Below are 72,089 nucleotides of genomic sequence, written 5' to 3' on the forward strand. Positions count from 1 at the left end.
CAGTTGCAGGCAAATCTACGTCACTTGTGTCCCTCAAAAAACCAGAACCCGGCCTTGCCACGCCACCAATTTCCCGTGCCCCCGGGAAAGCTTCCTCATTAAAAATATACTCATCCCCATCATCCTCCTCATCCTCCACCTCCTCTTCGCCCGGTACCTCGTCATGTACACTGCCCTGACCAGACAATCGCTGACTGTCATCAAGGCTTTCCTCTTCCTCTGGTGCAGACGCCTGATCCTTTATGTGCGTCAAACTTTGCATCAGCAGACGCATTAGGGGGATGCTCATGCTTATTATGGCGTTGTCTGCACTAACCAGCCGTGTGCATTCCTCAAAACACTGAAGGACTTGACACATGTCTTGAATCTTCGACCACTGCACACCTGACAACTCCATGTCTGCCATCCTACTGCCTGCCCGTGTATGTGTATCCTCCCACAAAAACATAACAGCCCGCCTCTGTTCGCACAGTCTCTGAAGCATGTGCAGTGTTGAGTTCCACCTTGTTGCAACGTCTATGATTAGGCGATGCTGGGGAAGGTTCAAAGAACGCTGATAGGTCTGCATACGGCTGGAGTGTACAGGCGAACGGCGGATATGTGCGCAAAGTCCACGCACTTTGAGGAGCAGGTCGGATAACCCCGGATAACTTTTCAGGAAGCACTGCACCACCAGGTTTAAGGTGTGAGCCAGGCAAGGAATGTGTTTCAGTTGGGAAAGGGAGATGGCAGCCATGAAATTCCTTCCGTTATCACTCACTACCTTGCCTGCCTCAAGATCTACAGTGCCCAGCCACGACTGCGTTTCTTGCTGCAAGAACTCGGACAGAACTTCCGCGGTGTGTCTATTGTCGCCCAAACACTTCATAGCCAATACAGCCTGCTGACGTATGCCAGTAGCTGCCCCATAATGGGAGACCTGGTGTGCAACTGTGGCAGGTGCGGATGGAGTGTTTGTGCGACTGCGGTCTGTGGACGAGCTCTTGCTTCTGCAGGAGGACGAGGAGGAGGAGGAGGAGGAGGGGGTGCGAACGGCTACAGACAACTGTTTACTAGACCGTGGGCTAGGCAGAACTGTCCCAAACTTGCTGTCCCCTGTGGACCCTGAATCCACCACATTTACCCAGTGTGCCGTGATGGACACGTAACGTCCCTGGCCATGCCTACTGGTCCATGCATCTGTTGTCAGGTGCACCTTTGTGCTCACAGATTGCCTGAGTGCATGGACGATGCGCTCTTTAACATGCTGGTGGAGGGCTGGGATGGCTTTTCTGGAAAAAAAGTGTCGACTGGGTAGCTCGTAGCGTGGTACAGCGTAGTCCATCAGGTCTTTGAAAGCTTCGCTTTCAACTAACCGGTAGGGCATCATCTCTAACGAGATTAGTCTAGCTATGTGGGCGTTCAAACCCTGTGTACGCGGATGCGAGGCTAAGTACTTCCTTTTTCTAACCATAGTCTCATGTAGGGTGAGCTGGACTGGAGAGATGGAGATCGTGGAACTAGCGGGGGTGCCGGTGGACATGGCAGACTGAGAGACGGTGGGAGATGGTATTGTTGCCGCCGGTGCCCTAGATGCAGTGTTTCCTACTACGAAACTGGTGATTCCCTGACCCTGACTGCTTTGGCCTGGCAAAGATACCTGCACAGATACAGCAGGTGGTGCGCTAAATGGTGGTCCTACACTGCCGGAAGGGATGTTGCGTTGATGACTAGCTTCATTGGCCGAGGGTGCAACAACCTTAAGGGACGTTTGGTAGTTAGTCCAAGCTTTCAAATGCATGGTGGTTAAATGTCTATGCATGCAACTAGTATTGAGACTTTTCAGATTCTGACCTCTGCTTAAGGAAGTAGAACATTTTTGACAGATGACTTTGCGCTGATCAATTGGATGTTGTTTAAAAAAATGCCAGACTGCACTCTTTCTAGCATCGGATACCTTTTCAGGCATTGCAGACTGAGCTTTAACCGGATGGCCACGCTGTCCTCCACCAGGTTTTGGCTTTGCCACGCGTTTTGGGCAAGATACGGGCCCGGCAGATGGAACCTGTGGCGATGTTGATGCCTGCTGCGGCCCCTCCTCCTCCTCTGCTTCAGAACTGCTGCCGCCTGCACCCTGTTCCCCCAATGGCTGCCAATCGGGGTCAAGAACTGGGTCATCTAATAACTCTTCTTGTACCTCCTGCGCAACTTCGTCTGTGTCACCGTGTCGTTCGGTGGTATAGCGTTCGTGATGGGGCAACATAGTCTCATCAGGGTCTGATTCTTGATCAGCACCCTGCGAGGGCAATGTTGTGGTCTGAGTCAAAGGACCAGCATAGTAGTCTGGCTGTGGCTGTGCGTCAGTGCACTCCATGTCAGATTCAATTTGTAATGGGCATGGACTGTTAACTGCTTCACTTTCTAAGCCAGGGACGGTATGTGTAAAGAGCTCCATGGAGTAACCCGTTGTGTCGCCTGCTGCATTCTTCTCTGTTGTTGTTTTTGCTGAAGAGGACAAGGAAGTGACTTGTCCCTGACCGTGAACATCCACTAACGACGCGCTGCTTTTACTTTTACCAGTTTCACGAGAGGAGGCAAAAGAGCTAGAGGCTGAGTCAGCAAGATAAGCCAAAACTTGCTCTTGCTGCTCCGGCTTTAAAAGCGGTTTTCCTAATCCCAGAAAAGGGAGCGTTCGAGGCCTTGTGTAGCCGGACGACGAACCTGGCTCCACAGCTCCAGACTTAGGTGCAATATTTTTTTCCCCACGACCACCTGATGCTCCACCACTACCACTACCCTCATTACCAGCTGACAATGAACGCCCCCGGCCACGACCTCTTCCACTAGACTTCCTCATTGTTTTAAAAACGTAACCAAACTAACGTTATTTGTTGCAGTCACACAACTTACACGGTGAGCTATAACTTCAGTATGATTTAGCTACCCCTTTACAGGTTGGTGAGACCACAGCGAAAATCAGGCCCAATGTTACACACTCTTTTTTTGGTGGCTGCAAATTAGAGAGATGCCCCACACGCAGGACTGTCACTGAAGCACAAATGTTAATATTAATGTCACACTATTATTTTTTTTTTATTTTTTTTTTTTTCAGGAACACTTTAGAAACCCCCCCAAAAAAAAAACATTGATTTTTGCAGGGAGAATTTAGAAAACAAATGTAACAAACTATATGCTTTCTATGGGCCACTGAGTGAGAGATGACGCACACAGGAATCAGGAGTGGCACACAAGCCCAGAGGCCAATATTTTTCTACCAATGATTGATGGAGTTATTTTCTCTGGTAGATTTTGGAACCCAAATCAAGGAAAAAAAATATAGGCTTTCTATGGACCACAATTGGAGAGAGAGAGAGAGAGAGAGATGGCACACCCAGGAGTCAAGACTGGCACACAAGCAGAAAGGCCAATATTAATCTCCCACTGTTTTTTTTTTTTTTTTTTTTTTTTTTCAGGGAGACTTTAGAAAAAAAAATAATAAAAAAAATATGATTTTATCAGGAAGAATTTAGAAACCAAATAAAATAAAATGATTTTTTCAGGGAGAATTTATAAAACAAATAAAACCAAAAATAGGCGTTCTATGGCCCACTGACTGAGAGATGACGCACCCAGGAGTCAAGACTGGCACACAAGCAGAAAGGCCAATATTAATCTCCCACTGTTTTTTTTTTTTTTTTTTTTTTTTCAGGGAGACTTTAGAAAAAAAAATAATAAAAAAAATATGATTTTATCAGGAAGAATTTAGAAACCAAATAAAATAAAATGATTTTTTCAGGGAGAATTTATAAAACAAATAAAACCAAAAATAGGCGTTCTATGGCCCACTGACTGAGAGATGACGCACACAGGAATCAGGAGTGGCACACAAGCCCAGAGGCCAATATTTTTCTACCAATGATTGATGGAGTTATTTTCTCTGGTAGATTTTGGAACCCAAATCAAGGAAAAAAAATATAGGCTTTCTATGGACCACAATTGGAGAGAGAGAGAGAGAGAGAGAGAGAGAGAGAGAGAGAGATGGCACACCCAGGAGTCAAGACTGGCACACAAGCAGAAAGGCCAATATTAATCTCCCACTGTTTTTTTTGGTTGATTTTTTTTTTTTTTTTTCAGGGAGACTTTAGAAAAAAAAATAATAAAAAAAATATGATTTTATCAGGAAGAATTTAGAAACCAAATAAAATAAAATGATTTTTTCAGGGAGAATTTATAAAACAAATAAAACCAAAAATAGGCGTTCTATGGCCCACTGACTGAGAGATGACGCACACAGGAATCAGGAGTGGCACACAAGCCCAGAGGCCAATATTTTTCTACCAATGATTGATGGAGTTATTTTCTCTGGTAGATTTTGGAACCCAAATCAAGGAAAAAAAATATAGGCTTTCTATGGACCACAATTGGAGAGAGAGAGAGAGAGAGAGAGAGAGAGAGATGGCACACCCAGGAGTCAAGACTGGCACACAAGCAGAAAGGCCAATATTAATCTCCCACTGTTTTTTTTGGTTGTTTTTTTTTTTTTTTTTTCAGGGAGACTTTAGAAAAAAAAATCATAAAAAAAATATGATTTTATCAGGAAGAATTTAGAAACCAAATAAAATAAAATGATTTTTTCAGGGAGAATTTATAAAACAAATAAAACCAAAAATAGGCGTTCTATGGCCCACTGACTGAGAGATGACGCACCCAGGAGTCAAGACTGGCACACAAGCAGAAAGGCCAATATTAATCTCCCACTGTTTTTTTTTTTTTTTTCAGGGAGACTTTAGAAAAAAAAATAATAAAAAAAATATGATTTTGTCAGGAAGAATTTAGAAACCAAATAAAATAAAATGATTTTTTCAGGGAGAATTTAGAAAACAAATAAAACCAAAAATAGGCGTTCTATGGCCCACTGACTAAGAGAGAGAGAGAGAGATGGAACGCTTAGTACTGGCACACAAGCCCAAAGGGCAATATTAATCTCCCTTTTTTTTTCCAGGGAGAATTTCTAAAACCCCCCAAAAAAAAAAAATAGGCTTTCTATGGCCCACTATTTGTGAGAGAGATGGGACGCTCAGGACTGGCACAGATGGCACGCTCAGGACTGGCACAGAAGCCCAGAGGCCAATATTAATCTCCCTTTTTTTCTGGGAGAATTTATAAAACCAAAAAAATATTTAAATAGGCTTTCTATGGCCCACTATTTGTGAGAGAGATGGCACGCTCAGGACTGGCACAGATGGCACGCTCACAACTGGCACACAAGCCCAGAGGCCAATATTAATCTCCCTTTTTTCAGGGAAAATTTATAAAACCAAAAAAAAAATTAAATAGGCTTTCTATGGCCCACTATTTGTGAGAGAGATGGCACGCTCAGGACTGGCACAGATGGCACGCTCACAACTGGCACACAAGCCCAGAGGCCAATATTAATCTCCCTTTTTTCAGGGAAAATTTATAAAACAAAAAAAAAAAATTAAATAGGCTTTCTATGGCCCACTATTTGTGAGAGAGATGGCACGCTCAGGACTGGCACAGATGGCACGCTCACAACTGGCACACAAGCCCAGAGGCCAATATTAATCTCCCTTTTTTTCAGGGAGAATTTATAAAACCCAAAAAAAAATTAAATAGGCTTTCTATGGCCCACTATTTGTGAGAGAGATGGCACGCTCAGGGCTGGCACAGATGGCACGCTCAGGACTGGCACACAAGCCCAGAGGCCAATATTAATCTCCCTTTTTTTCAGGGAGAATTTATAAAACCCCAAAAAAAATAAAATAGGCTTTCTATGGCCCACTATTTGTGAGAGAGATGGCACACTCAGGACTGGCACACAAGCCCAAAGGCCAATATTAATCTCCCACTGTATTTTTATCAGGGAGAATTTATACACCCCACAAAAAAAAATACAGAAAAATGAAAAGGCTTTCTATGGCCCACTATGTGAGAGAGATGGCACACACAGGGATGGCACTCTAGCAGAAATGCCAAATTGCCAATCTTAATCTCCCACCAAAAAAAAAAAAAAAAAAAACACAGGGAATGTCCTACAATTACTATCTCCCTGCCTGCAGTAATCTCAGCCAGGTATGGCAGGCAGCTACTATCTCCCTGCCTGCAGTAATCTCAGCCAGGTATGGCAGGCAGCAATAAGGAGTGGACTGATGCACAAATGAAATAAAAAGTGTGGACAAACAAAAAAGATAGCTGTGCAGAAAGGAAGGAACAAGAGGATTTGTGCTTTGAAAAAAGCAGTTGGTTTGCACAGCGGCGTACACACAGCAATGCAGCTATCAGGGAGCCTTCTAGGGCAGCCCAATGAGCTACAGCGCTGAGGGGAAAAAAAAAAAAAAAAAACTTCCACTGTCCCTGCACACCGAGGGTGGTGTTGGACAGTGCAAATCGCTGCAGCACAAGAGGTTTTGTGGTTAATGGACCCTGCCTAACGCTATCCCTGCTTCTGACAAAGCGGCAGCAACCTCTCCCTAAGCTCAGATCAGCAGCAGTAAGATGGCGGTCGGCGGGAACGCCCCTTTATAGCCCCTGTGACGTCGCAGACAGCAAGCCAATCACTGCAATGCCCTTCTCTAAGATGGTGGGGACCAGGACCTATGTCATCACGCTGCCCACACTCTGCGTTTACCTTCATTGGCTGAGAAATGGCGCTTTTCGCGTCATTGAAACGCGACTTTGGCGCGAAAGTCGCGTACCGCATGGCCGACCCCGCACAGGGGTCGGATCGGGTTTCATGAAACCCCGACTTAGCCAAAAGTCGGCGACTTTTGAAAATGTTCGACCCGTTTCGCTCAACCCTAGTTCTGACACAATCAGAGCTTTTAGATTTTGCAATGCAGCAGAGCCAAGAAAGTTAGCCTCATCCCCGCCAGGCTATCCATGTGCAAAGTCCATAGAGAGTGAGGTGCTTAGTTGCCGGACTAGTTCTGTAATTTCAATATCTTAGTGATAAATCCTTCACAGTTGGCAAACAAGTGACACATTCCTGAAATCTGTGTCTTAGCCACTGTCTCCTGCTATATTTTGATTACATAGCGAAAACGTGCTGACAGAATCCCTTTAAGGTCAGGATTAGGAGTAAAGTTAGGGCTAGGGCTCAGTTTAGGGTTAAGACTAGGGTTGGGGCTATGGTTAGGGTTAAGGTTAAATGAGGGTTAGGCCTAGATTTAAGGTTAGGGTTAAGACTAGTGTTAGGGCTATGGTTAAGATTAGGGTTTCTTCCAGGGTTATGGTTTGGACTAGGGTTAGAGCTAAGACTAAGATTAGAGATAGTTCTTGAGTCAGGATCAGGTGTAGAGATGAGCGAATTTGATCAAGTCAGGGCTTATTCGGCTAGCTACAGCGCTAACTGAATAAGCTGCAAAGGGAACCCGGCTTACTGGATTGCTCCGGCTGATCAGCTGTTCGTGCCCGCAGCTGCATGTGTTTTCACATGACCGCTCAGCGACCAATCACAAGCCGCGACATCATCGAAGGTCCTTAACGCGCTCATTCTTAGAAAGGAAAGCATGGCGGTTGCAGCGGTGACAGCCAGGGCGCATCCGAGGGTAAGTATATCAATATTTTTTTTTGTATTCTTTATTTTACACATGCATATGGATCCCAGGGCCTGAAGGAGAGTTTCCTCTCCTTCAGACCCTGGGAACCATGAGAATACCTTCCGATATTTGTGTCCCATTGACTTGTATTGGTATCGGATATCGGTATCGGCGATATCCGATATTTTTCGGATATCGGCCGATACCATCCGATACCGATACTTTCAAATATCGGACGGTATCGCTCAACACTAATTTTAACCTGTCAGTCTGATTTTACTGTACACTGCACTGAATTGCTGGCTTTTCTATAGGACACCGGTGCGTATTTCTCACAAGTCACACTGATGGTCCATGTCATGTGCGAGTTTTTCTTGCACCCATAGACTTGCATTGGTGTATTTCGGGCGTAATACGATGACAATCGCAGCTTGCGGCGATTTCGTACGCAGGTGTAATACAGCAGAGAAAATTAAGCCTGATGCGAGCTGCCCCATAAGTTAACATTGGTCCGAGTACTATGCGATTAAAGGTACGTTTGCAGCTCGGGGTCCACGTGCAGGAGAGGAACCTACTTCTAGCAATTGGCGGCACTATATGGCGGTATAAGCGAACTCTGTTACTTCACAGAGTCACCTAGATAGGAAAACGCTGTGCCCTGATAACTTCACAGAGGATCACAGCTACCTAACAGAGCAGAAAGCAATTAGTGGTCATGCAGTCAGCTTCACACAAACACCTCCTCTCCAGTGGAGCCGGAATTCTAGTGGCTATACGCCTGCCCTGAATTCAAACACACAAAACTCCTCACCAGAGGTGCCGGTATTCTAGGGGCTTATTTCAGCTGAACCTGACCACAAGCAGACATGACCACCAAATAGCAAAGCTCATAACAGAAGCTGATACTAGCGCATGGCTGTGCAGCCATGCAAACCTTTTATAGCTGCAGCAGACAAGGACCTTCCTAGAGGTCCAATGGGAGTTGCTACAGGACCTGAGCGTGTGACCCCTGACCTCCAATGAGAAGTCTTCCTTTGGGCATGCTCAGAAGGGGAAAAGCAGGACTTAGTCCCAGAGACGTCTGCTCGCCGCTGACCAGTACTGGCTACAATAGCTGAGCCTGGAAGAGCAGCAGCAGCGAAGTGGAGAGTTTCTGCCTGAGCCAGATGCTGGGATCGACGTCTCCGCTGAGCAGACTCCACTGCGGCTGGAGAAGAATGGGAGACTGCAGCGGAGATGGCTTGAGATTTGATCTATACAGAAGCGGGAACTTGACACCTAACACATATATACAGTATAAAGCAGAATACAAGAGGATACAATTGTAATATGGAGACACATGAATTACGAGTCTGGTCGCTGCATTTTTAATGCACAAATGAGATTGCAAAGTGGCCATCTCTTTTCCAGTCTCACTCTTTGAATACTAAATAGTCGGATTTTCACCTTATTGAGGGAATAATACACCAAGGATTAATGTTCATCTTTTCTGTGCAATGCTACACGGACATAACACTGTAGTTTAAAAGGCATAATTGCCTGCTTCCCTCTAGTGGCCTTGTACAGTACTACAGACTACTGCGGATACTATTGTCTGTTAAACATGGTAAACTTGGATACTAAGATAGATGATAGATAGATAGATAGATAGATAGATAGATAGATAGATAGATAGATAGATAGATAGATAGATAGATAGATAGATAATATATAAATAGATAGATAATAGATAATACATAGATAGATAGATAGATAGATAGATAGATAGATAGATAGATAGATAGATAAATAGATAGATAATAGACAGATAATAGACACATAGGTGGATAGATAGATAGATAGATAGATAGATAGATAGATAGATAGATAGATAGATAGATAATAGACAGATAATAGATAGATAATAGATAAATAGTTAGATAATAGATAGATAATAGATAGATAGATAGATAGATAGATAGATAGATAGATAATAGATAGATGATATATAGATAAATAATAGATAGCTAATAGATAATAGATGGATAGATAGATAATAGATAGATGATAGATAGATAATAGATAAATAATAGATAATAGATATTAGATGGATAGATAGATAGATAGATAATAGATAGATAGATAGATAGATAGATAGATAGATAAATAGATAATAGATAGATAATAGATAAATAGATAGATAACAGATAATAGATAGATAATAGATAGATAGATAGATAATAGATAGATGATATATAGATAAATAATAGATAGATAATAGATAATAGATGGATAGACAGATAATAGATAGATAGATAGATAGATAATAGATAGATAATAGATAGATGATAGATAGATAGATAGATAGATAGATAGATAGATAGATAATAGATGGATATGGAGCACCCCCAGACACAGGGCCACAGGTTACTCAGTACCGGTCCTTTCTGTCTCAGTTCTGGGGTTGTCACGGTGGCTGGACCCGGTCCGTGACCCTGCTAAGGGGCACCCAATGAAAGGGTGGTGAAAGTTGTTAGGTGTTTGTGACGCCACCTGTGGTATTCGGTCAGGGTGACCGACGCTGCTTGGGGTGATGTGATAGCAGCTAGATGGTATACCTTCCCACAGGAGAAGTGTATCCCCAGGGCTTCCCAGTAGTGTAGGTGGCGACGGTGTGAGGAGCAGTTAATAACGAGGACACAGGGTTGCAGTCTCTTTACCTCTTTACTGGTGACTTCAGGATCCTCAATCCAGAGCACTGCTAACAAGGCTGTCTGAGACCGGCCGGTCCGAAGGCACATCCAGAGTTCCCTTTGCAGGTGGAAATCAGTGCCTACCAACTAGCACCTGTGTGTTGCAGTCCTTCCCTGCTGAGCATTCGGGATAGTCCTCACACCTGTTGTTTCTATTCTGATGTTCTGCTTCGTCCCCCTGTTTGTTATGGATAGGACGCACCAGTTTGACGGGAATGCTCGGAGCTATTCTGGGACCCTAGAAACGCCCCTCTCCACGCTTGCCTCTTATGTCTTCTTAGGTGATGTATGTTAGACAGCCAACCTGTAATCAACTGTCCTGCCTCTGTTTGAAGTAATGCTTGGAGTCAGTTACTTCCTCGGCGTTCTGGCCACCGGCTACGCGCCTCAGTAGGATGTTGCCGATCTCAGGGCACGACTTCTACTGGTTCTCCTTTGTGCTTTGATCTCGTTTCTCACTTCTCCACAATATACTTCGTTTCGTGTCCTTCCTTTAGATGCCGCCGCAAGGTAGTGTAGGTGCGGCTCTGTAACGATCTGTCCTTGTCGCTAAGTCACTGCCAGGTTCCCACGCCTGACAGGGACCCCCCTGAATCTTTCCCGCAACACCCCCTGCCACGGGATGTTGCCTGGACAAAACCTAGTCAGCTTCTCCCTAACTTCTTATCCAACCCCCAGTTTTACCAAAGTGTGAGGAGTGGCCAAATAAATAGAACCTTTTGCTCCCCCTAGTGACCGGAGTGTGAAGTGTAGTGTGTGACTGTGATACCTGGTCAGGTGAACTCCTTTAGTGCCATCAGACGTACCATCACTCCCCTTAGGCTATGTGCACACGTTCAGGAATTCATGCAGAAAATTCCTGTGAAAATCCGGACATTTCTGCCAGATTTCCGCATGAAATCCTCATGCGTTTTTTTGCTCGTTTTTTTGTGCGGTTTTGACGCGGTTTTGACGCGGTGTTTGCTGGTTTTTGCGCGGTTTTTTTCCGGACATTTCCCAATGCATTAGACAGTGGGAAAACCGCAAAAAAAAAAGCAAAATTAATGAGCAGGTTCATTATTTTTCCGCAATGCGTTTTTCATGCGGAAAAACGCACATCATGTGCACAGAAGTTGCGGATTTCATTAAAAATGATAGGATGCTTAATGTATGCAGATTATTTGCGGTTTTATAGCGTTTTTATAGCGCAAAAACGCTAAAAAACCGCAAATAATCTGCAACGTGTGCACATAGCCTTAGCGGCAGAGCGACATTACTGCAACGACCAGGTCTCTGGGGCGCTGCAGATATATAGATAGATAATATATGGATAGATAGATAATAGATAGATAGATAATAGATAGATAATAGATAATAGATGGATATATAGATAGATAATAGATACAGTAGATGATAGATAGATAGATAGATAATAGATAGATAATAGATAGATAGATAATAGATAATAGATGGATATATAGATAGATAATAGATAGATAGATAATAGATACAGTAGATGATAGATAGATAGATAGATAGATGATAAATAATAGATAGATAGATGATAGATAATAGATAGATAGATAGATAATAGATAGATGGATAGATAATAGATACAGTAGATGATAGATAGATAGATAGATAGATAGATAGATAGATAGATAGATAGATAGATAGATTATAGATACAGTAGATGATAGATAGATAGATAGATAATAGATATATAATAGATAGATAGATAATAGATAGATAGATAGATAGATAATAGATATATAATAGATAGATGATAGATAATAGATAGAGAGATAATAGATAGATAGATAATAGATACAGTAGATGATAGATAGATAGATGATAAATAATAGATAGATGATAGATAATAGATAGATAGATAGATAATAGATAGATGGATAGATAATAGATACAGTAGATGATAGATAGATAGATAGATAGATAGATAGATAGATAGATAGATAATAGATAGAGATAGATAGATACATAATAGATACAGTAGATGATAGATAGATAATAGATAGATAGATAATAGATAGATAATAGATAGATAATAGATAGATAGATAGATGATAGATAATAGATAGATAGATAGATAATAGATAGATAGATAATAGATAGATAGATAATAGATAGATAATAGATAGATAGATGATAGATAATAGATAGATAGATAATAGAGAGATAGATAGATAGATAATAGATATATAATAGATAGATAGATAATAGATAGATAATAGATAAATAGATAGATAATAGATAAATAGATAGATAATAGATAGATAGATAGATAATAGATATATAATAGATAGATGATAGATAATAGATAGAGAGATAATAGATAGTGTTAAGTCCTTCTCAGTCCCTGGCTTACTAGAGGTAGGGATCCTAAGTAAATGACACGCAAACAAGGTATTGTGTGATCATATACAGGGGAAGCCCAGGAGCACATCTCTCTCTCTGGGCTTTGCCCTCCCTTTATATAGAAAAGAATTATTCTTTTACAGACATGCGCACAAGCGCTCATATTTCACTATCTCTTACATAAACAATCTATACCAGTCTTTATCAGTAGAAAGTTACATCATCTGGAAGGTGAATGAAAGGCTGCTATTGAAAGAAGGAATGCACACATGATTACTTCCATAAAAGGAAATGTCAAGTCAGCAGAAATGTATCTTGTTGTAAGCGAGATTTCTCAGGAAGAAGACAAGATGGATTCCTTTAGTTCAGTCTGATCTCCACAATTCCCCCCTTTGACATTTTCTTTTATTTATTTTATTACCACAGGGCCAAAGACAAAGCCTTTATTTGGTATTACACATGTACATGCTTGTATTCGATAAGAGAATCAAATCTAGTATTAATTCTTCCGTTTAACTCTCGCAACCTTTTCTTTGTTTTGCAATAAGTACAGATATTACAAAGGGATAGCAAAATAAGCGCAATAATCAGTATTAGCAAAGGATAACATAAGAGAAGAAGGAAAAAAAAACTTTATACTCTTGCATCTATTACACAAAGTTTATCTGTGCATACTGAGATACTCTTGAGCACAATCTGGAATAGTACGTATATGACTACAATAATCATAACTATATGTATTATGCTCTGCATAATCCCAGCAACCCACCCACCGATTCCTCTGAACCAGTTGGCTGGGTTAAGAAAAGAAAAGGTATCTGACCACCAGCTATCCTTATTCTGGTCATTGTCTTTGTCATACTGATCTCTGAGTCGTTGTACGTCCTTTAATTTAAATGTCATACTCATAGTACTATTCGGGTCTATATAATGACAGCAGGTGGGTCCGATGATTTGACACATACCCCCTTGTGAGGCAGTTAGGTAATCCAATACCAGGGTATGTTGGTTAGTGACTATTATAAGCTGATTCTGTACAGCTATACTAGTGTTTAGTATATCCAATATATCTCAGATCTGATCATCTAGATAATCCGTGGCTCTAACTAATTTATCCCACATCTGTGTTAACATAGGATAAATAAAAATGGTACTAGCAATTTTGTTAGGAATTCCCATTTGTACTATATGTGGCCTCCCCGAGGGACGTGGTGAGTTATCTGCAGCTCTTTTATACAGTGTGTGCTTGGGCACGGCTTGCATATTCACTTGTTTATTTGAAATTATGAATGTAGCCGGGGTTAGGCGTCCTAATGTACAAGTACCCTTTATACCTACGGGAAGCCATTTATATGCTCCTTCTCCGCATATCCAAAATGTACCTTCAGGCAGATCCCATAGAGCTGAGTGCTGCAATACCAATCTGTGAGCCAAGTCCACAAATCTAGATACATTCTGAAGCATACACCAAGAGGGTTTTTGTCCCAAGGGGCTACAGTACCCGGCTGCGGGATTCCCACATACAGGCATTCCTTTAATATACTCATCGGATTTATTACAAACCAGGTTCCCCAGCTTACTTGTACAACTGTTTGCATCACCTTGGGGGAACAATTTAGAATGTTTCCATTTTCTATTATGTATGTATCTTTCCAATACTACAGGTTTGAAAGCATCAGAGGGGGGGACGGTTGTACTGAAACTAAGCTGTAGATTTTCTGTGGGGACCTGTCCTAAATTAGTTAATCCAGTCTTATTTCTAGGTACCCATTTTCCTCCCCTAAATGCTAAATATTGTAGATGTGTGTTACTCCCTGAGAGATTACCCTGCCACCAAGGAAATTCTACCCATCCCACAATTGGTATGGCGATTGTAGTATTCCACAGCCTAGCATTACCAATTTGGTTGTTGGCCAAGTTGTCTGAACAATTAGGCCAAGCGAATATTTCTTCTGCTAATACAGGAACTGCTAGAAAAGGTATACTTGTGGCTGATACCGGCGAATGGGTACAGATCCAACAATCTGTCAGGGTTTGTGTATTGTTTAACAAGTCATGCACTAATTTTCTATGATGTTGTACGAATCTATTGTTCAAAGGGGCTAGAGAATTCAGTCTATCCCACGCCTCCATTGAGGTTATCATTATTAACATCAATATCATGAGTTTATACTGCTTTTCTTGCAATGGCTTGCATGTATCCATGATGCCTTTCCTTCAAGCTTGACTGATGTAGGTGTTGTCAACAGGACTTGGAAGGGTCCGTCAAACCTTGGTTCTAGAGCCTTTCTGGTGTGTCTTTTTACATAGACTTGATCACCTGGTTCCAACTTGTGACTTCCTTCTGTGTTGTCAGGATCTGGAAGGGAAGCAAAAACTTGTGCATGCACCTTAGTTAATTGTTTCTGAAGATTTTGCACATAAGAAGTCAATGACTCAATATTTAACACAAGTTGCTGTGGAAAATAACATCCTAAATTGGCAGTCCTGCCAAACAAAATTTCATATGGAGACAGTTTAGTCTTACCCCTTGGGGTATTGCGTATTGAGTAAAGGGCCAGTGGAAGGCATTCTGTCCAAGGCTTTCCTGTTTCAGCCATGGCTTTCTGTATTTTTAATTTTAAAGTTCCATTCATGCGTTCTACCTTACCAGAACTTTGAGGATGGTACGGAGTGTGTAACTGACTTTCAACACCCAACATTTTCAGTACATTTTGAAATATTTCTCCAGTGAAATGAGTACCCCTATCTGACTCGATCACTTCAGGGAGACCGTAACGGGGTATCAGTTCGGCAACTAGCTTTACAGCAGTGTTTTTAGCTGAAGCCTTCCGAACTGGATAGGCCTCTGGCCACCCCGAGAACATGTCCACACATACCAACACATACTCATACCCATTACTTTTTGGCAGCTGGATAAAGTCTATTTGTAATCGCTGAAACGGGTAGAGAGGTCGGACGTGGTGCTTCATAGGGGTCTTTGTTGTCTGTCCGGGATTATGTGCCAGGCATATAGCGCATGCAGCACAATAGTCTCTTGCATAGTTGCCAAAACCTGGAGCCAACCAGACTTGCTTTGCCAGTAGTGTCATTGCATTTGCAGACACATGAGTAGGGTGGTGCAGTCCACCAACTACAATCGGATACCAGGCTCTAGGTAGACATATTAGTCCATCTTTCTTCCAAATTCCCGCTTGTTCTTCTGCCCCTTCCTTTTTCCACCTGTCCCTCTCCTCTTCTCCTGCATCTTCCTGTGCTTGTCTCAGTCTATCTTCAGTATTTTCTGTGGGGTTTACAGTATGAACCTGTTGTAAGGGTTTGACAGCTGCTGCTTTGGCTGCTTTATCAGCCCTATCATTTCCCCTAGATTCCCTAGTGTCGAGTCTCACATGTGCAGCTACCTTGATTACTGCTACTTCTTTTGTTTCTTGTGCAGCCTCTAAGATCTGTTTGATCAGAGAAGCATGTTTTACAGGTTGTCCTGACGCTGTCATGTAACCTCTAGCTCTCCAGATTACTCCAAAATCAAACACAATACCATGTGCATACCTAGAATCAGTGTATATATTAGCTGTCTGGTTCTCAGCTATTTTAAGAGCTTCAATCAATGCTGTTAGTTCTGCTTCTTGTGCAGACTGTTTCGGTGGAAGTGGTTCTGCTTTGAGAGTTTCAGATTCTGACACAACTGCATACCCTGTATGGAAGTTACCTGTGTCATCTGCAAACCTACTACCATCTATAAACAGCTCTAAATCTGGATTTTGAAGTGGTGTTTCGGATACATTGGGTAAGCCTACCGTTTCTTGTAAAATGAGCTCTGTACAATCATGTGTGTCTGTAGGGAAAAAATTTGCGTGTGGATCAGTGTCCTTATTCCCCCCTTCAGACTCGAGAGGTAGCAGTGTAGCTATATTGAGAGTCTGAAGCCTAGCAAATTTGATAGTAGAGGGGAGCAACAAAGAACACTGTAGCCGCAAATGTCTGGCCATGGAAATGTGTTTTGGTTGGACCTGGTTTAATATCCCATAAACATCATGTGTAGTTTGAACTGTGAGTGGATACTCTAGGACAATTTCTGATGCTTTGTCCAACAATAGTGAGACAGCAACAACTACACGTACACAGGTTGGCGCTGCTCTAGCTACGGGATCTAACCTTGCTGAAAGATATGCAATTGGTCTTTGTTTCCCTGCATGCTTCTGGGTAAGAACTCCTGTAGCATGGGAATCAACTTCTGCAGCCATAAGCTGAAACGGTTTGGTGTAGTCTGGTAGCCCTAACGCTGGAGCTGAAACAAGGGCATCTTTTAATTGTTGGAACGAAATCTGACCTTCTTTTGTCAACAAATAAGGTTCACTTTTTACACAGTCATACAGTGGTTGCATTAGTTGACTGGCATGTATAATCCATTGTCTACAATGAGACACTATTCCTAAAAATGCTCGTAGCTGTTTATGATTTCTAGGCTCATTCATCTGTCTTATTGCTTCAGTTCTTTGTGGTGTAAGATGCTTTTTACCTTGAGAAATGCAATGACCTAGAAAGACCACTTTGGTCTGACAAACTTGTAGCTTTTGTCTATTCACTTTACACCCTTCTTTTTCTAGGAAACATAGTAAACTCACAGTGGACCTTTCTGCAGTTTCTAGATCTGGGCAGCAAAGTAGTAGGTCATCCACATACTGCAAAATTACTACCTGTGGTTCGGGTTCAAACCTCTGAAGGACTGTTTGTAGGGCATTTGAATAAAGAGTAGGGGAGTGTATCATTCCCTGTGGAAGGCGTGTCCACGCCAACTGTTTGCCCTTAAATGTAAATGCAAACAAATGCCAACTATCTTGGTGTAAAGGAACCGAGAAAAATGCATTTGAAAGATCTATTACAGTAAATACTTGAGAACTGGCTGGTATCTGTGATAGTAACGTATGAGGATTGGGTACAACTGGGGTGATTGGATCTAGAACTTTGTTTATTTCTCTTAAATCATGTACCATACGATATTTGGGCATAGAACTCTTATCAAGAGTTCTCTTTTTGACTGGATACAGAGGAGTGTTAGCAGGTGATTGTATCTCTACCAAAACTCCTTTCTCTTTATATCCCTCTATCTGTTTTGTAATCGCTAGTTCCTGCTGGGCACTCACAGGGTATTGTCTGAGCTGTGGGAGAACAGTTCCTGGTTGCACAGATAGTTTTACAGGAGAGATATGCAATAGTCCCACATCGGTGTCACCCTGTGCCCACAGTGTTTCTGGGACCATTGAGAGGTCTAGATCTGTGGTGTACTCTTTTTCTTCAGCATAATCCTCAAAAGCCTGAATTCTAACATATTGTTCTAATGTTTCTGCATCATCAGGGATAGTCAGTATAACTGTGCCATCTTCCCTAAAATTGATGTTAGCTTCTAATTTCTTTAGGACATCAGTTCCTAACAAACATGTTGGGGCACCTCTGGCATACAAAAATCTGGATGCAAAACATTTAGGTCCTAATGAGACCTCTAGGGGCACAGTATATGGCAGTGTTCGAATTACCCCATCATAACCCTCAGCAAAAGTTGTTTGTTCTGAAATATCTTCCGGATTCGGAAGAAAATCTTGATTCAAAATTGAGGAAGTTGCACCTGTATCTATCAAAAATGGAATCTCTCTCCCCCCCACATTCACCTGTATCATAGGTCTTCTAGCTGGTAGGGAAGTTTGTAACACATCGAGTCAATCTGAATCTGGTATGGGACCATCTATGATGGTAGATTTCTGCTGGTTGTCCGTTTGGGGAGGGTTATTTCTGGGAACAAATTTGCCTGACTTTATATCTGCCAACTTCTTCCTGCACTCTCTTTGGAAATGACCTGGCTTTTTACAGTAGTGGCAAGGAAAGTTGTGTCTCACTCTTCCTCCTGTATTAGCTTGTGCTATTCTAACAGGCTTACGATTCTCTCTCATATCCATGACTATTCCTAAACATCGTTGTTTCACAATATTTGGTTGTTCAATTGTTCTCCAATCTGGAGTAGAGGATTTAAATTTTTCTCTGATTTTCGGATCTAGCCCCTCTATTAATTGTTTTGTAAAAAGTCTCCTTACTGAAGCATCAGTCAAATCCAATCCTTCATCCCTAAAGCTATTTTCTAATTCTTGACTATATTCTTCAATACTTTGCCCAAATTTCTGCATAATCACACCCGTAGATCCCCTTTCCCTCTGTTTTTCTCTCATGAAAATTATTAATGCCTCTGTGAACTGGGTACCTGATGCTTCTGTCTGTAAGGCACCCCCTTCTGCCACTGGTCTATTGGGCTGTAGGTGTGTCAATAATTCCTGAAAAAGTCCGGGGGACATTTTCATTCTACATAATTCTTCCCCGTCCGCCCAGACCCCAGCATGAGTCTGCATGATTTGTTGTATGTATTGTGCAAATCGGATGGGATATTGAGTGGGATCAGGCGCATTATGCAAGAGGGACATACCTTCAGCAGGGGACCAAGGAAAATACTGTCGGGTCTGGTGATATCTAGTTCCCATTACCCCGTCAGCACCAGGTTCCCTAAAGGGTCTTGGTACTACCCTAACAGGGGCAAGTACAGCGCCATGTCTAGGTGTACCACAGACTAGGCAATCATTTCTCCAATCTGGATTTTGTTGTCCACAGTGTGAACATACCCATCCTCCTACCCCACCAAGATTGGGATACAAGGCTGGAAATTGTTTTCCTCCTTCTGCTCCTCCAGATGGTACAAATGATTGGGCTTTTGGATCTAGGTAAGGTGGTGGGATTATGTCACAACTTTTTCCCTTCCCCATAATCCATTTGGAAGTGTCTGGATCATACTTCCAATTCTCCTCTTTTGCTGTTTTTGAGACCTCTATCATACAGTGTATGATTTCTTCCCACCCATTGTCTTTGATAATTCCACCTCGTTCTTTACTCAGTTTTTCCCATTCTGTACTGAACATAAGTGCTTCTGAAATTCCCAATTTTTCTCTTACCCTTCTAATCTGACTTCTGACTGTCTTCCCACATCTTTCCTGTATGATATCTGCTGCTTCCACTTGTCCTAAGACGGTTTTTGTCTGTTTATTTCCCATTTTTCTTTTTTATTTTTTTTCAATATTAGCTATTTCTACCCCAGGTGACGTTTGGACAATCACTTATCCTAGGTGATGTCTCGTTGCCTTCTCTCCTAGGGAGCTAAAATATTGAAGGGCTGATCTGCTCCATTCTTTCTAATGTGCAGAATGTACTTAAGTGCTATTATGCACGCAAACAGACCCAGCAACACCATACAGATCACAAAACTTTCTGTGTCAGTTAGCATACTTGTCCCAGGCTCATGGACCCGCGTCCTGGGCTCATTCTATCAAACCTTATCCAGAAATGAAGGAGGTTAAGCACTTAAATGAGAGTCAAGCATGGGCGGAGGTCTCCCCGAAAGGACGCAACCACATGACCCAGTTAGGCTGACTTCCGTGTATAAGGCTTATACCCCAACTATTTCGGCTTATTTTTCTACGCACTTTTGCTCTTCTTTCACAACATACCACAACCTTCACACTGTTCACACACTGCCAGGGACAGGACTCATAAATCTATACAATATAGTAACCCGAGTTTTATAGGTATCTACTCACTACTAGACTAACCCAGCGTGACACGGCTCATAGAGATCTTTCGGACAATACAAGGCAGATAAAAGAGAACTAATAATGTCTCTTACCTGGCCAGGTTTTTCAGTTCATTTGCCGTCCATTATCCCAGATCTCCATTGTCCGTATCTGCAGGTGAATCTCGAGCAAATACTCTCATCTCGGGTCCCTGTTCGGTGCGCCAAAGAAATGTTAAGTCCTTCTCAGTCCCTGGCTTACTAGAGGTAGGGATCCTGAGTAAATGACACGCAAACAAGGTATTGTGTGATCATATACAGGGGAAGCCCAGGAGCACATCTCTCTCTCTGGGCTTTGCCCTCCCTTTATATAGAAAAGAATTATTCTTTTACAGACATGCGCACAAGCGCTCATATTTCACTATCTCTTACATAAACAATCTATACCAGTCTTTATCAGTAGAAAGTTACATCATCTGGAAGGTGAATGAAAGGCTGCTATTGAAAGAAGGAATGCACACATGATTACTTCCATAAAAGGAAATGTCAAGTCAGCAGAAATGTATCTTGTTGTAAGCGAGATTTCTCAGGAAGAAGACAAGATGGATTCCTTTAGTTCAGTCTGATCTCCACAATAGATAATAGATAGATAGATAATAGATAGATGATAGATAATAGATACTAGATAGATGATAGATAATAAATAGATAGATAGATAATAGATAGATAGATAGATAATAGATGGATAGATAGATCCAGTCCGCTGTGACTTGCTGCAGTAATGTCATCTGTGTATATGACGCCGCGTACATGGAGATATAATCTCTAAGCTGGAGCAGGTTTCGGAGTCATATGCCGCCTTGCATTAAGCTTTATGTTTTACAGGATGGATTTTCAATTTCCCGACAATCAGGACTTATTCCAGCAGCAATCGTCAGATTATAGAGAAATATCGCCTGTAACATTTGCGGTGCGCCTCGTGTGATTCTGCAGCCGCGCTCCGCTCCACACTAACCAGTTGATGTATAAATAGTGCAGCTTATGTTTGCTGTAAAGTAAATATTTGCCTTTGACTTTTGAGGAAGTTCTGGTTGGAGATGCGCTGTTTGTAGAAGGGATTAAGCATCTGTTTCGGTCATGTTTGATATCATGAATAAACAGAGTGCTGTGACCTGAGATCCTGGTGTGAAAGTTGTTCATGTAGACAGGCAAGAGTGCAGGTTATGATCAGCCATATTGGACAATCCCTTTAATTCTCATGGCCATATGTGTATTTGTTATGGATTACTGCATTTTTTAAGATTCTGGAAATTATTGTCATAGTCATCAATATCATAGATAGTCATTATTTGCCCCAGACACAACTATTGACTAAGCCTGTGATTAAAGATCACCCTCTCTCTGTAATATAATAGCTGGTTCTAGAAAGAAAAACAACACCTCTATTAATCCCAGAAAAACAATAGGGGGCTTTCTTTGCCTTTTTGTATTCTGACTTACCTTACATAACTTTTTTTTTCATGTTTTTTGGGAGGTTGTGGTGGAATCAGGGGCTGATTTAGTATATAAAAATCTTTGCAAATTGTCTCTTGAGACAAAATAAGGACTTGAACTCTAGCGCCACCTACTGGAAAGAGCAATCATAAAAGTGTCGGGGTCGTCACGACAATACCCATTCACCAGTCATTCCAAATTAGACTATGAGCATTGGTACCGGGTAAGAATGAGTCAGACAAAGTGCTGGTTCAATCTCAGTGCATGCTCGTGCTTCTACAAGTATTAGCAACGATCACAGCAACTGAACTTTATTTCCTGATACACAGCATTATGTAGTGTATTAGGGGAAGGCGTGCAATAGGCGGGGTTAGGCGGGGTTTAAGCAATATATGTCTAGTATCCGGTCTTTCTGGTTAGTCCTGACGTCATCTGGTGGATCCTCCTCTCTCCACATATCTCAAGTTTCAACTTCAGCAGAAACAATACTTAGCTTCTCAGAAACTAGGGCATAGGTGAATACTGGCAGCCATTTTAAATACAGTTACATTTGCATCAGCAAGCAATGGGGAAAACTTATTGTTTCACAGCATAAGAATATAAAAGTACAAAAAGTGTATAAAGATATATCTTTTCACCCTGACAAAAGTAAATATTGACCTTTTCACAAGCCTTGCAACATGATGTTGGATAAAAGCCACACAAGAATCTCAATTTGTAGACACGTGTTTCGGGACTGGTTGCCCCTCCTCAGTGCAAAGCATGAGTTCTGATTTGTCCATATGAGAGGCTACTGACTATTGTCTAAGGGGTAACATCTATCCTTGGAAAGAATGAAATGTCCAGTGTTTACAGATAGATTATCTGATTTAATTTTGATCCTAAGTCATGTGGCAAAGGTTGTTTAAAGATCAACATAGACTTTTAGAACTGTTACTTCCAGCAGGTGGCAGTAGAGTTCTAGTCCTCTTCCTCTCTGAAGAGGCAATTTGCATATTTAATTTCCAAGAGGAGCATTGCATGGCCTATAAGTCTCCTTACGCCAGCATGTTAGACATGTCACTCTCCACATGCAAACATGTTGCCCCTTACAAAACAATATGCAAAAGTAATTCAGTCATTGCTTTTTGCGTTTCAGATGAGGACGTTCAGGACCCTGGTCCAGTTGTTGAGGAGCGCCAATATGGACACCAGCCCGGCTCTTGTAAATCTTTTAGCTCCTCTCTACTAATATATTAAGTTTCGTAAAAGTGAATTCCAGATATATGTTGGCTTTTGTATTTCAGCACTGGACAGCTCCTCAAGTACCAGCAAGAGTTTACGATATGCAGAACCAATATCCAATTAACATGGTATTAGTGAGAAGTGAGCGTGCTCGGTGATACTGGGATGTCACTCGAGAATCTGGCTGCTCGGATGTGCAGGTGACCAAATTTCTTTTTATTGAAAAGTTTAGTTTCAGTTATTTAAGGAAACTTGGTTTCCAGAGACCGAGCAGTTAGAAAATGCGTAAGGTGTCTGGGTAGGGACAGAGAGTTGGAAGTCATGATAATGGTGCATGCAGACGAGGACGTGGGGCAGGTGCAACAGCCCCTGTTGCTGGAGTAGAAGCAACACACCCATCCACGACACATTTCTTCCTGTCCTACTTTGCAGGGAGACATGGAATACCACTTCTGAAGCCAGAGCATTGTTGGATAGCAGATAATGATTTGAGCATGCCTGCAAGTACCACCCAGTCTTCCACACGGTCCAGTCTCACCAGCCAAGAGTCTGAATTACGTAATCCTCACCCCGATCCTCCTTCCTCCCACCATGTTGAGTCCCAGGAGACCAGTAATCCCACATTAGGACTCTCCGAGGAGCTATTTACATAATAATTTCTTGATTGTGGCCTCCCACCCTGCATGTTCCAAGAGGGACAGGAGGACATGCTGTTTAGTGATGCACAAAACTTAGAGAAGCCAAAGTGACAAGAAGATGAGGGTGCGGATAGGAAAATTAAGACTAAGGAGGTAAATGATAATGACACCCAGTTGCCGATAAGTCTTGCTGTTGTTAAGTCACCAAGTCAGGAGAACCAGGGTGTGGTGGTGGAAGACAAGGTGGTGCATGACAAATTCTCTGACCCAACCTAGCAAGCTGGCATGCAGAGCGAGGCCAGCAGCCCGAGGGGGAGGGAACAGCAACACTGCAGTAGGCAGGAAGAAGCAGTGGGGTGAGCAGAGGTAGAAGGCGATCAACTGTTTGTCAGAGCACCGACTCTCATGAATTTCTCCGTCAAAGAGTTAGGTGCTTTCCAGTCTGGCACTTTTTTTAAAGAGAGTTCTGAGACAATAAAATAGTCATTTGCATCCTGTGCCATACCAAGATCAGCAGGGGACTGAACTCTAAGAGCCTAACCACCACCAGTATGATCAGGCACATGTCATCTAAGCACCTGACTCAGTGGGCTGAACGCCTGGGTCCACAATTGGTGCCAGCAGGAGACACCACTGCCTCTTCCCCTCTGCTAGGTTCTTGCCAATCCCCTGTCCATGACACGGCACAGATGCCTCTCACTCTGCACCTGTCCTTACACATTCTGAGGCACCATCATCAGGCACTTCCAAATCCTTGTCCCAGCACAGCATTCAGCTGTCCCTACCCCAGGCCTTGAAATGAAAAACATAGTTCCCAGCTACCCACCTTCACAAATGCTAAATGGGCACATTTCCTGGCTGTTTGACATGGAAATGTTGCCGTTTAGGCTTGTCGGTAATCGATCTCCAGTTGGCACTATTTCTCCCAGTGTGGCGTCCTCGTCTTGTACGAGCATGTGTCCAGGAACATCTACCATGCCCTTACAAATGCACTTACTGGAATTGTCTACTTAATGGAAATGTGGAAAGAGCCACGGTTACCTAAATTGGCTTCTAATGATAGACGTGTATGTACTGTATTTTCCATTAACTCTAATAACATACGTAACATACATCTCCCAGGACACTTTGATCTGCTCCAGTTTCCCCTACTAATTTCCCGAATGACCTAACCTGGTCTGAAAAAAGTTACTGCTGTGAAAGTTTTTAACAATTTCATTAAATAGGCTAACAGGCCAATTCAATAAAAGATGAGAGCGTGGAATGGTTCGGCTGGGGTCAAATGGATAAAGATGTCATTAAATATTTAAATCTTTCTTCGTAGCTTTTTTATTCAATGAAATATATCTTTTTGGATATGGAATTATACCATTGTCAGTAATCATGCTGCCATTTGAAAGCAAACTTTAAACTTGAATGCATACATGAGCTATTCCATTTTATACTTCTATTGAGAGATGAGAAAATATTTTTAAAATATCTCTAAAAACTACTACTTAGTCTCCAATTGCCCTGAAAAGACATGTACCGTATGTCACTCTGATGTCTTATTGGGCTAATGTATCCTACACCTCTTAGGCTCTTCAATGCACATACAGACTTAGCCAAAGTGACCTTAACTTACATGATTATGGGTAAATGGATGGTAACCAGTAAGGCTACGTTCACATTTGCGTTCTCCCGGGCTGCGTCGGGCGCAGCCGCAGCGACGCATGTGCCATGCGCCCCTATATTTAACATGGGAGGCGCATGGACATGCGTTGTGCTGCGTTTTGCGATGCATGCGTTTTTTTAGCCGCAAGCGTGGGGCGCAGAAAACGCAGCAAGTTGCATTTTTTTTGTGTCCAAATTTCGGCAAAAAAGGACGCATGCGTCGCAAAACGCTGCGTTTTAGCGTGCGTTTTGTTGTGTTTTTGTTTGCGTTGTGCGTTGCGTCTCCGATGCAACATCGCACAACGCAAATGTGAACGTAGCCTAAGGTCTCCCCCCCCCAGTCAGGCTGAAAACCAGGAGACACTGAGCTGACTGGTGGCAACCTCTATGAAGTCACCACTCGTTTCTGAAGCTGTGTTCTCAACAGCTCAGTGTCTCCTGGTTTTCAGCTTGTACAGTTTCAAAACCAGATGTCGCGGAGATGAATTACAGTGTGGGACAGTATGTATTATCTTCACATCGAACAGGTGAGTGATATGGGTGTTCAATATTTATTTTTTTATTTTTTACAGGGAATATGGGCATCGGAGGATTATCTTCATGTCAGATAGGTGAGGGATATGGTTGTTTATATTTTTTTTTACAGGGGACATGGGCTTCAATGGTTTTTAAACATAAAGGTGAGTATAACTTTTGTTTTTTATTTTTAAATAAATGTGTAAGGCAGGGTGTTGAATTTTATTTCATATAAAGGATTTTAGTCTTATAGATGCCTCACCATTACTAACTAACCCTTGGGCTTGGTATCAGCTGACAATAGAAAGCTGACATCAACCCTAACCCTATTATTCCACTTGCCACCACCACAGGGAAAGTCGGAAGAGCAAGGCTAACTAAGATTTTGGGGGCGGCTAAGGGCTGATGTTGGTAGTCTGGGAAGGGGGAAATATCACTGGCCAATTCCCAGGTTATTATTATCAATCCATAGGTGTCTATTTAGCCTTTGCTTATTTGAATTTATAGGGGGGGGCATACAGTTAGGTCCATATATATTTGGACAGAGATGACATTTTTCTAATTTTGGGTATAGAAATTACCACAATGAATTTTTAAACAAAACAATTCAGATACAGTTGAAGTTCAGACTTTCAGCTTTCATTTGAGGGTATCCACATTAAAATTGGATGAAGGGTTTAGGAATTTCAGCTCCTTAACATGTGCCACCCTGTTTTTAAAGGGACCAAAAGTAATTGGACAATTGACTCCAAGGCTATTTCATGGACAGGTGTGGGCAATCCCTTCGTTATGTCATTCTCAATTAAACAGATAAAAGGCCTGGAGTTGATTTGAGGTGTGGTGCTTGCATTTGGAAGGTTTTGCTGTCAAGTAAACATGCGGTCAAAGGAGCTCTCCATGCAGGTGAAACAAGCCATCCTTAAGCTGCGAAAACAGAAAAAACCCGTCCGAGAAATTGCTACAATATTAGGAGTGGCAAAATCTACAGTTTGGTACATCCTGAGAAAGAAAGAAAGCACTGGGGAACTCATCAATCCAAAAATACCTGGGCACCCACGGAAGACAACAGTGGTGGATGATCGCAGAATAATCTCCATGGTGAAGAGAAACCCCTTCACAACAGCCGACCAAGTGACCAACACTCTCCAGGAGGTAGGCGTATCAATATCCAAATCTACCATAAAGAGAAGACTGCATGAAAGTAAATACAGAGGGTTCACTGCACGGTGCAAGCCACTCATAAGCATCAAGAATAAAAAGGCTAAAAAACATCTAAAAAAGCCAGCACCGTTCTGGAAGAACATTCTTTGGACAGATGAAACCAAGATCAACCTCTACCAGAATGATGGAAAGAGAAAAGTATGGTGAAGGCGTGGTACAGCTCATCATCCAAAGCATACCACATCATTTGTAAAACCCGGCGGAGGCAGTGGGATGGCTTGGGCATACATGGCTGCCAGTGGCACTGGGTCACTAGTGTTTATTGATGATGTGACACAGGACAGAAACAGCCAAATGAATTCTGAGGTATTCAGAGCCATACTGTGTGCTCAGATCCAGCCAAATGCAGCCAAACTGATTGGTCGTCGTTTCATACTACAGATGGACAATGACCTGAAACATAAAGCCAAAGCAACCCAGGAGTTTATTAAAGCAAAGAAGTGGAATATTCTTGAATGGCCAAGTCAGTCACCTGATCTCAACAAAATTGAGCAGCATTTCACTTGTTAAAGACTAAACTTCAGACAGAAAGGCCCACAAACAAACAGCAACTGAAAACCACCGCAGTGAAGGCCTGGCAGAGCCTCAATAAAGAGGAAACACAGCGTCTGGTGATGTCCATGAGTTCAAGACTTCAGGCAGTCAATGCCAACAAAGGGTTTTTAACCAAGTACTAAAAATAAACCTTTTATTTAAAATTATTGAATCTGTCCAATTACTTTTGGTCCCTTTAAAAACAGGGCGGTATATGTTAAGGAGCTGAAACTCCTAAACCCTTCATCCAGTTTTAATGTGGATACACTCAAATGAAAGCTGAAAGTCTGAACTTCAACTGCATATGAATTGTTTTGTTTAAAATTCATTGTGGTAGTGTCTATAACCAAAATTAGAAAAATGTTGTCTCTGTCCAAATATATATGGACCTAACTGTACATCTTTTTTTTGGGGGGGTCCTCCGTAAATTGTTTCAGTAAAACCTAAGCAAACAGATGTGAGCTGTTATTAATAGCCTGGGAGCCTGTTGGGATATTATCCCTTTTCTCAGATTATTAACATCAGCCCCTAGCTGTGGGCTTTCCCTCTGCTGGTTATGAAAATTAAGCAGGGGCCCATGCAATTTTTTAAATTTAATTCTTAATTTTAAACAGAATGTACACAGAGGGTGCTGAATACTCCCATCATTGTCACCTGGTTGCGCTAATCTCAGGGAGATCAGGCGACAATGATGAGAGCTGCCTTCAATAGCCGGCGCCTGGGATCAGTGCGAACTGTACTGCTTTTCCCAGGCACTAATATGTGTCATGCAGATACACGGACAGCACACGGGTGTGAAATACAGACACACAGATACACTGATACACGGACAGCAAATGTATACACAGATGTCACATACGTACATATGGATGTCACATGGACACAGACCACGGATCTCATCAGTACTGTTTTTTCCTGTATAGGAATTACCAGGAAATGTGACTGACTCTATTATCTTTCTCTCTCCCCCTAACAATTTAATCTGAATTATTCTCTTTTTCTTGCACACTAATTTTCTTTATTGCTGTGCTTTCACACACTAGCTGTACCTTTTCTTCAGTGTTTTATGGTTTTCTCTATCCTTTCCTATGGCTGAACTGTATGCTGTGACGTCCTCTCACTATCCAGATTCACCATAAATTCTCTGACTCTGTTTTTATACAGACTATGATCGTGCCTCCTGATTAGTTATGCCATGTTATTTGATAGCTGTATGGCATTATAAAGAAGCCTGTGTTCCCAAATCATTTGAGCCTTCTCTGACTGATGTAATTTTTTGCAATATGTATGAAGATGGCGTCTATTTTAGTCAATTCACATGACGCCATTCACATCAAAACAAATGGCTCATCTTTATTAAATAACTATCTGTAGATACCGTAGATATTTGGCCTTGCTATCATCCCCAGACATGTTATAATACATCTTGAAAGTTTTGACAGTTACTTAAAGGGTCAGATGCTTTGCTGGCAGATGCATTGTTGCTGGTCAGTTAATGTGGGGGGGGTGACCACTCTCACCATCCTTTAAACAGTCACATGATGCATCAGCTGACTGTTGGTAATAAAGTTTATCTATGAAGACCAGCCTAGGAGTTTGGAGCTCTCTTTTGCCAGCGGTGTATCTGCTACTTCTCTGGAGTTCGGTTTCCTGATTCCATATCCCCTGCTGTTTGGAGCTTAGCAGCAAAGGTCAGAGCTAAGTTTTGTTGCTCTTTTCCTTGTCTGTCTCGTGCTTGTCTCTACCCCCTGTGTTGATACTATCTGCAGTGGTGAGGCTAGCATCCTTGACGGCCAGTGCACTAGCCAGGGTATTGTGAGATGACAGCTAGGGACTAGGCACATTACAGCAGCGGGGGGGAACGACCCACAAAGGGCGTTAGGGGAGCTTAGGGATAGACACGGGTTGTATTTAGAAGATGCCCCATCCCTCACTCCCTACTGTTAGGGCATTCCTCTTCCTTTTTCCATCCTGTTGTGTGGGTGTGTTGTGCTGTCCGCTGATCTTATTCATCCCGAGCATGATACCCAGCTTGCTTCAGATGCACACCAAATGATTTTTAGTGGACCTTTAAGCCTGCATAAGCTGCCATTGTTCTTGACAACGTGAGTCCGGTATACAAAAGATGATGTGTTCCCGAGAACAATGATTTTTTGCGCAACATAAAAGATTATTTCACCCAACGAAACAGCATTTTGCGCTTTCGGCAGGTTTATCGGGAGACTGCACTGTTATCATGAAATGAGCTTTCCTAAGAACACTTTTTCTTGGGAACCTTGCAATGTAAATAGACCTGTGGTTTTGTCATGATGAAAAAGATTGAAACATTGAAACGCGTTGACTATTTTTAAACCATATTCCTGGACATTTTTCTCCTCCCTATTCATTCTTAGCTGCAGCACAGTATTAACCATTTTATTCCTTTTAGTTTTATATAGACCTATAGGTTTGGTCAACATACCTTAGCAAGTTCCAATGTTCCTTGAAGAATAGGACATTGACTTTTAGAAATATTCAGTACAGAAAGTAACACCTGCAAGTTTCTTTCCTCTGAAGATAGCTACTTTACATATTTTTCCCATGAAGAAGTTGGTAATAAGGATTCATACTTAGTTGGTCTCCTTAAACGGGTTCAAAAGAATAGGAGCTGTTGAGCAGTAGGCAGAAGCATCGGGTATACATTGAATCGACTTGGGATCAGCAGCTCAGTTCAATGTGTTGACATGGTACATCCATTGGGAGCCAACGCTGTTTTCAACTTTTTAGTGAGGGGGGCAGGAATCGAATCCCCACCAATCTCATACTGCTCACCTATCCCATGCCGAATCCAACAATATTTTCAGCCCAGACAACTCTTTAAGAAAAGTCAGTTCCTATTTCTAAAATGGAAGCAAAGAACTGTAATGTGTTGCATATATTAAAGTATACCTGTAGCTAGAGTTGAGCGACCTTGACCTTTTTAGAGTCGAGCCGGGTTTCGCGAAACCCGACTATCTCAAAAGTCGGGTCGAGTGAAATCGGCCGATTATGGCGAAAAGTCGGGATCGACCGAAACACGAAACCCAATGCAAGTCAATGGGGCAGCATAGTCGGCAGTGAGTGGGGGCCAGGAAAACACCTAGAGTGCCCATTTTAATGTCAAAACCATCCATTCTTCTTAATGAAGCTTGTCAAGCGTAATTTACCTTATAATAATTGGAAGGCATTTGAAATTGGGGGTCATTTGGCTAAAGTTGTGTGGGGTAGGGCTGGTTCAAGTAATTAGTGGGCCCAGGAAATCTGGACCACGTCACGGCAGTGGAGCAGGGAGAGGTAAGTATTTCAACTTTGCAAGTGCTGTGAACCTGAGCAAGCAGGGGGGGCCCACTTGTTGGCATTGGCACTGGCACAGGGCCCCTCAAAGTACAGCGGTGTGTTTGCATGGCGGGGGCGCCTCCCACCGGCAGCAACACTTTTGCGTACTATGAGAGGCCCTGTGCCAGTGACGTCGCCAACTAGTATTCCTCCCCCCACCTGATGAAGGAACCTGCACTTTCATCTGCACCTTCCTCTTTGTCCCCGTGTAAGGTGGTATGGTATGCGGGAAGAGCAACCTGACTTTCAGCAGGGTCACAATGTTGTTGTGTAGCATGCACGGGGAATGTTGCGTTATGGGTCAATGTACCAGCAGACTCATCTATCACTGGCTGGGCAATGGGCACGATGAAGTGGAAACACAGATATAGGCCCAAAGAATAAAGTGGGCTAAATGCAGTTCAAAATTGGTAACACAGGAATAACCAGGGGGCATTGCAGTGGAGGACAACTGGAATGAGAGGCTGACACAGAGAGTAGGGCCAAATCAGTAAGTAGTCGAAATGCAGTTCAAAATTGGCAACCGTAGTAAACAGGCGGCACAGCTTTGTTCAGTGGAGGAGAACAGCAAGGAGTGGCAGACACCGATAGTAGGCCCCAACCCAACTAGTAGGCCAAATGCAGTCTAACATTAACAACTACTTAACGAGAGCCTGAAAATGGAATTTCAGGACAGGAAACCAGGAGAACAGCAAGGAGTGGCAGACACCGATAGTAGGCCCCAAACCAACTAGTACGCCAAATGCAGTTGTTCCATTTAACCACAATTTAATGAGAGCCTGAAGATAGAAGCTCAGGAAAGGCAACCTGGGGAACACCTTGGAGTGTAACACACCATCTCTCTCCACCCCATACCCATTTTGTAGGCCTAATGCAGTGTACTTTTCTACAACTACTAAACGAGAGTCGGAAGACCGAAGCAATGGCAAGGAAACCTGGGGAACACCTTGGAGTGTAACACACCATCTCTCTCCACCCCATACCCAATTTGTAGGCCTAATGCAGTGTAGTTTCCAAGAACTACTAAACGAGAGCCGGAAGATCGAAGCTCAGGAAAGGCAACCTGGGGAACACCTTGGAGTGTAACACACCCTCTCTCTACACCCCATACCCAATTTGAATGCCTAATGCAGTGTAGTTTCCAAGAACTACTAAACGAGAGCCGGAAGATCGAAGCTCAGGAAAGGCAACCTGGGGAACACCTTGGAGTGTAACACACCCTCTCTCTACACCCCATACCCAATTTGTAGGCCTAATGCAGCGTAGTTTCCGACAACTACTAAACGAGAGCATGAAGATCGAAGCTCAGGAAAGGCAACCTGGGGAACACCTTGGAGTGTAACACACCCTCTCTCTACACCCCATACCCAATTTGAAGGCCTAATGCAGCGTAGTTTCCAACAACTACTAAACGAGAGCCGGAAGATCGAAGCTCAGGAAAGGCAACCTGGGGAACACCTTGGAGTGTAACAAACCCTCTCTGTACACCCCATACCCTATTTGTAGGCCTAATGCAGTGTAGTTTCCAAGAACTACTAAATGAGAGCCGGAAGATCGAAGCTCAGGAAAGGCAACCTGGGGAACACCTTGGAGTGTAACACAACGTCTCTCTACACCACGGAAGGGCTGATTCTTCGGAAGGAAGGCTGTTGGAAATAAGCATTGTGCGTCCGAGGGTGATTATATTCTTATTAGGTATATACTCACCCTCGGACGCGCCCTGCTTCTTTATTTGGAATGAATGTTTATTTGCAATGTGGTGTTGACTTTCTCTATTATTTTGGTAATTAATGATTTTATTATTTTCATTGTTTTGCATCTTCTCGGCAATAATATAAAGAAGACGCGACAGGACAACACTCGGTGGATTCCATATCTGTGTTTTCAATTTAAAAAAACTTTCAGTTAACTACTTGCAGGAGAAAGTAATTGTAGCTGGTGGCCATTTTTAGTACTGTACCAGATTTTAGTTGTGTGTTTGTTTTTAATGTTAAAATGTCTGCATTTGATATCTCACCAGTATTTTCTTTTTTATAAGCAAAATACTTATTTTTTTATTTTATGATGTTGGTTCAAGGGGTACACGGGCAGCAGTAGACAGGTCAGTGGAGGCCTAGTGGAAGGAGGGACCGCAGACAGGCTTCGAAGCCCTAACATAATAAATTGGGCTGGCTGTAGGCAATTTAAAATTGGTTCCAGGGGAACACGGGCAGCAGTAGACAGGTCAGTGGAGGCCTAGAGGAAGGAGGGACCGCAGATGCGCCAATGTTTCCCCCATACCAAATTTGTAGGCCTAATGCAGTGTAGTTTCCAACAACTACTAAACGAGAGCCGGAATATCGAAGCTCAGGAAAGGCAACCTGGGGAACACCTTGGAGTGTAACACACCCTCTCTCTCCACCCCATACCCAATTTGAAGGCCTAATGCAGCGTAGTTTCCAACAACTACTAAACGAGAGCCGGAAGATCGAAGCTCAGGAAAGGCAACCTGGGGAACACCTTGGAGTGTAACAAACCCTCTCTCTACACCCCATACCCAATTTGTAGGCCTAATGCAGTGTGGTTCCCGACAACTACTAAACGAGAGCATGAAGATCGAAGCTCAGGAAAGGCAACCTGGGGAACACCTTGGAGTGTAACACACCCTCTCTCTACACCCCATACCCAATTTGAAGGCCTAATGCAGTGTAGTTTCCAAGAACTACTAAACGAGAGCCGGAAGATTGAAGCTCAGGAAAGGCAACCTGGGGAACACCTTGGAGTGTAACACACCCTCTCTCTACACCCCATACCCAATTTGAAGGCCTAATGCAGTGTAGTTTCCAAGAACTACTAAACGAGAGCCGGAAGATCGAAGCTCAGGAAAGGCAACCTGGGGACCACCTTGGAGTGTAACACAACGTCTCTCTACACCACGGAAGGGCTGATTCTTAGGAAGGAAGGCTGTTGGAAATAAGCATTGCGCGTCCGAGGGTGATTATATTCTTATTAGGTATATACTCACCCTCGGACGCGCCCTGCTTCTTTATTTGGAATGAATGTTTATTTGCAATGTGGTGTTGACTTTCTCTATTATTTTGGTAATTAATGATATTATTTTCATTGTTTTGCATCTTCTCGGCAATAATATAAAGAAGACGCGACAGGACAACACTCGGTGGATGCCATATCTGTGTTTTCAATTTAAAAAACCTTTCAGTTATCTACTTGCAGGAGAAAGTAATTGTAGCTGGTGGCCATTTTTAGTACTGTACCAGATTTTAGTTGTGTGTTTGTTTTTAATGTTAAAATGTCTGCATTTGATATCTCACCAGTATTTTCTTTTTTATAAGCAAAATACTTTTTTTTTTATTTTATGATGTTGGTTCAAGGGGTACACGGGCAGCAGTAGACAGGTCAGTGGAGGCCTAGTGGAAGGAGGGACCGCAGACAGGCTTCGAAGCCCTAACATAATAAATTGGGCTGCCTGTAGGCAGTTTAAAATTGGTTCCAGGGGAACACGGGCAGCAGTAGACAGGTCAGTGGAGGCCTAGTGGAAGGAGGGACCGCAGACAGGCTTCGAAGCCCTAACATAATAAATTGGGCTGCCTGTAGGCAATTTAAAATTGGTTCCAGGGGAACACGGGCAGCAGTAGACAGGTAAGTGGAGGCCTAGTGGAAGGAGGGACCGCAGACAGGCTTCGAAGGCCTAACATAATAAAATGGGCTGGCTGTAGGCAATTTAAAATTGGTTCCAGGGGAACACGGGCAGCAGTAGACAGGTCAGTGGAGGCCTAGTGGAAGGAGGGACCGCAGACAGGCTTCGAAGGCCTAACATAATAAAATGGGCTGGCTGTAGGCAATTTAAAATTGGTTCCAGGGGAACACGGGCAGCAGTAGACAGGTAAGTGGAGGCCTAGTGGAAGGAGGGACCGCAGACAGGCTTCGAAGGCCTAACATAATAAATTGGGCTGCCTGTAGGCAATTTAAAATTGGTTCCAGGGGAACACGGGCAGCAGTAGACAGGTAAGTGGAGGCCTAGTGGAAGGAGGGACCGCAGACAGGCTTCGAAGGCCTAACGTAATAAAATGGGCTGGCTGTAGGCAATTTACAATTGGTTCCATGGGAACACGGGCAGCAGTAGACAGGTCAGTGGAGGCCTAGTGGAAGGAGTGACGGCAGACAGGCATCAAAGGCCTAACATAATAACATTTGGCTGTTGGCAATTTAAAATTGGTTCCAGGGGTACACGGGCAACAGTGGTCTGGTCAGTGGAAGTCTAGTGGAAGGAGTGACGGCAGACAGGCATCAAAGGCCTAACATAATAACATTTGGCTGTTGGCAATTTAAAATTGGTTCCAGGGGTACACGGGCAACAGTGGTCTGGTCAGTGGAAGTCTAGTGGAAGGAGTGACGGCAGACAGGCTAAGAAGGCCTAACATAACAAAATTGGGCTGGCTGTAGGCAAGTTTAAATTGGTTCCAGGGGAACACGGCCAGCAGTGGCCTGGTCAGTGTAGTAGTTGTAGAAAGAACGGACCACAGACAGGCTTCGAAGGCCTAACATAACAAAAATGTCAAAACAATGGTATTGTCAGTGCCATGCATTGAAGGATGTCAGCGCATAGACTAAACATTGGTGAAGCTGTGAGAGATAATTTTGCTAGTGGTAGAGCACTGTTTGAGCTGGGGGGGGGGAACTGTCTTGTGGCCGGCGGTACAGGCCCAGGGCCCCTCATATTACAATGGTGTGTCTGACGTTGGGTGCGCACCACCACCGCCAGAGACACTTTATTGTACTATGAGGGACCCAGTGGCAGTGCCGTCGACCAAAAGCGGGCACACCCACCTCTTCAGACAAACAGCACTCTCACGGGTGCTGGCGCAAAGTGGCGATACCACGGCCCCGTGTGGGGAGTTTGGCCATTTTGTTAGGAGTAAACATGTCGTATGCTGGACAATCAGGTGCAGAAAATTACGAGATTGGAAAAGTCATTCAGAAGAGTCCACAGGCAAGACCTTTTCATAGGAAAGTTAGGTGTCAGCCGGGCAAGGTGGGGCAAAAGATTTCGAAATCCAGTTGTGGTTCAATTTAATGAAGGTTAGATCATCTACATTTTGGGTAGCCAGACGAGTCCTTTTTTCAGTTAGTATTGAACCTGCAGCACTGAATACTCTTTCTGATAGGACACTAGCTGCCGGGCAAGCAAGCTCCTGCAATGCATATTCTGCCAATTCTGGCCAGGTGTCTAATTTGGATGCCCAGTAATCAAATGGGAATGACGGTTGAGGGAGAACGTCGATAAGGGATGAAAAATAGTTTGTAACCATACTGGACAAATGTTGTCTCCTGTCACTTTGAATTGATGCTGCAGTACCTGTCCTGTCTGCGGTCATAGCAAAATCACTCCACAACCTGGTCAGAAAACCCCTCTGGCCAACGCCACTTCTGATTTCTGCCCCTCTAACACCTCTGGTCTGCTGGTCCCTGGAGCTCGTGTGAGAACGATCACGGGCGCTGTGTGCAGGGAATGCCAGAAGCAAACGGTCAACAAGAGTTGATTGTTTTGTTGCTAATATTAGTTCCAAGTTCTCATGTGGCATAATATTTTGCAATTTGCCTTTATAGCGAGGATCAAGGAGGCAGGCCAACCAGTAATCGTCATCGTTCATCATTTTTGTAATGCGTGTGTCCCTTTTGAGGATACGCAAGGCATAATCCGCCATGTGGGCCAAAGTTCCAGTTGTCAAATCTGCGGTTGTGCTTGGTTGAGGGGCAGTTGCAGGCAAATCTACGTCACTTGTGTCCCTCAAAAAACTAGAACCCGCACTTGCCACGCCACCAATTTCCAATGACCCCGGGAAAGCTTCCTCATTAAAAATATACTCATCCCCATCATCCTCCTCATCCTCCACCTCCTCTTCGCCCGCTACCTCGTCCTGTACACTGCCCTGACCAGACAATGGCTGACTGTCATCAAGGCTTTCCTCTTCCTCTGGTGCAGACGCCTGATCCTTTATGTGCGTCAAACTTTGCATCAGCAGACACATTAGGGGGATGCTCATGCTTATTATGGCGTTGTCTGCACTAACCAGCAGTGTGCATTCCTCAAAACACTGAAGGACTTGACACATGTCTTGAATCTTCGACCACTGCACACCTGACAACTCCATGTCTGCCATCCTACTGCCTGCCCGTGTATGTGTATCCTCCCACAAAAACATAACAGCCCGCCTCTGTTCGCACAGTCTCTGAAGCATGTGCAGTGTTGAGTTCCACCTTGTTGCAACGTCTATGATTAGGCGATGCTGGGGAAGGTTCAAAGAACGCTGATAGGTCTGCATACGGCTGGAGTGTACAGGCGAACGGCGGATATGTGCGCAAAGTCCACGCACTTTGAGGAGCAGGTCGGATAACCCCGGATAACTTTTCAGGAAGCACTGCACCACCAGGTTTAAGGTGTGAGCCAGGCAAGGAATGTGTTTCAGTTGGGAAAGGGAGATGGCAGCCATGAAATTCCTTCCGTTATCCCTCACTACCTTGCCTGCCTCAAGATCTACAGTGCCCAGCCACGACTGCGTTTCTTGCTGCAAGAACTCGGACAGAACTTCCGCGGTGTGTCTGTTGTCGCCCAAACACTTCATAGCCAATACAGCCTGCTGACGTTTGCCAGTAGCTGCCCCATAATGGGAGACCTGGTGTGCAACAGTGGCAGCTGCGGATGGAGTGGTTGTGCGACTGCGGTCTGTGGACGAGCTCTCGCTTCTGCAGGAGGACGAGGAGGAGGAGGAGGAGGAGGGGGTGCGAACGGCTACAGCCAACTGTTTCCTAGACCGTGGGCTAGGCAGAACTGTCCCAAACTTGCTGTCCCCTGTGGACCCTGAATCCACCACATTTACCCAGTGTGCCGTGATGGACACGTAACGTCCCTGGCCATGCCTACTAGTCCATGCATCTGTTGTCAGGTGCACCTTTGTGCTCACAGATTGCCTGAGTGCATGGACGATGCGCTCTTTAACATGCTGGTGGAGGGCTGGGATGGCTTTTCTGGAAAAAAAGTGTCGACTGGGTAGCTCGTAGCGTGGTACAGCGTAGTCCATCAGGTCTTTGAAAGCTTCGCTTTCAACTAACCGGTAGGGCATCATCTCTAACGAGATTAGTCTAGCTATGTGGGCGTTCAAACCCTGTGTACGCGGATGCGAGGCTAAGTACTTCCTTTTTCTAACCATAGTCTCATGTAGGGTGAGCTGGACTGGAGAGCTGGAGATCGTGGAACTAGCGGGGGTGCCGGTGGACATGGCAGACTGAGAGACGGTGGGAGATGGTATTGTTGCCGCCGGTGCCCTAGATGCAGTGTTTCCTACTACGAAACTGGAGATTCCCTGACCCTGACTGCTTTGGCCTGGCAAAGAAACCTGCACAGATACTGCAGGTGGTGCAGAAAATGGTGGCCCTACACTGCCGGAAGAGATGTTGCGTTGATGACTAGCTTCATTGGCCGAGGGTGCTACAACCTTAAGGGACGTTTGGTAGTTAGTCCAAGCTTGCAAATGCATGGTGGTTAAATGTCTATGCATGCAACTTGTATTGAGACTTTTCAGATTCTGCCCTCTGCTTAAGGTAGTTGAACATTTTTGACAGATTACTTTGTGCTGATCAATTGGATGTTGTTTAAAAAAATGCCAGACTGCACTCTTTCTAGCATCGGATACCTTTTCAGGCATTGCAGACTGAGCTTTAACCGGATGGCCACGCTGTCCTCCAACAGGTTTTGACTTTGCCACGCGTTTTGGCCAAGATACGGGCCCGGCAGATGGAACCTGTTGCGATGTTGATGCCTGCTGCGGCCCCTCCTCCTCCGCTTCAGAACTGCTGCCGCCTGCACCCTGTTCCCCCAATGGCTGCCAATCGGGGTCAAGAACTGGGTCATCTATTACCTCTTCTTGTAGCTCGTGTGCAACTTCGTCTGTGTCACCTTGTCGGTCGGTGGTATAGCGTTCGTGATGGGGCAACATAGTCTCATCAGGGTCTGATTCTTGATCAGCACCCTGCGAGGGCAATGTTGTGGTCTGAGTCAAAGGACCAGCATAGTAGTCTGGCTGTGGCTGTGCATCAGTGCACTCCATGTCAGATTCAACTTGTAATGGGCATGGACTGTTAACTGCTTCACTTTCTAAGCCAGGGACGGTATGTGTAAAGAGCTCCATGGAGTAACCCGTTGTGTCGCCTGCTGCATTCTTCTCTGTTGTTGTTTTTGCTGAAGAGGACAAGGAAGCGACTTGTCCCTGACCGTGAACATCCACTAACGACGCGCTGCTTTTACTTTTACCAGTTTCACGAGAGGAGGCAAAAGAGCTAGAGGCTGAGTCAGCAAGATAAGCCAAAACTTGCTCTTGCTGCTCCGGCTTTAAAAGCGGTTTTCCTACTCCCAGAAAAGGGAGCGTTTGAGGCCTTGTGTAGCCAGACGACGAACCTGGCTCCACAGCTCCAGACTTAGGTGCAATATTTTTTTTCCCACGACCACCTGATGCTCCACCACTACCACTACCCTCATTACCAGCTGACAATGAACGCCCCCGGCCACGACCTCTTCCACCAGACTTCCTCATTGTTTTAAAAACGTTACCAAACGAACGGTATTTGTTGCTGTCACACAACTTACACGGTGAGCTATAACTTCAGTATGATTTAGCTACCCCTTTACAGGTGGGTGAGACCACAACGAAAATCAGCCACAATGTTACACACTCTGTTGTTGTTGGCAACAAATGAGATGGCACACACGCAGGACTGTCACTGAAGCGCAAATGTAAATATTTATCTCCCACTGATTTGTGTTTGTTTTTTTTAAAAGGGAGACTTCAGAAAAAAAAAAAATTAAAAAAAAATTATTTTTTACAGAAGAACAAATAAAATGAAATGATTGTTTCAGGGAGAATTTAGGAAAAAAAAAAAAAAAAAGGCTTTGTAGGGCCCACTGAGTGAGAGAGGACGCACACAGGAGTCAGGAGTGGCACACAAGCCCAGAGGCCAATATTAATCTCCCACCGATTGATTTAGTTATTTTTTATGGTAGATTTTGGAACCCAAATCAAGCAAAAAAATTAATAGGCTTTCTATGGCCCACAATTGGGGAGAGAGAGAGAGATGGCACACCCAGGAGTCAAGACTGGCACAGAAGCAGAAGGGGCAATATGAATCTCCCACAGATTTTTTTTTTTTTTTTTCAGGGAGATTTGAGAGAAAAAAAAATACAAAAAAAATGATTTTTTTCAGGAATAATTTAGAAACCAAAGAAAATAAAATGATTGTTTCAGGGAGAATTTAGAAAACAAATAAAACAAAAAATAGGCTTTCTAGGGCCCACTGAGTGACAGATGACACACACAGGAGTCAGGAGTGGCAGACAAGCCCAGAGGCCAATATTAATCTCCCACTGATTGATTTAGTGATTATTTTTGGTAGATTTTGGAACCCAAATCAAGCAAAAAAATTAATAGGCTTTCTATGGCCCACTATTTGTGAGAGAGATGGCACGCTCAGGACTGGCACACAAGCCCAGAGGCCAATATTAATCTCCCATTTTTTTTTTTTTTCCAGGGAAAATTTATAAACCCAATAAAAAAAAAATAAATAAATAGGCTTTCTATGGCCCACTATCTGAGAGAGAGAGATGGCACGCTTAGGACTGGCACACAAGTCCAAAGGCCAATATTAATCTCCCACTGATTGATTGATTGATTTTTTCAGGTAGAATTATGAACCCAAATCAACCAAAAAAATAAATAGGCTTTCTATGGCCCACTATTTGTGAGAGAGATGGCACGCTCAGGACTGGCACACAAGCCCAGAGGCCAATATTAATCTCCCACTTTTTTTTTTTTTCCAGGGAAAATTTATAAACCCAATAAAATAATAAAAAAATAGGCTTTCTATGGCCCACTATCTGAGAGAGAGAGAGATGGCACGCTTAGGACTGGCACACAAGCCCAAAGGCCAATATTAATCTCCCACTGATTGATTTATTGATTTTTTCAGGTAGAATTTAGAACCCAAATCAAGCAAAAAAATTAATAGGCTTTCTATGGCCCACTGAGTGAGAGATGGCACACACAGGAGTAAGGAGTGGCACACAAGCCTTGAGGCCAATATTTTTCTCCCACTGATTGATTGATTTTTTCAGGTAGAATTATGAACCAAATCAACCAAAAAAATAAATAGGCTTTCTATGGCCCACTATTTGTGAGAGATGGCACGCTCAGGACTGGCACACAAGCCCAGAGGCCAATATTAATCTCCCACTTTTTTTTTTTTTTCCAGGGAAAATTTATAAACCCAATAAAATAATAAAAAAATAGGCTTTCTATGGCCCACTATCTGAGAGAGAGAGAGATGGCACGCTTAGGACTGGCACACAAGCCCAAAGGCCAATATTAATCTCCCACTGATTGATTTATTGATTTTTTCAGGTAGAATTTAGAACCCAAATCAAGCAAAAAAATAAATAGGCTTTCTATGGCCCACTGAGTGAGAGATGACACAGACAGGGATGGCACTCTAGCAGAAATGTCAATCTTAATCTCCCACAAAAAAAAAAAAAAAGGAACTGTCCTTCAATTACTATCTCCCTGCAGTAATCTCAGCCAGGTATGGCAGGCAGCAATAAGGAGTGGACTGATGCACAAATTAAATAAAAAGTGTGGACAAACAAACAAGATAGCTGTGCAGAAAGGAAGGAACAAGAGGATTTGTGCTTTGAAAAAAGCAGTTGGTTTGCACAGTGGCGTACACACAGCAATGCAGCTATCAGGGAGCCTTCTAGGGCAGCCCAATGAGCTACAGCGCTGAGGAAAAAAAAAAAAAAAGGAGCTTCCACTGTCCCTGCACACCGAAGGTGGTGTTGGACAGTGGAAATCGCTACAGCACAAGCGGTTTTGTGGTTAATGGACCCTGCCTAACGCTATCCCTGCTTCTGACGAAGCGGCAGCAACCTCTCCCTAAGCTCAGATCAGCAGCAGTAAGATGGCGGTCGGCGGGAACGCCCCTTTATAGCCCCTGTGACGCCGCGGACAGCAAGCCAATCACTGCAATGCCCTTCTCTAAGATGGTGGGGACCAGGACCTATGTCATCACGCTGCCCACACTCTGCGTTTACCTTCATTGGCTGAGAAATGGCGCTTTTCGCGTCATTGAAACTCGACTTTGGCGCGAAAGTCGCGTACCGCATGGCCGACCACGCACAGGGGTCGGATCGGGTTTCATGAAACTCGACTTCGCCAAAAGTCGGCGACTTTTGAAAATGTTCGACCCGTTTCGCTCAACCCTACCTGTAGCTTTAGAAAACTTTTGTCATGTTATGAGTGTTGATCAGTCCTTATGTTATGCTTTGTATTACTGGTTTGCCATTTTTTCACCTAGCCCAATACTCAATACTGGTTGTGTTGGGCTTTTCATATACCTATATTGGAGTGTGGTTGCCCTGTATTTGCATGTCTCTATCTTTTGATGGACACAATTAAATGGGATCTTAGCCGAAAATACCATATTAAGTGTATATATTTTTCTCAGATTATACCTCAGTGTAACATAATGTATATAATTTCCTTTACTTACCTCGCCGTATATTAGTGCAACTGATATCTACTTAACTACTGCGCTTGCGCATAAGGCATGGGGTTTTGGGATGACAACACTTGTCCGTTTAGTTTCAAACAAATGCTATATGGGGTCATGCTGGGAGTGCATCCGTACGGGCATTAGACCTCTTTAGGGCCTTGGCACTACTTTACCTCTTTTGGGCTAGGTGACTCAGTGTAACCAAATGTTATTTCTGCGCGCCTGGAACCTGTGACAGTGTATCTTTATGTTCAATGATGTGGCGGACTGACGCTCGAGCAGTGTGTATTCCTTCTGGCGGCTGACACCGGCAGAGCATAATGATAACTTTCATATCTCTGGCCTGAGCCCTAGAACAGAGCGATCAGAATATTTCTCAGGCGGGCAGGTGCAGCACTTGTACCTTATTCGTTTGGGAGCAGGGTGACATATGTGTGTTACAGCTCTAGCTCTTGTATACAGCTGACGTGGTTGCATGTGTCTCCTAGGCAACTACTTAGTCCAATCAGCGTTCGCGTTGGTGTACTTTGGGTTGCACCTGCGCACGCTGTTTGTGCTGACGCCACCGCCCCGCACTGCTCGCTGGGTCGCCTTGGTAACCCTGTATACCTAACAGACGCTTCTGCAGTGCATGATGGTTATTGTCCCCCGCGCCTGCGCACTATGCTTATGTGCACGCCACTTGGACTTCCTGTACACCATGGCTGCAACCTCGCTGCTCACCTGGTATGTGTTTTTTAATTCCATTTATAATATATATAGTAGGTCCACGCCACCAGATGATTGTGGACCTTGAGGAAGACGCCTCCAGCGTCGATACGCGTGGGTCATGTAATATTGGGGTCTTTGTACTTATTTCTACCGGCTTTATGTCTTTGCTGTGGGTAGTGTGCTTTACTCTGGGCGGCTCTTTGTTCATCTTGTAGCCGACCTCAGTTAGGTCCTCTTGGACTTTCCCTGCACACCATTACAAGCCTGTTTAAACAGTAGTTGTCTCGTACCTTGGATGTAGTGATGGGAAGGCGAACCAGATTACCATAGGTGACACAGCATGTACATAGGGGTTTGTTGATTTATGTATATCTCACTATTGTCTTTTTTACCCCATTATTTAGACTGTGTAGCCGTTATCATTTTGCTGTGATTAGACTCCAATATGCCTGTGTAGTACTTTACTATGTATTTCATGGACCCTTATCTCCTATTTGTGTATAGGAGTTTTTAATTGTTTTTACTATGGTTGTTTGTTTGGTGTGGTTCTATAAATAAAATTTGATATATTTTTGTGGTATTGACTTGTGGTGATCCCATTTTTTGATGCTGCCCTTTGTCTGGTTTTGTGTTCGATAATTTTTGCATGCATCAGGTGATCCCCTTTTAACCTAATAGTGGATGGTGCCCGCTCTACTCTTTTGGTATCTCGTATAGTGTTGATCAGTAGGTACTGGATGTAGAGTTCATTAACAATTGCCAAAAAGAAGTGGGAGATGGGTTCATCTGACCGCTGTGCCTTTTTAGCTAAGATCAGCTTTTCTTGGTTCTCCTCAAGGATACAAGCAGAGTTCTGTACAGATCTATTGCTAATATATGGACTCTATCTTCTCTTTCTCAAGCAAGAATACGTAAAAGTCAAAGGGGCATAGTTTTTGCCGCTTCAATTCAGAGATCATTGGGAATCTCAGCATCTTGATCCCACTGATCAAAGTTTATGGCACGATCAATGGTCTACTTTAATTGCCAACCAAGAGAATGTTTTCTCCTGTCGATCAGAAATGAAAGTTTTCGAGATGTTCATCATTAGTTTGACTCAACTGGAATCTTGAATCCAATGATTCAATTCTTTCATCTTGAGATAATAACTTTAGAAAATGGTTACCGTACATCTATGATTTATTATGTTAATCCAAAGAGGCTTCTACCCAACATGTCATGTGTCCCTTGTGGCATTAGAATAGATGGATGAATGTTACAATATTATAAGCAGATTGTATGCATCGTAACTGGGGAGATTGCTACATTTATACATCAATATTCAATTTTCTTAATTTCTGGGATGACACGCTGTCAGCAAATGAACACAGGGAAATGAATTATGACATTTCTGCTCATCCGGTAGAGATGGACCCGACCGGTTGTATGTATATTGATTGTGTTTCTTGCATGTAGATGATGTGGGAAATGGCAGACATGATTTGCTTCAAGACAGAATTATCATAAGCTGACTTCCAATGAGACCATTCATAAGTCATAACCTATCAGGGTTCAAGCTTAGACATTTGATGTATGACGATAAGACCCTACACAGATATAATACCAAGACGGTACCAGTAAAGCTTTATATAATAGTAATTCTCATTCATATTTTTTTTATATTTGCACTCATATCACCAAGTATCTCAGAAATAATGTTAGAATATCTCCCCCTGTTGTTTGCAATAATAGCCGTTAGCATGTCCACCTCTATAAATATGTCAAGTTGGACACACATGCTCAGCCTTTCTTCTCGCTTTGCTCCACCAAGCTGGCGGAATGATGATTGACAGTGTATCCATCTTGCTTCTTCTAAAGCTGCTTGTCCGAGGAGATGCTGAACAATCACAAATGCCGGATGACTCTGTGGTTGTGGGATGCATTAGGGGAGATCAGGGGGATGAGGAATATAGAAGGGTGGTGTCGAATTTCGTGGATTGGTGCAATGGTAACTATCTGCAGCTAAATGTTAAGAAAACCAAGGAGTTGGTGGCCAACTATAGCAGGATAAAGTTGGAATGCTTACCGATCACTATTGCTGGTCAGGAGGTAGAGCAGGTGGAGAGTTACAAATATTTGGGGGTCCATTTGGATAGCAAACTGGACTGGAGATGCCACTCAGAGTTTGTCTACAAGAAGGGGATGAGCAGACTGTATTTCCTAAGGAAACTGAGGTCTTTTAATGTGTGTAGCAAAATGTTAGAAATGTTCTACCAATCTGTGGTGGCAAGTGCCATCTTTTTTGCAATCACGTGCTGGGGTAGTAGTGTGCGGGCCTCTGATGCTAATAAGCTGAATAAGATTATTAAGAAGGCAAGTTCTGCTGTGGGCTGCAATCCGGACTCTCTTGAGGAGGTAGTGGAGAAAAGAACTCTGAGAAAGTGTATGGCAATTATGAACAATAATGCACATCCATTATATGAGCTATTCATGAGACAGAAGAGCACCTTCAGCAACCGGCTAATACTTCTGAGGTGTAAGAAGGAAAAATATAGGAAATCGTTTGTGCCAACTGCCTTGGGAATGTACAACAATAACATTAGGGTTAAACCACCAAGGTGAATGTCTACTTATTTCTCTACATTTCAGTTCACTCGTTGTGTATGTCCTATTCTAATGTATAATGTATAATGTTCTTCTGTCAACAAACTGTCATGTCAACTATGGAATTCCTTTATGATTTTTATGATTTAAGTTGTGCTGCTGTGATACCATAATTTCCCACGGGATCAATAAAGTGTATCGTATCGTATCGTATCGTATCGTAATGCCGCCTCACCCTCCTATCACTTGCTTATCCTCTTCTGTGACATTTCTCCCTGTTAGGTGTCCTGCCGCTGCACAGGGGGAATCTCAAACCATGCCCGCTGCGATCTCCCATTCTTCTCCAGCTGCAGTGGAACCTGCTCAGTGGAGACGTCGGTCCCAGTGCCTGGCTCGGACAGATACTGCACATTTGGTTACTGCTGCCCTTACAGGTTCAGCCATTATAACCAGTACTGTTCGGCGGCGAGCAAGCGCTCCTGGGACTAAGTCCTGCTTTTCTCCTTCTGAGAATGCCCAGGGGAAGACCTCTCATTGGAGATCGGGGGTCACACACTCAGGTCCGTAGCGGCTCCTATTGGTCCACTAGGAAGGTCCTGGAGAGCTACAACTATAAATGTTCGCATGGCCGCACGGCCATGCGCTAGTATCATTTGTGTTTGGCTGTTGCCAGTGGATACTCTACCACTCAGTATATACAGTTAGGGCCAGAAATATTTGGACAGTGACACAATTTTCGCGAGTTGGGCTCTGCATGCCACCACATTGGATTTGAAATGAAACCTCTACAACAGAATTCAAGTGCAGATTGTAACGTTTAATTTGAAGGGTTGAACAAAAATATCTGATAGAAAATGTAGGAATTGTACACATTTCTTTACAAACACTCCACATTTTAGGAGGTCAAAAGTAATTGGACAAATAAACATAACCCAAACAAAATATTTTTATTTTCAATATTTTGTTGCAAATCCTTTGGAGGCAATCACTGCCTTAAGTCTGGAACCCATGGACATCACCAAACGCTGGGTTTCCTCCTTCTTAATGCTTTGCCAGGCCTTTACAGCCGCAGCCTTCAGGTCTTGCTTGTTTGTGGGTCTTTCCGTCTTAAGTCTGGATTTGAGCAAGTGAAATGCATGCTCAATTGGGTTTAGATCTGGAGATTGACTTGGCCATTGCAGAATGTTCCACTTTTTGGCACTCATGAACTCCTGGGTAGCTTTGGCTGTATGCTTGGGGTCATTGTCCATCTGTAGTATGAAGCGCCGTCCAATCAACTTTGCAGCATTTGGCTGAATCTGGGCTGAAAGTATATCCCGGTACACTTCAGAATTCATCCGGCTACTCTTGTCTGCTCTTATGTCATCAATAAACACAAGTGACCCAGTGCCATTGAAAGCCATGCATGCCCATGCCATCACGTTGCCTCCACCATGTTTTACAGAGGATGTGGTGTGCCTTGGATCATGTGCCGTTCCCTTTCTTCTCCAAACTTTTTTCTTCCCATCATTCTGGTACAGGTTGATCTTTGTCTCATCTGTCCATAGAATACTTTTCCAGAACTGAGCTGGCTTCTTGAGGTGTTTTTCTGCAAATTTAACTCTGGCCTGTCTATTTTTGGTATTGATGAATGGTTTGCATCTAGATGTGAACCCTTTGTATTTACTGTCATGGAGTCTTCTCTTTACTGTTGACTTAGAGACAGATACACCTACTTCACTGAGAGTGTTCTGGACTTCAGTTGATGTTGTGAATGGGTTCTTCTTCACCAAATTAAGTATGCGGCGATCATCCACCACTGTTGTCATCCGTGGACGCCCAGGCCTTTTTGAGTTCCCAAGCTCACCAGTCAATTCCTTTTTTCTCAGAATGTACCCAACTGTTGATTTTGCTACTCCAAGCATGTCTGCTATCTCTCTGATGGATTTTTTCTTTTTTTTCAGCCTCAGGATGTTCTGCTTCACCTCAATTGAGAGTTCCTTTGACCGCATGTTGTCTGCTCACAGCAACAGCTTCCAAATGCAAAACCACACACCTGGAATCCACCCCTGACCTTTTAACTACTTCATTGATTACAGGTTAACGAGGGAGACGCCTTCAGAGTTAATTGCAGCCCTTAGAGTCCATTGTCCAATTACTTTTGGTCCCTTGAAAAAGAGGACGCTATGCATTGCAGAGCTATGATTCCTAAACCCTTTCTCCGATTTGGATGTGGAAACTATCATATTGCAGCTGGGAGTGTGCACTTTCAGCCCATATTATATATATAATTGTATTTCTGAACATGTTTTTGTAAACAGCTAAAATAACAAAACTTGTGTCACTGTCCAAATATTTCTGGCCCTAACTGTATGTGGTGTGAGTCTGTTTAGCTTTGGGGCTGTGCAGGCAGTCAGCTAGCGTCAGTGGGGGCAATTAGCCTTGGCTTAGCATCTGGTTCCGTCATGTGTGCGGTTAGCACAGAAGAGTTCCAGAGTAAGCACAACCCCGGTTAAGGTATTAGTCTGTGTGCATGAAAATGAAGGTATCCAGCTCAGGAAATAAAATCAAAAGTCTTTATTTGGACAAATTTAAAAAGTAAGCTGCTTGACAAATTGGTGAAACTGAGGACTAAGAGCACTATACGTGTTCGAAACGCATCCAGTTATTCAAGAAACGCATCCAGTTATTCTTCCTTCCTCCAGTATGCACTGGTTTGTCAAGCAGCTTACTTTTTAAATTTGTCCAAATAAAGACTTTTGATTTTATTTCCTGAGATGGATACCTTCATTTTCATGCACAAGTAGCTGGCGTCAAGCAGAGACATTTCCGTGCTCGGATCAAATTTCTCATGGGCTGTGAGAATACCATCACAAGGGTGAGCTGAATCATTTTCTTTTTTCCGTTTAGTCTCGGTGTACAGTGTGACTCTGTGAGGCAACAGAGGTCGCTTTCATTTCACATGGGGTGAAGTTTAACCCATGTGTGAGCTCAGTGTCCATCTGCCATTACTTTGCAGCAGGTATCTCTGCACGGTGGACCCCGGGCTGCGAACGCACATCTTATCAATCTATTACTTGGTGCGTTCCGCTAGACCTAACACTCCCTTTCGTGGTTGGCTTCTTCACACCAGAATTTACACTTTTCTCTAAATTGTGGCACCGCCATTTGGTACATGAATGTGATCTGATCTGCAGAATGTGGTACAGAACTTCAGTATCGGTGGGTGCACCTGAGTATGTACTATGTGTAGGGGCAACAGATGATGAGGTCAGTAATAAGGATCGGGCAGTTTAAATTCAGTTTCCAGACCCTTTTATTCACAGGGAGGCAGTGGTGGACATTGAAAAACGATGGCCTGTGTGCCAAAAGCCCCCACCTGCTGTCGTTCATACTTTAATTTAACACTCATCATTGTCCTCTGCTCGCCGGCAGAGCAGGGGAGAATGATGACAGCCGGCTTCAGTACCAGCCGCCGAGGAACAGTGCTTACTGTAGCGCTTCTTCCCCGGCGGCTGTCCGTGTGGTACTGATGCGGCAAACGGGTGGCACACGGTTGCCACACGTGTGCCACACGTAGTACACACACTGACACACGGACACAGATATCTCAATTTTTATTGATCAGTATCTATATGCCAAAACCAGGAGTATCTCCAAAACACAGAATAGGAGTCAATCTTTAAATTATTATTTTTCTCTGTAAGTTTCACTCCTGTGTTTTTTGCATGCAGATACTGATGTAAAATACTGCCGAAATACTGACGTGTGAATAACCCCTTAATCTGATTTAATTCCTCTTCAACCTCTCACTCACAACAGGTGTCTTCCCCTCATCCTTCAAGCATGCCAAGGTCACACCCATCCTCAAAAAGCCCTCCCTCGACCCATCCTCTGTGTCTAGCCATCGCCCGATATCTCTTCTCCCTTATGCCTCCAAATTGCTGGAGCAACACGTCTATCTTGAACTGTCCTCCCTCCTCTCCTCCTGCTCACTCTTTGATCGGTTACAATCTGGCTTCCGTTCCCATCACTCAACTGAAACTGCCCTAACTAAAGTCACCAATGACCTACTAACTCCCAGGAGCAAGCAACATTACTCTGTCCTCCTTCTCCTGGACCTGTCTTCTGCCTTCGACACTGTAGACCACTCCCTTCTGCTACAAATCCTCTCATCTCTTTGCATCACAGACCTGGCCCTTTCCTGGATCTCGTCATATCTGACGGACCGAACATTCAGTGTCTCCCTCCCCCACACCACCTCCTCATTTCGCCCCTTGTCAGTCGGTGTTCCTCAAAGCTCTGTTCTAGGACCCCTACTCTTTTCCATCTACACTTTCGGCCTGGGACAGCTCATAGAATCCCACGGTATGCAGTACCATCTCTACGCTGACGACACGCAGATCTACCTCTCCGGACCTGACCTCACCTCCTTACTTACCAAAATCCCGCACTGTCTGTCTGCTATTTCAGCCTTCTTTTCTGCTCGCTTTCTACAACTGAACATTGACAAAGCAGAATTCATCATCTTTCCCCCATCTCACTCTACCCCTCCACCAGACCTATCCATCAATGTTAATGGCTGCTCACTTTCTCCAGTCTGACACACCTGGTGCCTCGGGGTGATCCTCCACTCTGCCCTCTCTTTCAAGCCACATATCCAAGCCCTTGCCTCCTCCTGCCATCTCAAACTCAAAAATATTTCCCGGATCCGTGCTTTCCTTGACCGCGACTCCGCAAAAACGCTAGTGCATGCCCTTATCATCTCCCTCCTCGACTACTGCAACCTTCTACTCTCTGGACTGCCCTCTAGCACTCTGGCACCACTCCAATCCATCCTACACTCTGCTGCCCGACTAATCTACCTGTCTCCCTGCTATTCCCCAGCCTCTCCCCTATGTCAAGCCCTTCACTGGCTTTCTATCGCCCAGAGACTCCAGTTCAAAACCCTCACAATGACATGCAAAGCCATCCACAACCTGTCTTCTCCATACATCTGTGACATGGACCTACCTACACGCAACCTCCAATCCTCTCAAGACCTCCTTCTCTACTCCCCTCTCATCTCTTCTTCCCACTACCGCATCCAAGACTTCTCCCGTGCTTCCCCCATACTCTGGAACTCTCTACCCCAATACATCAGACTCTCGCCTACCATAGAAACCTTCAAAAAGAACCTGAAGACTCACCTCTTCCAACAAGCCTACAGCCTGCAGTGATCCTGAACTTACTGAACCGCCGCACAACCTGCCCTACCCTCTCCTAGTGTTTCATCACCCATCCCCTGCAGACTGTGAGCCCTCGTGGGCAGGGTCCTCTCTCCTTATGTACCCGTGTGCCTTGTTTTTTGCTCATGTTTAATGCATTTCTCTATAATTGCCCCATATTCACATGTAAAGCGTCATGGAATAAATGGCGCTATAAAAATGTATAATAATAAGTATAATAATAATTAGTTCCAGCTTGGCTAGAACTATTCATGGTATCAATTTGTGGGATGTCATTCAATCTGACACAAATTTATAGCCAATATCTCAAAGGGAAATACCTTAAATAGCAGATTAGTGGGGTCTAATTCTCAACCAATCCACCCAATATCTGTTTGAAGGGGATGCAATATTAAGCGAGTATTGTCGCCTCTTCTGCCCTGTTCATTTGCATAACATCTGCATATTGAGTATGGTAGTGTTGTTCCATTCACTTCAACACCGAAGGGGATTTGCTGCAATTTATCAAAGCAGAAAAATCTGCTGAACGCAGTGTGGTTCCAAGAGTCCAACCCCTATCAATCTTATATCTGTGGCTTAGCCTAAGGATAGGTCATCAATATTCTGATCCCAAAGACCCCTAAAAGCAGAAGCAGCACTTTATTTACCACCTCAGGTCCATCACTCTGTCTCTGCCATTTCCTTGGTCTCTGTTGTTTGGCTGCAGAGGAGATGCCATATCGACAGTGCGCTAGCCAATCACTGAGCATAGCAGCTGGTGACATCTACAGTTGTTGCGCTCAGTGATTGGCCTCATCTCTGTTGACATAATGCCCACAATGCAGCCAAGTAACACAGACCTGGGCAGGGGTAGACACAAATCTCTGAACCCAGGGAGGGTAAATATAGTACAGTTTTTGTTTTACAATGAACGGAGCTTATGGGGAATCATTTTCAGGGATAAGCCCTTTTACTTATATCAAGAGCATCAAGAAATAACATAAAAACTGGTAAATTATATTTTTTCCCTCCTGGAACAAGTGTTCTAATATCTCTTTTGTGCAATACTTTTCTCAGTACATCTGAGATTTATTGTTGAAATTCATGTCAGAGAGTGATAGATATATAAACGCACCCTGTGAGGAATGAACCCTTCATGGCGTCCTGTTAATCTGTTTGCAATAACTTCACCATAAAGTAAGGCATGACAAGGAGAAGTAATTGATGATGCTCTACATTGGATGCTGAGTCATCAGTGTTCCCTGGTAGGCACATAGCGGGCACACCTCACTGTCTTCCTCTTGACATCCATCACGATAGGTGTAATACTAAAGTTTCTTCAGGATGTACTTTAGGTGACTGTCAGTTTTTTCAACAACTTTCATGTCTTTTTATTAATGGTCCTGTATGTCGTTCCTTTCCCACTGAAATTCAAGGGAAAAGAAAGTGGTCACTAGCGGTCACTGACTACTATACTGGCTGTGGCGTAACTAGTGTCTGAAGGGCGCTGGTACAAAATTTAAACCTGACTTGTGTCCCTACCTGCATGTTGGTCAGATATATGGGCTCTTATAGCATTCTAGATCCTATAAAGACATACATTTCCTCCCTTCCATGTAATCCTGGCTGCTTGTGTAATAATTTCTTCTACACTGGCTCCTTTCTGTAATCATATCCCCCATCTTTTACCCCATCTAGAGTCCCATGAAATAACAATGTCCCCCATTCAGGGCCCCACCTGGTCTAATATTCCCCATCCTGAGCTGATTCTAGTAATAATGTCCCCCATCATGGTACAATGCCCTCCATGCTGGGCATCTTTCTGGAATATTGCCCCCCATCCTGGGTCCCTTCAGTTCCTCTTCAGCGCATTTTAAAAATAAATTATTATTCTTACTTTCCCCTGCTTCCATGACATGCAGTATCCTCTATGGTTGACACAAGTAATTACAGTACCTGCAACCAGTCTGCTTCCCTGCATTCTCCTTAATTCTGTCTCATGTTAGTTGCTTCCAGCATCCTACCTGCTTATCTGTGGTCTCCTGCCTGCTAGCGGTTTCCAGCATTCCACCTACCTGCCTTTAGTTTCCTGGACATCTCCGAGCTGCTGGCATTTTCCAGCATTCTGCCTGCTTGCCTGCGATTTCCTGGATATTTTCTGCTTGCCTGTGGTTTTCAGCATCGCACATGCTTGATAGTAGTCTCCTGGATGTTTCCCTCCTGCCTGGGGTTTCCAAAATCCCACATGCATGTCTGTGGTTTGCAGTACTTTATTAAGACACTAGCTGAAGAGCCCGTCGTTGCCTGGGCATAGTAAATATCTGTGGTTAGTTATAGCACCTCACTTCTTATATTTTCCCATCACGCCTCTCATTTTCCCCCTCACATCTCTCATTTTCTCCCTTATACCTCTCATTTTCCCCCTCACTCCTCTTATTTCCCCCTCACTCCTCTCATTCCCCCCTAACACTTGTCATTTCGACCTAACATCTGTCATTTTCCGATCACTCCACTATTTTCCCTCACTCCTCTCATTTTCCCCTCAGTATATACATGTTTGTCATCTCCCTTATATATAGTATACACCTGTATTTCATCTCCTGTATATAGTATATACCTGTATGTCATCTCCTCTGTAAATAGTATACACCTGCTGTATGTCATCTCCTTCAGTATATTGTATATACCTATGTGTCATCTCCTCCTTTATAGAGTATATACCTGTATATGTCATCTCTTCTGCAAATACTATATACCTGTATGTCATCTCCTCCTATATATAGTATATACTGTACCTGTATGTCATCTCCTGTATATAGTATATACCTGTAAGTTATCTCCCCTGTATATAGTATATACCTGCTGTATATCATCTCCTCCTCTATATACCTATGTGTCATCTCCTCTTTTATATAGTATATACCTGTATGTCATCTCCTCCTGTATATAGTATATACTGTGTGTCATCTGCTCCTGTATATAGTATATACGTGTGTCATCTCCTCCTGTATGTAGTATATACCTGTAAGTCATCTCCTCCTGTATATAGTATATACCTGTATGTCATCTCCCCTGTATATAGTATATACCTGTAAGTCATCTCCCCTGTATATAGTATATACATGTATGTCATCTCCCCTGTATATAGTATATACCTGTATGTCATCTCCCCTGTATATAGTATATATCTGTGTGTCATCTCCTCTGTATATAATATATAGCTGTATGTCATCTCCTCCTGTATATACGTGTATGTCATCTCCCCTGTATATACTATATATACCTGTATGTCATATCCTCCTGTATATAATATATAGCTGTATATCATCTCCCCACTATATAGTATATACCTGTATGCCATCTCCTCCTGGCTGTCAATTTGCCTCCAACACTTTTCCTTTCACTTTTTCCCCATTATGTAAATAGGGGCAAAATTGTTTGGTGAATTGGAACGCCCGGGGTTAAAATTTTGCCTCACAACATAGCCTATGACGCTCTCAGGGTCCAGACATGTGACTGTGCAAAATTTTGTGGCTGTAGCAGCGACGGTGCAGATGCCAATCCCGGACATACACACATACATAGACACACACACATTCAGTTTATATATTAGACTAGCTGAAGAGCCCGTTGACTGGGCATAGTAAATATCTGTGGTTAGTTATAGCACCTCGCTTCTCTTATTTTCCCATCACGCCTCTCATTTTCCCCCTCACATCTCTCATTTTCTCCCTTATACCTCTCATTTTCCCCCTCACTCCTCTCATTCCCCCCATCACTTGTCATTTCGACCTCACATCTGTCATTTTCCGATCACTCCACTATTTTCCCTCACTCCTCTCATTTTGCACTCACACCTTTTCATTTTCACCTCACACCCCTCATTTTCACATCACACCTCTCATTTTACCCTCAGTATGTACATGTTTGTCATCTCCCTTATATATAGTATACTCCTGTATATAGTATATACCTGTATGTCATCTCACCTGTAAATAGTATATACCTGCTGTATGTCATCTCCTTCAGTATATTGTATATACCTATGTGTCATCTCCTCCTGTATATAGTATATACCTGTATGTCATCTCAAATGTATATACTATATACCTGTATGTCATCTCCTCCTATATATAGTATATACCTGTATGTCATCTCCTGTATATAGTATATACCTGTATGTCATATCCCCTATATATGGAATATACCTGCTGTATGTCATCTCCTCCCCTATATACCTATGTGTCATCTCCTCTTTTACATAGTATATACCTATGTGTCATCCCCTCCTGTATATAGTATATACCTGTATGTCATCTCTTCTGTATATACTATATATCTGTATGTCATCTCCTCCTGTATATAGTATATACCTGTTTGTCATCTTCTGTATATAGTATATACCTGTATGTCATCTCCCCTGTATATAGTATATGCCTGCTGTATATCATCTCCTCCTCTTTATACCTATGTGTCATCTCCTCTTCTATATAGTATATACCTGTATGTCATCTCCTCCTGTATATAGTATGTACATGTGTAATCTCCTCCTGTATATAGTATATACCTGTGTGTCATCTGCTCCTGTATATAGCATATACCTGTGTGTCATCTCCTCCTGTATATAGTATATACCTGTGTGTCATCTCCCCTGTATATAGTATATACCTGTGTGTCATCTCCCCTGTATATAGTATATACCTGTGTGTCATCTCCCCTGTATATCGTATATACCTGTGTGTCATCTCCACTGTATATAGTATGTACCTGTATGTCATCTCCCATGTATATAGTATATACCAGCGTGTCATCTCCTCCTGTACATAGTATATACCTGTATGTTATCTCCTCCAATTTATCGTAAATACCTGTGTGTCATCTCCTCCTGTATATAGTATATACCTGTGTGTCATCTCTCCTGTATATAGTATATATCTGTGTGTCATCTCCCCTGTATATAGTATATATCTGTATGTCATCTCCTCCTGTATTAGACCGCATTCACACGTTATTTGGTCAGTATTTTTACCTCAGTATTTGTAAGCTAAATTGGCAGCCTTATAAATCCCCAGCCAACAGGAAGACCTCCCCCCTGGCAATAGATATTAGCTCACACATACACATAATAGACAGGTCATGTGACTGACAGCTGCTGTATTTCCTATATGGTACAGTTGTTGCTCTTGTAGTTTGTCTGCTTATTAATCAGATTTTTATTTTTGAAGGATAATACCAGACTTGTGTGTGTTTTAGGGCGAGTTTCATGTGTCAAGTTGTGTGTTGAGTTCCGTGTGGCGACATGCATGTAGCGACTTTTGTGAGAAGAGTTTTGTGTGGCGACATGTGTGTAGTAACTTTTTGTGTGTCGAGTTGCATGTGACAGGTTAGTGTAGCAAGTTGTCTGCAACAAGTTTTGCGCATGGCAAGTTTTGAGCGTGGCGAGTTTTATGTGTGGTGCATTTTGAGTATGTGCAAGTTTTGTGTGAGGCAACTTTTGCATGTGTTGCAACTTGCATGTGGCGAGTTTTCCATGAGGTGAGTTTTGCACGTGTGGCGAGATTTGCGTGAGCTTAGTTTTGCATGTGACGAGTTTTGCGCATGGCGAGTTTTGAGCGGCGACTTTTGTGTTTCGACTTTCATGTGGCGAGGTTGGTGTATGTGTGGTGAAATGTGTGCTGAGGGTGATATGTGTTCAAGCACGTGGTAGTGTGTGGCGCATTTTGTGTTTGTGTTCATATCCCGGTGTGTGGTGAGTATCCCATGTCAGGGCCCCACCTTAGCAACTGTACGGTATATACTCTTTTGCGCCATCGCTCTCACTCTTTAAGTCCCCCTTGTTCACATCTGGCAGCTGTCAATTTGCCTCCAACACTTTTCCTTTCAATTTTTCCCCATTATGTAGATAGTGGCAAAATTGTTTGGTGAATTGGAAAGCGCAGGGTTAAAATTTCACCTCACAACGTAGCCTATGACGCTCTCAGGGTCCATAAAGGCACAGATGATTGGCCTCGGGGAGACCAAAACATCCAACACTGTGGAGACACCATCACGTGTTTCTCAACGCAGTGATTCCAGAACACTGCCCCCATCCCTTATGGGAAATATGCAGATGCATGTCTCAGGGTCCAGACGTGTGACTGTGCAAAATTTTGTGGCTGTAGCTGCTACGGTGCAGATGCCAATCCCGGACATACACACATTCAGCTTTACATATTAGATTTAGTTTTTTTTCTATTCATCCGCCTGCGGTTTCCAGGACGTCTCCTGTCTGCTTGCGGTTTCCAGGACTTTATTAAAACTTTCAGTTTGCCTTATATGTGTCCACCTACTTACCTGTGATCTCCTGGATGTCTCCTGTTTGCCTGTGGTTTCTAGCTTTCCACCCGTCAACCTGCAATTTTCAGTCTCTCAGTTTTCCATGTTCTGTGTGCTCCACCTAGCTGCTGCACCGATGCCCGTGGCCTTTGTGTTCACACGAACCTTGGGCCTAGGTGCTCCACCTCATAGTAATTTTATCTTGCACATCTCACAATATGTTTAGCCAAAAGCAAGAACGCATCTGTGCACGTGATCAAGCCACACTTATGTATGTAATGCCTGAGCAAGGCAGGACAAGTTGTTATTACATATCACTCTATAGGGGGCATGGGTCTAAGCTTAGGGGTGGTGTGAATCATTTCATGTGTCTGTACTAGAACAAATGACCTATATTAACATATTTCTTATGTTTTAAAAGCCCTGGATCCTGATATGTTATTGTTTAGGAAATGTATGGTAAACCATAAAAGTTTATTCTCATGATGTTTCTGCAGGAGCTCACGGCTCCCCTGCCTTCCAACTTCCCTCTTGCCAGGGATGGTGGACTAATCACGAATGACAGTTTAGATGAGATGTTTGGCCAAATCACCGGCCTAAACTTTGCCCTCTTCCATGTTTCAAGCAGAGGCAGCTTTGCTTTTGCAATATCAGAGGAACATAGGAGCGCTGAAGTTGATCGGATCTAGTAATTTGGACATCTTCAGAGCTGCGCTTGCAAGCGCTATAGCTTAGAGCTTAAAAGCACTGCTTTCCCTGCCTAGGAAATGCAGATAGAAAGGGCAGGTGCAGACGACCGTATTTTTGGTCCAAGTGCGATCCAACAAAACATTGGATCGTACTCGACCAATGTTAATCTGTGGGGCTGTGAACATGCTTGATTTTTCCCTTAGACAGAGTCTGTTGGAGGCAAAAATTTCAACATGATTGGCCATGAAAGTCAACGAGTCCATAGAAATTATCTGAGTGCAGTCCATTTTCCAAGGACCGACAGAATGGAGAAGATGGAGAAGGTTTTTTCTCCATCTCCTCCTCATCCGAGAAAATCAGATCACACTCTGATCAAACTCCAATCAGTGTTTGATCAGAGAGTGATTTGTATAATCAACCCGATTCTCTTAAATGAGAGAATACACGGTCGTCTACACTAGCCGAAGAGATGGCCATTAACCTAGGTAACAAGTAGTAGACAATTGAAACAAAACTCCCTCCGTTCTTATACTCAAAGAAGATTTTTAATAGAGAGTAAATTGCAAACTTACTTTGAAACGTTACCATTTCCGATGATTACAAAACTCCTTTAATAATAAGGCCAAGCACAGAACTTATCTACATCAAAAGAAGTGCATTCATACAAAAGCAGTAACATAAAACCGTTTTTGCAGAAATTCTGTTTTTTTTTTTGTTTTGTTCCAAATGAAAACTCTTGAAACTCACCGAATCCATTGAAAACTAATTTGAGCAAGACACGAGTGACCTCAAAAATCATGTGTGCACCACTCTAATGCCGTAATATCCTAGAGAAATGGATGTACTTCTGCATAATTTAATAGGCAGAGAGATTTTGAGAGTGAATTTAACTGAGCATGCAGAACAACTCTGACCCTGTCCTTAATTAATCTAGAACAATGGAACAAACAATAGGAAGAGAAAAAGAAAACATAAAAAAAAACACCATTTTCAGAATTCTGAAAATTACAATTTAACTTCTAAGACCATTGGTTCAACCTAAAGGGGTTGTTGACGCACACATTTCACCCACCCACAGGGTAGGATTCCCATCAATCTCAAGGATGACGGTCCTAAAATCTTCCGGTGAATGAAGCTCTAGTTTAACCCGTGTGACCACTGTTCCATTAAAATTGTGTCATCAGAAAATCACCTATTGTATTAATATTTTATTTACATATTTACAAATAGCTACATAAATTAATGACTTTTTAAAAACTTTTTCCAAAGAACTATTTATAGATATATATATATAAATCTGGCTATTTTCACATGGCCAGAAAGTCTAATGCTGGACTCATACGTCATGTTGTTACAGATGACTTTTCAGCAGTCTCATTATCATCTCATACAGAATTAAAATGACAGATTTTACCTCTGTGAAGGGTAGATAGCACAAGATATGCCATTTACAGTAGAAGATGTCACAGCTCACCTCCTCCATCTTCTTTCACAATGACCTTTGCTCAGATTAGAGCGTGATCAGACAAAGCTTCCACATAAACAGATTGAATATATGTAAAATACAGAAGGAAGAGAGGGAGGGAGGAAGAGAAGAAGGAAGGCTAAAAGACAGGGAGTGTAAGGAAACGGAAGAAAAGGAAAGAAGGAGGGAAATAAAATAAAGAGAAGGAAGAGAGAAAAGAAAGAAAGAAAGAAAGAAAGAAAGAAAGAAAGAAAGAAAGAAAGAAAGAAAGAAAGAAAGAAAGAAAGAAAGAAAGGGAAATTAAAAAAGCTTAAAAAAAAGGAAAAGGAAGAAAATTACACAATAAGAGGAAATTAAATAGATGGAAGGAAATGAAAGAAAGACAAGGAAAAAAGAAAGGAAAGAGAAAGAAAGTAAGAAAAATAAAGGAAAGATGGAGACTAGATAAATAGATATGTGATAGATAATAGATAATACATAGATGATAGATAGATAATAGATAAATACCCTATATACCCGAGTATAAGCCGACCCCCCCTAATTTTGCCACAAAAAACTGGGAAAACGTAATGACTCGAGTATAAGCCTAGGGTGGAAAATGCAGCAGCTAATGGTAGATTTCAAAAATAAAAATAGATACCAATAAAAGTAAAATTAATTGAGACATCGGTAGGGTAAGTGTTTTTGAATATCCATATTGAATCAGGAGCCCCATATAATGCTCCATAAAGTTTATGATGGCCCCATAAGATGCTCCATAGAAACATTTGCCCCATATGCTGCTGCTGTTGCGATTAAAAAAAAAAGTGACATACTCACTGCTTGTCCTGAGCAGGCAGGGACACCGGCACTTGTGATATTCACCTGTCCTCGTTCCACCACCGCCCTCTGATCTGAACGTCACAGCCAGAGGACACGGAAGACGGAGCCCGGTGGTGGAACGGAGACAGGTGAATATTGCAATGCTCACCCTCCCCCATCATATTCATCCTCCCAGCACAGTCCCTGGTAGCTTCTCCAATGCGATAGTCTCACCGGGCGCTGGCAGCTCTTCCTGTGTTCAGCGGTCACCGGTACTGATCATTAAAGTAATGAATATGCGCTCCACCCCTATGGGAGTGGAATCGCGTCCATATTCATTACTTTAATGAGCGGTACCATGTGACCACTGAACACAGGAAGAGCTGCCAGTGCCCGGCGAGACCATCGCATTGGAGAAACTGCCAGGGACCGCACCGGAAGGGTGAATATGATGCCACAGCCGCCGCTCCCCCTCCCCCAACGACCCCCTGGGACAATGACTTGAGTATAAGCCGAGAAAAGCAGTTTCAGCCTAAAAAAATGGGCTGAAAATCTCGGCTTATACTCAAGTATATACGGTAAATAGATAATAGATAGATAGGTAGTTAGATAAAGATAGATGATAGATAATAGATAGATAATAGATAGGTAGTTAGATAAAGATAAATGATAGATAATAGATAGATAAACAGATAGATATATAGATAATTGATAAATAGATAGAAAGATAGATAGATACTAGATAGATAGATAGATAATAGATAGATAGATAATAGAGATATAATAGATAGATAGATAGATAGATAGATAATAAATAGATAGATAATAGATAGATAAACAGATAGATAATGGATAGATAAATAGATAGATGGTTGATAGATACTAGATAGATGATAGATAGATAATAGATACATAATAGAGATATAATAGATAGATAATAGATAGATGATAGATAGATAGATAGATACATATATAAACAGACAGACACTAGTGCACATTCAGTAGTGAGTAGAGGTCAGCGCTGCTGTAATCAGCCGGTTCGCCCAGTCCACCAGTGGAGTAATACCGGCATATCTGACCATCACGTTCACATTCCCAGATGGCGGTTTCGCTTTCCTCCGCTGTACTGTAACCATTATTTACTGCTCACATTCCCAATTTGTCTTCATTTTTCGGTAAACACAATATTCCTTGTGACACATTGATTCACACTTTCACAGACAGCACACAACTCAGTCACACGTCCCTTGTATTTAGCGCAGCAAATAACAGTGTACGCTTTGTTTTCTGCCTACACTTTAAATTAAAAAGACGCTAGAAAAAGTGGGGAAAGTAGCACTTTTCCAGATAGAGAACACTCTTCAGCTAAGCAATTACATGCATTTGTTACATCGTCTACTTATTCATTAAACTGTACTCATAATGAACAGTTTTGCCAAAAGCTGCCACCTCTTTTGTTTCCAACGTAGAAACCATTATGCAAATTAATATCCCAACAGGTTTTGTATCTCAAAGCTAATATTACTTCTTACCGCACAGTCAAATCAGAACCGCCGCAATATTAGAAAATCTGCTCTGCCTATACAATGTTCTTTTTGTGAATATTCCATGTAATAATGATAATTATTAGGGCAGATTTTACGTGAGCGGAAAATATAAGCACACAGCCGTCAGCGTCTAAAACCTTGTGCAACCAACGAAAGAACACTGTGTAACTTATCTGTGTCTGCACCACAAAGCTCCCATCTTACGATTATTTCTCCTTCTTGCATTTTAAAGGGAACCTGTTAAAAAAAGCCCATTCAGCCATAATTGGTTAAGGCAGATACATGCTATGGCAGCACCTGAAGGCAGAGAACAGCAAAACAAGGGGGCATCCACATCTGAGAACATTTTTTGGCCATTTAAAGGCAAATAATTTTTGAAATTTAGTTTTATTAAATTTTTTGCACCCTTGGGCTTTTAGAGGCTCTTTCTTTCCTACACATTCAACTTTGATGTCTGTTGTCATGAAACAACTGACTCAGAGCTCAGGAAAAGACAGATATAAGAGTTACAAACTCTTCCATTGGACCGTCAGAATTAACTCACTGAGGCTACGTTCACATTAGCGTTTTGCGGTGCTGTGTCGGCGACGCAACGCACAACGCATGCAAAAACGCATGCAAAACGCAGCTTTTTGTGACGCATGCGTTCATTTTTTAATGATTTTTGGCGCAGAAAAAAACTGCATCATGCAGCGTTTTCTGTTGCACCAAAAAAACGCATGCGTCACAAAACGCAAGACAACGCATGTCCATGCCCCCCCCATGTTAAATATAGGGGAGCATGGCGCATGCGTCGCCGCGGCTGCGCCTGATGCAGCCCCGCAAAACGCTAATGAGAACGTAGCCTGACAGATTCTCAATTAGCTCAATCTAAAGCGAGCAATAGCCAGCGCAACAAAAAAAGGTTATAGATGTCAAACGGTGAAACATTTTTTTTTATGAAGAAAAAGATAGAAAAGAAAAAAAGAAAGAAAGAAAATAAGGAAAAGAAAGAAAGAAAAAAAAAGGAAGGAAATGAAAGAAAGAGAGAAGGAAAAGAAAGAAAAGGGAAGGATGGAAATGAAAGAAAGAGAGAAAGAAAAGTATGAGGGAAGGAAGGAAGAAAGGAAGGAAGGAAGGAAGGAAGGAAGGAAGGAAGGAAGGAAATGCAAGCAGAAGGAAAAGAAATAAATAAATAAGGCAATGAAAGAAATAAGGAAAAGAAGGAAAGAAATGAAAGAAACAAAGAAAATAAGGAAAAGAAAGAAAGGATGGAAATGAAAGAAAGAGAGAAAGAAAAGAATGAGGGAACGAACGAACGAACGAAGAAAATGCAAGCAGAAGGAAAAGAAAGAAAGAACAAACTTTAGCCAGAAGGATCCATTTTTTCTTCTTAGATCAGCAGCAGTTTTCTGATTCTTACAGCGGCTCTGGCAATGAGAACACATGATTGCTCAGCTGAGTTGTGTGTTCCAATATCCATATAGTCTATGTGGAGGGAGCAGTGGACCAAGTGCGATGTACTCTGTATTTAGTTGTTTTACTCACTTACATAGCACTATTAATTCCGCAGCACTTTACAGACATCATTGGAGCTCACAATCTAAATTCCCTATCAGTATGTCTTTGGAGTGTGGGAGGAAACCGGAGAACCTAGAGGAAACCCACGCAAACACGGAGAGAACATACAAACTCCTTGCAGATGTTGTCCTTTGTGGGATTTGAACCCAGGACCCCAGTGCTGCAAAGCAACAGTGCTAACCACTGCGCCACCGTGCTGCCCATACTCTGCATGAGAGCTCTCGGCTGTGCAGATGATTTAATAAGGTGAGTATCACTACTTTTATTATTTTTTACCTATTTGACCATTATTCAGAATTATTTTTATTTTGATGAAAAAAAATCCTTAAATAATAAGTTTGTGTAAAGCCCTCAGCAAATATCCACGGAATTCCGCAAAGGAGCTAAACAGTTAACAAGTTTCCCTTTATATGTTAGGAACACTGTGGAATAGGACACAAACATAATCCTATATTAATGCGAGACTAATGGAAGCCATTGACCTAGAGTTCCCGGCACATAATTAAGCCCAGATGGACAAGTGGAGAATGTGGAAATAATAAACAAATGTATAAGATCGTTCACACCGCGGTCGCGCATCGGATGATATTATTTATTGTATTGTTTACCAGACGAGGTAGTTGGAGCGGGAGGATTCGGCTCCCCGGTAAACAAACAGATGACTATAATGGGAAATTGAGCACTAAAGTAAATGAGCCTTGATGAGCCAAATGGTCTCCACACGCTCCCCCAAAACTGTGCCACCATCATATTTTCTTATCTGTGCTATGTAAATAAGGAGAAACAACAACCCTAATAAGGCTAATCATTGCCTTTAACAGGCAGCTGCTACAGAAATTTATGGAGCCGTTCAGGTCTGGCCAGGTCTTCTCGTAATTCAGAAAAATTCAATTAACGTTTTCTTGTATGTAGGTCTCCGGCGATCCGATGATGTACAGTTACTATCATCACGATGGCTCAACACAACTCTATATACATGGAAGAAGTCCCCTGCTGTCGTTTAGGCAATGGTCACACGTTGCATTTTTTTATGCATTTTTTAATGCAAATTTTAATCTGCATTTTACAGTACCCCAAAAGCTATGAGATTTCAGAAATCTAATGAGTAGTGTTGAGCATTCCGATACCGCAAGTATCGGGTATCGGCCGATACTTGCGGTATCGGAATTCCGATACCGAGATCCGATATTTTTGTGATATCGGGTATCGGTATCGGAAGTGTAAAATAAAGAATTAAAATAAAAAATATTGTTATATTCACCTCTCCGGCGGCCCCTGGACATCTGCGCGAGGAACCGGCGTCCGGCACGGCTTCTTTCTTCAAAATGCGCGCCTTTAGGACCTGTGATATGACGTCCCGGCTTCTGATTGGTCGCGTGCCGCCCATGTGACCGCCACGCGACCAATCAGAAGCCGCGACGTCATTCCTCAGCTGAAGTCCTAGAATGAGCGCCTTTTAGGACCTGAGGAATGACGTCGCGGCTTCTGATTGGTCGCGTGGCGGTCACATGGGCGGCACGCGACCAATCAGAAGCCGGGACGTCATTCCACAGGTCCTAAAAGCGCATTTTGAAGAAAGAAGCCGTGCCGGACGCCGGATCCTCCCGCTGATGTCCAGGGGCCGCCGGAGAGGTGAATATAACAATATTTTTTATTTTAATTCTTTATTTTACACTTTAATATGGATCCCAGGGCCTGAAGGAGAGTTTCCTCTCCTTCAGACCCTGGGATCCATGAGGATACATTCCGATACTTGATGTCCCATTGACTTGTATTGGTATCGGATATCGGTATCGGCGATATCTGATATTTTTCGGGTATCGGCCGATACTATCCGATACCGATACTTTCAAGTATCGGACGGTATCGCTCAACACTACTAATGAGCACACCTTGTTTTATTTTTTCCTGACTGAATTGTAAAACTGCATCATGTCGCTTCTTTCAGCGTTTTTTCAAGCTTTTCTTCCTGACTGAATTGGAAAACTGCATCATGTCGCTTCTTTCAGCGTTTTTTCAGCTTTTTTTCCTGACTGAATTGGAAAACTGCATCATGTCACTTTTTTCAGCATTTTTTCAGCTCTTTCTCCTGACTGAATTGGAAAACTGCATCATGTCGCTTCTTTCAGCGTTTTTTCAGCTTTTTTTCCTGACTGAATTGGAAAACTGCATCATGTCGCTTCTTTCAGCGTTTTTTCAGCTTTTTTTCCTGACTGAATTGGAAAACTGCATCATGTCACTTTTTTCAGCATTTTTTCAGCTCTTTCTCCTGACTGAATTGGAAAACTGCATCATGTCACTTCTTTCAGCGTTTTTTCAGCTTTTTTTCCTGACTGAATTGGAAAACTGCATCATGTCGCTTCTTTCAGCGTTTTTTCAGCTTTTTTTCCTGACTGAATTGGAAAACTGCATCATGTCACTTTTTTCAGCATTTTTTCAGCTCTTTCTCCTGACTGAATTGGAAAACTGCATCATGTCACTTCTTTCAGCGTTTTTTCAGCTTTTTTTCCTGACTGAATTGGAAAACTGCATCATGTCGCTTCTTTCAGCGTTTTTTCAGCTTTTTTTCCTGACTGAATTGGAAAACTGCATCATGTCGCTTCTTTCAGCGTTTTTTCAGCTTTTTTTCCTGACTGAATTGGAAAACTGCATCATGTCGCTTCTTTCAGTGTTTTTTCAGCTTTTTTTCCTGACTGAATTGGAAAACTGCATCATGTCACTTTTTTCAGCATTTTTTCAGCTCTTTCTCCTGACTGAATTGGAAAACTGCATCATGTCACTTCTTTCAGCGTTTTTTCAGCTTGTTTTTCCTAAATCAATTGGAAAACTGCTGTCACGAGGTAGAAATAGGAACACAGGAGATGAGGAATCTGGGCCCCTGAATTGCCCCTCAGGCTAGGGGGTACCCTTGAAGATAGGGAGGCCCAAGTCACCGACCTGTCCCTGTCTCCTTTTAAACCCTATACTAAACCCCCAACCCCCACCCCAGGGGGTGAACAGTGTAAACAGCACCACAAAGCAATAAACAGGAATAAACAATATAAGGGTGAGGGGAACACGATACCAAAAGGTGACTGCACAAACTACAAAATAACAAAACTCAGAACTTAGCTTGTGCACGCCGCTGCTGACTCCACAACAAAGATAGTACAGCAACTGAGCTCCAAACACCAGACTTGGCTGACACCAGGGAGCTGCTACTGTGAGGTTGATCTCCTGAAAGGAACTGTATAACCAACAGTCAGCTGAAGCACCAGGTGACCTTATAAAGGATGGTGGGAGTGGTCACAAACATCAGCTGACCCAGCAGCAATGCAATGCAATGACACCAGCGGCCAGCGGGGGGAGAAAACTGCATTAACCCCCAATGACCAGAAAAGGAAAAAAAGTTTAAATCTGAGGGAAACCAGATCTGCCACAGATCCAAACATGGATCGTGACAACTGCATCATGTCACTTCTTTCAGTGTTTTCTCAACTTGTTTTTCCTGACTCAATTGGAAAACTGCATCATGTCACTTCTTTCAGCGTTTTTTCAGCTTTTTTTCTTCACTGAATTGGAAAACTGCATCATGTCACTTCTTTCAGCGTTTTTTCAGCTTTTTTTCTGACTGAATTGGAAAACTGCATCATGTCACTTCTTTCAGCGTTTTTTCAGCTTTTCTTCCTGACTCAATTGGAAAACTACATCATGTCACTTCTTTAAGCATTTTTTTAGCTATTTTTCCTGAATGAATTGGAAAACTGCATCATGTCACTTCTTTAAGCATTTTTTCAGCTTTCTTTCCTGACCGAATTGGAAAACTGCATCATGTCACTTCTTTCAGCGTTTTTTCAGCTTTTTTTCTGACTGAATTGGAAAACTGCATCATGTCACTTCTTTCAGCGTTTTTTCAGCTTTTCTTCCTGACTCAATTGGAAAACTACATCATGTCACTTCTTTAAGCATTTTTTTAGCTATTTTTCCTGAATGAATTGGAAAACTGCATCATGTCACTTCTTTAAGCATTTTTTCAGCTTTCTTTCCTGACCGAATTGGAAAACTGCATCATGTCACTTCTTTCAGCATTTTTTCAGCTTTTCTTCCTGACTGAATTGGAAAACTGCATCATGTCACTTCTTTAAGCATTTTTTCAGCTTTCTTTCCTGACCGAATTGGAAAACTGCATCATGTCACTTCTTTCAGCGTTTTTTCAGCTTTTTTCCTGACTGAATTGGAAAACTGCATCATGTCGCTTCTTTCAGCATTTTTTCAGCAATTTTTCCTGACTGAATTGGAAAACTGCATTATGTCACTTCTTTCAGCGTTTTTTCAGCAATTTTTCCTGACTGAATTGGAAAACTGCATCATGTCGCTTCTTTCAGCTTTTTTTTTAGCTTTTCTTCCTGACTCAATTGGAAAACTGCATCATGTCCCTTCTTTCAGCTTTTTTTCAGCTTTTCTTCCTGACTCAATTGGAAAACTGCATCATGTCACTTCTTTAAACATTTTTTCAGATTTTTTTCTTCACTGAATTGGAAAACTGCATCATGTCCTTTTTTTCAGCGTTTTTTCAGCTATTTTTCTTGACTGAATTGGAAAACTGCATCATGTCACTTCTTTCAGTGTTTTTTCAGCTTGTTTTTCCTAAATCAACTGGAAAACTGCATTATGTCACTTCTTTCAGTGTTTTTTCAACTTGTTTTTCCTGACTCAATTGGAAAACTGCATCATGTCACTTCTTTCAGCGTTTTTTCAGCTTTTTTTCTTCACGGAATTGGAAAACTGCATCATGTCACTTCTTTCAGCGTTTTTTCAGCTTTTTTCCTGACTGAATTGGAAAACTGCATCATGTCACTTCTTTCAGTGCTTTTTAAGCTTTTTTTCACCCATAGAATGTAATTAGTAAGTGCAAAAATGCAGCAAAAGTGCAGGCATCAAGTTTTGCTGTGTTTGTGGTGTAAAAACCTAAGAAAGTTGTATCAAGTTTGTTGGGGGGCACTAAACTTTACCAGCATGCAAAAAAAGTCAATAAAAATGCAGCAAATATACAGCAGAGAAAGCTGCAAAAATGCAGCCTAAGCTCGGCAAAACCTACTTTTTGTAAGCAGCTTCTTTGCTAGTAAGAGAGCAGGTTTTACCTGTCAAGAAAACGCAGCAAAAATCAAACTGTGATCATAGCCTTACTTCCAATGAGATTCAGTCACTCAACAGGAATATGCTTAGCATATTTTGCAATTTTGCAATTGATACCTAGCAGATACTAGATGACAGGTTTTCACTATACACATGATTAAAAAATAAGCAGACGAATCTTTCTAAGCTCTATGTAGAAACAAGATTTTTTTCTCTGAATGAGTCATCATTAGAACTACAATTCTACTCACTGCAAGGTCTCCACCTCCTCTACAACTCCTGACCGATCTGCTCCACTCCTCCCCCCAGGCTATTATATAGAAATGACATAAAATAAACAGTAAATATGAAAATAAACAACTTTGTATCAATTAGAGAAATCAGATTCTTTCTCCTCCTGGACTGATATTTCACTCTTAACTAATGGGTAAAATCTGTGAAATATTAATTCAGTGAAGACAGATTTTTTGCTATTAACCCCTTCACGACCTTTCACATACATTTACGTCAAAGGTTGAGTCCCTAGTTTTTACACTTCGATCCCAGATCTTTCTCGACACATGATGGCTGATTTAATAAGCCATCATGTTCCTTTAAACCACTTAAGTAACAAAAAAAAAACATACATATTTGATATCTGTGTATTTGTACTGTCCAGGAGAATCATATTGCCCGGTCAGTTTTACCATATAATGAACATGGTAAATAAAAAACAAACTATTGTGGAATTGTATTTTTTTCTAATTTTTGCACTTAGAATTTTTTTCCCGTTTTCCAGTGCAACTCATAATAAAATGAATGGTGTCATTCAAAAGTACAACTTGTCCTGCAAACGACAAGCCCTCATACGGCTATGTGGTTTGTAAAATAACAGCGGGTCACATTATAGTATTGCATCATTACAGCCCAAAATGACTTGCTCTTTAATTAAAAATAAACAATATAATAATCTATAAAAAAAATTTACATTTACACATTTGCAGATATGACATCTACAACATTAGACAAGTGCATAATAAATTATAAATAATAGTTTAATGGTTACTATACATAAATATAACAGTTTTACATATACATATACATACAAGCAACACTTGGACTGGTGTTGTGTAAATTACCCTGGACAGGTAGGTTTTCTATCTAAGCATCTTCTCCTGTTGAAGTGTTTAAAAATCACTTGGTCACCTTGTCTTCTGAAGCTCGGCGGGTCTTGACTCTTGAGACTTTCACTCAAGTATTTGAAAGCATCATGATTGCCTGAGAAGACGTGTTTCACAAAATCCTAGGTACGTCTTATTCAGCGCAAAGAGTTCTTGTAGACATCTCTCTGTCTATATTTGTCTTTAGAAAAAAATATACTAAAAGCAGGAAGAATGTTGGAACCATGCTTTTTGTCAAGGATGGGAGTCAAGCTCATGGTACCAGCACTGCAAACAGAGTATGATGGACCTCAGTGCAAATTCTGTAGAATGGTCCTCATCTAAGTCCCGTTTCACACTTGCGAGTGTAATGCGAGAAACTCTCGCGAGTCTCTCGCATCAATACCTGACACTGCCGCCGGTACTCAGACCGGAGCATTCAGCTGCATAGAAATACATGCAGTCGCAAGCTCCGATCCCGAGTGGCGGCGGCAGTGCTGGGAATTGATGCAAAAGACTTGTGTGAGTTTCTCGCATTACACTCGCAAGTGTGACACCGGCCTAACATTAAAAAAAACTGTTGTCTTCTTACGTGGGAAAGGGATTAATGATGAGCGAATGTGGTCGGATAACGTCTTATCGGAGTATGCTTGGGCGTTATTTCAGTATCTTGTAGTGCTTGTTTATGATGTTCCAGTCCTCACGGTTGCATGATTTGCGGCTGCTAGACAGCGTGAACACATGCAGGGATTGTCTGTTTGCTAGGGAATCCCCACATGTTAGGGTTGTCTAACAGTTGCAAATCATGCAACCACACACAGGGACGAGAACATAATATACGAGCACTACAAGATACTTGTATAACCCCCAAGCATACTCCGATAAGACGATAACTGAGCACGTTCACTCATCACTCATAGCCAGTGGCGGATTATAATGAGGTCAATCTGAGTGGTAGCCCAGGGCCCAGTGGCGTACTGCCCTGACTGGCATATGGGCCTGGTGGGCAGAGAGGGCCCGCATCGGGCCCCATCTCATCTCAACCGCGGCAGTTTAACACTATTGACGTGCAGGCGCGCGCCCGCATGTCAAAAGTTAACAGCCGCCAGCCAATTGGAGGCTGGCAGCTGACGTCATTGTCATTGTCATTTGCTGGCGAGTGCACGCTGCTGGAGGGAGCTTCGCCGAAGGAGTGCGGACAGGTGAGGAGAACTCATTTTTTTGCTTTTTAATTGCGAACGGCAATCCAGGGGAACCGGGCCAGAATGCTGGACACACTGGGTGCAGAGATGCTGGACACACTGAGGCAATATGCTGGACATACTGGGGGCAGAGATGCTGGACACACTGGGGCAATATGCTGGACACACTGGGGACAATATGCTGGAAACACTGGGGGCAGAATGCTGGACACACTGGGGGCAGAAATGCTGGACACACTGGGGCAATATGCTGGACACACTGGGGACAATATGCTGGACACACTGGGGCAATATGCTGGACACACTGGGGGCAGAATGCTGGACACACTGGGGGCAATATGCTGGACACACTGGGGGCAATATGCTGGACACACTGGGTGCAATATGCTGGACACACTGGGGGCCGGATGCTGGACACACTGGGGGCAGGATGCTGGATACACTGGGGGCAATATGCTGGACACACTGGGGGCAATATGCTGGACACACTGGGTGCAATATGCTGGACACACTGGGGGCCGGATGCTGGACACACTGGGGGCAGGATGCTGGACACACTGGGGGCAGGATGCTGGACATACTGGGGCAGAATGCTGGACAAACTGGGCCAATATGCTGGATACACTGTGGCAGATTGCTGGAGACACTGGGGGCAGATTGCTGGAGACACTGGGGGCAATATGCTGGACACACTGGGGAAGGATGCTGGACACAGGGGGGGCAGGATGCTGGACACATTGGGGGCATAGATGCTCGACATTGGGGGCAGAGATGCTTTACATTGGGGGCAGACTGCTAGACACACTGGGGGCAGGATGCTGGACACACTGGGGGCAGGATTCTGGACACATTGGGGCAGAGATGCTGGGCACTGGGTGCAGAGATGCTGGACACTGAGGGCAGAGATGCTGGACACTGGGGCAGAGATGCTAGACACTGAGGGCAGGATGCTGGACACATTGGGGGTAGTGATGCTGGACACTGGGGGCAGAGATGCTGGACATTAGGGGTAGAGATGCTGGACATTGGGGGCAGAGATGCTGGACATTGGGGGCAGAGATGCTGGACACACTGGGGGCAGGACTGGAGACAGATGGGGCTGGATTGGAAAATTGGGCAGAATGTAGATATGGGGCATGATTGGAGACACGGGGAGAATGAAAGACACAGGGCAGGACTGGAGACAGATCATGCAGGATCATGGGGCAGGATGGGAGAACATATGGCTGGAGCCAGGAATGAGATACATGGGGCCTGGATGGGTGATTTTATTATTACCATAGGGGCTAATTAAGGGACATTATTACTGCAGTGATGT

This window comes from Ranitomeya imitator, chromosome 8, assembly GCF_032444005.1.
Source record: "Ranitomeya imitator isolate aRanImi1 chromosome 8, aRanImi1.pri, whole genome shotgun sequence".
Lineage (NCBI taxonomy): Eukaryota > Metazoa > Chordata > Amphibia > Anura > Dendrobatidae > Ranitomeya > Ranitomeya imitator.